This window comes from Malus sylvestris, chromosome 3, assembly GCF_916048215.2.
Source record: "Malus sylvestris chromosome 3, drMalSylv7.2, whole genome shotgun sequence".
Classification (NCBI taxonomy): Eukaryota; Viridiplantae; Streptophyta; class Magnoliopsida; order Rosales; family Rosaceae; genus Malus; species Malus sylvestris.
Genome location: NC_062262.1, coordinates 12,086,110 through 12,157,687, shown reverse-complemented (window position 1 = coordinate 12,157,687; position 71,578 = coordinate 12,086,110). Strand labels below are relative to the sequence as shown.

Here is a 71,578-nt window from a genome sequence, read left to right as displayed (position 1 = left end):
TGAATGGTCGGTCCTGTCCCTCATGACCTAATGAAGCATGGCCCTAACATGATTGAATTCAAACCCAAAATCATAGAAGAGCTTCCTTCCATCACTTTCTAATTTGGGCATAAGGTCCAGTCGCCACAAGTACAGCACCATGTGCCTTTGTCTTGGCGGTCCATGTTCCTTAATTAGCCTATGTTTTTTTTTTCTTCGACCAAGTAAAAGAATTGGAATTCACCTCAAATACACATCAATTTTTTCAGGCAACAATGGTGTTTTATGTATAATCAACATTAAGAGCATACCGGATTAAGTTTGGAGATTCCTCGAAAAGAAACCATGCTCAAAATGAAATTTAGATAATCTATATGCCACAACATTAGCATCACATGAAGATGACAAGAACTAGAAAATGAGCTCAACGCATCATCTCTTAACCGGGTTGATTTTTTCGGCATGCATTGCAACATGGTAGGAAATGCCCCATAAGTTTCTCTTCAATCATATAATTGGACAAACTATATATCTAAGATCCACACCAATTATGAATGAACTACTGACAATGATGAGAGTAAAATTTCTCTGTGTTGTCTTGTCCAATACTAGCTTAAGTAAATGGAGAATTTCAAGTAGATTTTTCGCCGTAAAATTCTGGTCAGCAATCTAATAATCAAGAATTAACGGTAACAAACTCAAGCATATAGAATACATCGGATCATCATAGAATCGAAATAAATGTTTAAATTCGTAAACAGATACTTAGCGTCAAGCTAAACTACATTATCCCATTGCTTCTTTTACTCATGAGATATATTTAACTTGGCTGCAAGGGCAGGGAGATCTTTGACGCAGTCCAACATCTCATAAATTGGGATAACCTAATAAAAACCAGTCTCTCTGTCTTTATTCTGACTTTGATTCACAATATATAATGGCATTTTCTGATCATTTCTCATGAAATCTTTGTATATTTGCACTCTCACTCCAATAATGCATGCAGTGCGGCCATTTATATAAAGCTAGACAACGATCGATGGTGACAATTTTTGAGATGCTTGGGAGGGGCAATGAATAGAATTTTTGTTTATTTGTCATAACCTAATCCGGTAGTTAGTATGTTTAAGCCGTTGGGCAGTTGATAATGCAGATTGTTTGTTAAGTGATTAGGAATCAGTCAATTCTCATGTCAAGGACTGAAAGAGTTTTTATATACACAAAGACATTTACAGTAAGGGGCGAGAGAATAAATTGGTATCGAACTCGTTTTACGAGATTCGAATCCAATACCTCGTACTTACAAGTCCGACTCTCTCACAAGCACATACAAACCTATCTGTTTGTTTGGTAAATTTGGCTAAAATGACAACTCATTGGAAGGTCATACAAGCCCGACCACGTGATGTTTGTAAAGAAGAGTCATGTTTAATCAAAGATTGAGCTAAAATTATAACACAAACATCAATCAAGGATGTTTAATCCATTGGGCGGTCGGAAGGAAGAATTTGAACTCAAAAAAATTTCCAATATTAGAAAAAATAATTTATGATATATCACGTGTTATGTTTTCTAATACAAGAGATTAAAGATGTTTGTACCATACTTGACCAATCCCGAAACTATTGAGCACCGGTCAACGTTATACCGTCAAGGACTCGGAAGAGTCTCCCTCCAACCAGGAGGCCAATCACAGCGCGACATGTGTCGACATCAGAAGTCAATCATAGTGTGACACGTGTCAACATCAGAAGCCAATCACAACACGACACGTGTCAATGTCAGAATGAAACTATAAACTCTCTTCTATAAATAGAGATCATTCTCTCACAATATTTCCTAATGTCATTTGTACTAAATCATTCACTAGTACTCACTAAAGGAGAGCTTGAACCTATGTACTTGTGTAAACCCTTCACAATTAATGAGAACTCCTCTACTCCGTGGACGTAGCCAATCTGGGTGAACCACGTACATCTTGTGTTTGCTTCCATGTCTCTATCCATTTACATACTTATCCACACTAGTGACTGAAGCAATCTAGCGAAGGTCACAAACTTGACACTTTCTGTTGTACCAAAGTCCTCACCGATTTTGTGCATCAACAAAAGATATTGAAGTTTTCTTGTTGTCGTAGCTAGTATGATACCTAACATAACAAGATGCAATCTGACCCATAGAAAAACTCAACTTATGGTGGTGAAATGTCATAATCCGTATTGAAAGATTGGGACTTATGATCTGCCGTATATAGATAAATTTAAATTGACTTAATCAGATGTCTAAACTTAGGTGCCCCTGCAAAAATTGTCATCCTTTTATATCACTGCCATTTTTTTCAGGAAGAAGGGAAAAAAAAAAACATTTTGCACAGTTGCACTTAAATGGTCATGAGTACATAATTACACCACCACATTAACAATACTCATATCTAAACTCCAAAACAAAACTTAATCATTTATCTCATTATTTTCCAACTAGATTGTCCTGCTATCTAACAGGCCAAGAGCATGCATTAACATTTAGAACTGAGTAATGCTAGGGAGATTAAATTTGTAGATTAAATTTACAAACTAAATGATGTGTCGCCAATAGGAAACGAACATGTTTATCAACGTTTAAGTAATAATCCAATCATCAACTTCCATGTCATTTAGTTTACAAAATTTGGTCTACAAATTTAGTCTCCCTAACATTACTCTTTAAAACTGAAAAGAACTTGTGGGACCAGTAAATGATTCCCTACATATATTTGCAATCTCAAATGTACTCATGTTTGGCCCTAAAATAACAACTTGGGCCGAGATGAGCTGACTCGAGGACTACAGTTCTCACCCCTACTATGCGTCCTTTAGGCTAGAAGGCTTTTGGCCCATAAATAGGATTGACTGAGTTCTTATGAAGAAAGAACTGTGAATAGATCAAGCGTGGGTGGTTCCCTCGAGTCCTATATGAATTGATTGCTAGAGATCATATTGATCCATGGATAAATGTGAATTATCCTAAGGATTAGAATACCTGCATATTCATATAAGATTAATGAATCCCGCAACAGAACTAGGTTCAGATTCCTGATGAGAATCAAAGAAGCCGAGACTGGATGAAGATGAGGTTTCGGCTAAGAGAGGATAAAGGATATTTGAGTGAATGCCGAGCCAACACGGTCCCATTAGGACTAGACCTCGACAGGCTTGTTTATCATAGATGCCTCACTTCTAAAGCGAAGAGACTTTGCAACATTAAAGTCCCCTTCAATAAACAACTCAAACGCTCTATGCGAAAGCCCTCGCTATGTGAAAGCTTTCTCACATTTTCTGAGAAAAATACTAACTATCATAACCCCTTCTTCCAACACATCTTCAGTTTGGACTAACCAGCAATGCCTTCAGTTCGAATAAGTGAACAACACTAGAGTCGTAGAACCAAGCGATTTAGGAGCACCTTCAGTTTGGACAAGTGAACAACACTGCTTCTGGTTGGTTGGTTATCTATCCAAGACTAGGCCAGTGAAGAGTCTCTAACTTTTTCACCAAAGAGGTCACTTCATCAACTTCTTAGCGAAGTGAAGTGTTTTATGATTGGTTCTTGCATTCAGACAACCGAACTACTTTCATCGTCAAAATGTTATCCTTTGAGTACCTATGTCCCTACAGCCTGATACTGATTCGGCGTACCTATATTCTCACGAATATAGTTGAGGCAGCTGAACCTAGTGCAGGAGATCCTAAACTTAGCAGTGATCTAGGCAACCTTGTCTTCACGTTCTAGAACCCAAAGCCGAGACATTTTCCTTTTTCGGATGTAATCACTTGAAGTCAGCAACGCATTTGACACTACCACCACCACATCTACTATACTCGACCGTCCGAGTTCAATTACAAGTTGCCACACTCTCATCCACAAGAAAGACGTACTTAGCTCATAATTACTCGGTATCCACGCCATGTAGGCATTGTAATTTTTAGGATCAACAACAAAAAAAAGATTCCCGCACTTTTTTTCTTCTTTCTACACACTTGTGTTTATTTATAGTAAGAAATCCTACCTCGTAGCTAACAGTAAAATAATGGATTGTAACCAATTTATGGGCATTTATTTGGAAATTGAGAAAATTAAAACATCAGTCTCTGAATTTCAATTCAATTGAATCTTTAGTCCCTGAATTTGTTACAATCTGAAGCAATGATCAGTTTGTCCAAAATAAGGACTTTCACGGGCAAGTAAGAAATATAAATTCTAACGAAGTTATTCAAAAAGATCATCATATATTTGAGCAATATGAACAATAATATTATACTAAGCCTAAAACTCTTAGATACATGATGATCATTTTGTTCATTGCTCACATTAATTATGCTGAATTTAAAAATCAATGCTCACAAATCCTTAATTCAAATATGCCAATTATTAAAGAACAAATACTCCAAACTTCTCTTTAAAAATTATATTAAGCCCAAGGCAAGTATATATGATGAGGAAGCAAGGTAGACGTTTTTCCATCTCATTACTTAACAAAACTAAGTGGACCAGTTGTTTGCTACACGAATGGTTTGTATCTTTTTTTAGCCAAACTTTAGACTAACACAATATCTTTCAATATGCTTTGGAAAGCCTCTATGCTGCCTTCATTTTCGAAGGCCTTTCCTTATTTTAAAAAAACAAAACAAAAGACAGCAAACTTTACACAGTTGCCCAAAAGAACAAAATTATGGGTACAAATGTCATAACTGGAACCGTTCAACCGTTCATTATGATGACATCATGTCACCGTGTAAATAACATAACTGGAATCATCACTATATAAATATCATACCTGAAGCTGTTCATTCTCTTTATAATTCTCCAAAAATCATCTCTAGAAAAATTCATGTGATATAGAGGCCAATTAAACAAACTGTCTGTTCGTCATGAGAATGCTACTTATAACTATAATCGAGAATTTTTTTAACACAAATAGATAGTTAAACAGACTCCAAATCGAATTAATTTCTAAAAATGGTCTCTAGTTGATGATGATAAAGAGTATAATAAATTGTTATGATTACAATGTTTGTACAACGAAGTCACACAACATTAATAAGGAAGGAAGACTTTTGCCCTTGCTGTAAATTTGAGTTATTTTTCCATCGAATGGTAGGTGTCGTGTAAATTCTCCAAAATGTTGTTATGCTGCTTCCTTACGTATGTGGTAAACGCACTAAGCACTTGAATGATAGCAACTTGAAAGCTATTTGAAACCAATTAGGAGTGTGGTTTGGCAACTCACACAAGTAATATGCATAATTAATGAGTATTATGGCACTAAACTATCAACTTTTTTATTAGGACTTGACCTAATCCTCTATTCAAATATACCATAATTTCGTTATTGAGTATTCTTTAGGATATGATTATGTTGCTGCATTTTTAGTTCGTTTTCATCTATTTTTTTGTCTTTTCTAACCAAATTTCGAGCCCACAGCTTGGCAGCTTGTTATGCACGAGTTCTATTAGTTCTTTTTGAGGAAAATTAATGAAAATGGTTTGAAAACTTTGAGTTTTAATGATAAAGACAAAATAAAGGGTAAAGTGAATAATACAAGGATTGATTTTTTTAGTATAAAAATATGGTTTTTCGTTAAAATTTCATTGTTTATATTTGATTTAGTAAATTTGACGGCAAAAAAAAGAAAGTGTGTAAAAATGGTCTCTCCTTTTTAATTTGTGTCACAACCGTTATTGAAAGTAGGGGATGGAGTGATGAAGTATGTGGGCTATATGTTGCGGTGTAACATTTAATTAAAGATGGTGGCGGTGGAGAAATTTTTTTGTGCAACGGAACATAAAGTAGTATACGACCTGTCATTATATTAAGTGGAGGAAGTTTTATTTTTTAAGTGTTTCTTCATTTGTATAATGACATTTAATATACTATCAATGTATGGGGCGTTCTGAAAAATCTCCTGCGGCGATGGCTTTATATGAAATATGTGAAATAATTAGAAGAATATATGCATGAATGACCAGCATGCTGGATAGGAGCTTTAGATTTGATTTATTCTTTTTAGCCACAACAAAACTATCATATAAAATTATGAATAGGGGTGGGCGCCCTTCGGTTTAGACTTCAAGCAATAACAACCTAGTATTATATTACAGTTTGATTTTCATATGAGCCTGTAGAATTTTCCCATTAAAGTAATGCATGGTGTAAACCAGCGTGCTCAAAATTCCAAACAACAAAAAAAAGGGATGTGTCGGGAAGTCTGGGTTCGCAAACCCCCATTTGGTTCTTATCCTTTCCCTCGACGGGCTTCCATGTCCCCACTAACACTTTCTGGGGTTTCAGTACTTTGGATGGTGAGTCGAGCTTCGCTCTTGGTCCTCGTTATCCAACCTTAGAACCTTGTTCTCCTTGTAGGAGAGTCTTAATTTGCTGTTGGGTTTCTCAAGTCTTCTTTGGGGCCCCTGTCCTTGCTGTATCTTCTGTTTGTTTTTAATCAAATGGTCTCTGTTCCAAAAAAAAAAAATCGGTTTTAATTTAATGCTCGGATCTTAATATCTAGTGCACCAACCATTACTTCATTCATAAATCATCTTTGGGATTAAAGTTCATCCGTGGAATTTTTTTTTCTCAATAAATATTTTTCCCACCATGACATGAGCAGACTGAGCAATTGTTAGTGAAAGATTTTTCAACGTGTCTGGAACATTGAGCAAAACATCGCATGTCATAATACAATTAGAGGAGCACTTGTAAGAAAAGAAATTTCCTCCAATTACATAATGACATATGAATATCCCGTCTCGTGTTCGAAGTGCATTGAAAAATCTCCCACCCTTAGCAAATGCTCATAAAACTTGTGGTTATCACCACCACCAACCTCCTTTGGCTTTGGAATGGTTGATTAATTAGGTAAAAATTACATGGTATCCCAATTTTTAATGATTTTTGTGGCACTCTCATATTCCATCCTAGATTTCATATTTAATACCTTTGAGAGCCTCCTCAAGCATTGTGAGCTTTTTCAAGTGCTCCATATTGCCCAAAAATGTCTCTTTTTCAATGCGGCCACGTCATCAAACTTTTCCAACCTCAACTTATTCTCCAAAATTTGACCTTAAAGCATTTCGTTTCCATAATCCTCTTAAAAAGAAAACTTTATAATAATATTGTATCACTGAATTATAAATAAACTCGTTCGATGTAAATTCTTCTTCTTTTTAGCTGAACGTCCCATCCGTTTGTTTCTCGAGACAACGCACCATCGAGGATGAGCCTAAATTGCTTAACCTAAGGAACAGAGTTGTTGATAACGGTAATTTAACAGATGCTTACGGACTGGATTATCGGATGATACTAGAGAAAAACAAAACATCCACCACAGCACAAGTCAAAAACTGTCGTGTCCAAGTTTTGAGGACACAAAACGGAGGGCAATTTCGTCATTTGACCTGGCAACCAAAGACAGAAATGAAGGATTTTATTACACACCGCGACCATCGCAGAGGTCCATTATTCTGCTATGCTTCCACCATGTGAACCCCTGAAACCCAGCTCTTTCTCTCTGATCCCTGTCTCCAACTCCAAACACCCCATAATTTGTTCTTTATTTTTATTTTATTATTTTGAATTTTTATTCCAATTATTCTCAAAGGTTTGAACTTTTCCCTTTATTTTTTTATTTTTCTTCGAGGTCCAATTCCAAAAACGATACGCCAACAAACCCACTATAATCTCCCAATCCCATCACTATTCCTTCATTTCCACTTCATCACCGGACCAAGAACCGAAAGCCCTCTCCCAACCACTAAAACCCTTCCATTTTCTCACCATTTTTTTCACATCAAAGGTTCCATCTTTTCTGGGTGTTTTAATGCGATGGTGGAGCACCAGCACCAGCAGCAGATCAAGAGAGTCCCAAGAGCCAGAGGCTTCTATGTCAGGATGAAGCTTCTGCCCACCACCAAAAATGGCGGAAGATTAGTCCCCCAATTGGAAAAAAAGGGCTTCTTTTACAGATATTGTAAATGGGTCCTGTGGCTCTCTCTCTCCCTCTACTTCTTCAGCTCCTTCCTCATCAGCAATCACAACGAACAACAAAACAAACCCACCACCTCCCTCTCCACAACCCATTTCTCCACCTTCGCCTCCCGCGCTCTCTTCGAATCCGCCGCCATTAACAACACAACACAGCAAGGTCCGACAAACAAAACCCATGTTTTAATTTTTCCAATTTTTTTATAAATTTGACGAATTTGTAGTTTCTGATGTGTTCGTGCTTTTATTTCAGGCGCATTGTTCGACGGATTGAAGATTTTCGTTTACGATTTGCCACCGAAATACAACACGGATTGGCTCAAAAACGAGCGGTGCAGCACCCACCTGTTCGCCTCCGAGGTCGCCATTCACCGGACCCTGCTCACCAGCGACGCGTTGACCGTTGACCCCTACGAAGCCGACTTCTTCTTCGTCCCCGTCTACGTGTCCTGCAACTTCAGCACCATCAATGGCTTCCCGGCGATAGGCCATGCCCGCTCCCTCATTGCCTCCGCCATTGACTACGTCCGGGTGGAATACCCGTTCTGGGATCGGTCCCACGGCGCCGATCACGTCTTCGTCGCCGCCCACGACTTCGGCTCCTGCTTCCACACCATGGTAATTAATTTCGAAGCCTCCCAAAAAATAAAAAGGAGAATTCAAAAAACGTTTTTGTTTTTGTTTTCTTCTGGTTTCTGGATTTTTGACAACGTTGTCTGGCTTCGCGTTTGCTCAGGAGGACGTGGCGATTTCGGATGGGATACCGGGATTTTTGAAGAACTCGATCGTGTTGCAGACGTTTGGCGTGAAGCATCACCACCCGTGTCAAGAGGTGGAGAACGTGGTCATTCCGCCGTACGTGTCGCCTGGAAAAGTACGGGCGACGCTGGAGAAGTCTCCGATCACCGGCCGGAGGGACATCTTCGCCTTTTTCCGGGGGAAGATGGAGGTCCACCCCAAGAACATCAGCGGCCGATTCTACAGCAAGTAATAAATGTTTAATAATTACAAAAGTAAATCGACTAATCAGAGCATTAATCATTAGTTTTTCTCTTAAATTTACTGATTTGCCCTTGATTTTGTTTAAGGCGGGTGAGGACGGAGCTGTGGCGGAAGTATAACGGCGACCGGCGGTTTTACCTGCAGAGGCACCGGTTTGCCGGTTACCAATCGGAGATCGCGCGGTCGAAGTTTTGTCTGTGTCCTCTGGGGTGGGCCCCGTGGAGTCCGAGGCTGGTTGAATCAGTCGCTTTGGGCTGCGTGCCGGTGATCATAGCCGACGGGATTCGGTTGCCGTTCGACGACGTCGTTCCGTGGGCGGAGATATCGGTGAACGTTGCGGAGAAGGACGTGGGGAAGCTGGCCGAGATACTCGAACATGTGGCGGCGACCAACTTGACTACCATTCAAAAAAACCTGCGGGACCCGCGTGTTCGGGGGGCCCTACTGTTCAGTGACCGTGTTCAAGAAGGCGACGCCACGTGGAACGTTCTTTCTGCTTTGACTGCCAAGCTGGCCAGGTCCCACAGGCGGTCGAGGGTTTCGAGCCAATGACACAACGCCTCGTGGACTATTGGAATTTAGAGGAGGAGAAATAGTCTGCCAAAGGATGCGCTCGCCATGTTTTGTAGTGGAAAACAGAGAGAAATATTTTTATAACTGGCGAGGTGGGACCCACGAATCTTACATGCGAGGTGGTGGTGGAGAGGAGTTAGAGGATAGTTAAAATAGTACAAGAAACAGTACTGTATAAAGTCCAATTTTTAAAATAGTGAAATTTATATAAAACACCCATTTTTTAAAATTCTTTTTATTTTTAGTAGTTTAATCTTATGATATTTATGGAAGATTGTAAACATAGAGATGATCCAATCATAATTAAGATAACATATTGTGTGTCATTATTATTTTTTCACTGCGTAGTTAATTATACGAATTAAACTAAGTCTCAATAATAAGCCTCGAAACCCAACATCCCCTTCCATAGAAAAAAAAAAAAAAAAGAACAGTTGGATGCAGATGGGCTTATAAAGTCAAACTAAAGTCAAACAGATCAATTGAACGGTACAAAGTCGAGTTAATAACGAAATCGTACACACAAAATATGAAATTGATTACCAGGAAACATTTGCTTCAGTTGCTAAAAGCAGTACTAACAGAGTTCTTATATCTGTTGCTACAAATTTGGATTGACTGCTCTATTAAATTGATGTGAATAATGCATTCTTGCATGGAGACCTGATAGAAGAAGTTTATATGGATCTCACCAAGATGTAATATGCCTTCTAAGAATCAAATGTGCAAACTAAACCAGCCCTCTTTTAAGGCCTGAAATAATCTCCTCGAGCATCATTTGGCAGATTCACCAAGTCAATGAAGGCGTTTGGTAAGGACAAAGCAATTTTAACTATACATTATTCTTGAATTGTAAGAAAGGTAAAATCACTGCATTGGTTCTTTATGTAAATGACATGATGGTGACAATGGATGATCCTCAAGAAAGAGCTTTACTACAAACATACTTGTCCCAAGTGTTTGAGATGAAAGCCCCTAGTCCCCTAAAGTATTTATTGGGGATCAAAGTGTTCAGATCGCCAAAAGTATTTTCCTATCTCAATGAAAATACGTGTTGAGACAAAAATAAAGTATGTCTCATAACATTTGTGAGATGTGGATTCGGAATTTACTTTCAGGTTTAGGCTTTAAATAACGAAAACCAATGAAGTTGCATTGTGATAACAAGGCTTCAATCGACACTATTCACAATCCAGTTCAACATGATCGAACTACACATGTTGAAGTGCTTCGAGATTTCATCAAAGAGAAATTGAAAGTTGGACTAAATTTTGTTCTATTTGTTAAGTCTAAAAATTAACAGACAAATCTTCTTAAATAAATGGTGTCCAACAAAGTGTATCATGGCTCACTCGACAAGTTGAGTATTAATAACATCTATACACCGACTTGAAAGTCTACAATCATATAGTTTTCTATTCTCTTGTAATTAGCATATATATTGACTTCATACGAAGCAAAATTTTCATACATTTTAGCATTGAGTTCGAAAGTCAAGGAATACTATACAGTATTTTACATGTGTGGAAGAAATATGTCTGTTTTTTGAAATTTTTATAATATTTTAAAATTTAAAAGAATATTGGTTTTCTAAACTAAAACACATGAAGTGGAAAAAAAGCTGAAAATACGAAAAGGTGGGAAAGGCTAAATTATTTTAGGAATAGAATTATTGAAGGGTGAGAAAAGGCGGAATATGAAATGTCAGAGGGGAAGGGACAGACAGGTTTAATCGTGACAGCTGGGTGCCAGCCTGCCAGCTGAGGTGTGTCAGAAAGGCTTTAAAGTTTTATTTTTAAATGACATGGTGTGTGGGTGTTGTCAGTGTTCAGGATACAGCATCCAAAACCAATACTTGGGTGCTCACTGGGAAGTACCCAAATTACTGACCATCTTACGTAAACCACTAAATTTAAAACACTTTGTCAAATGAAACTCCTCACAAGCTCCTACTATCCTTCTAACCAAACACACTATTTCTTCTCTTTTACTTGTATCCAAACAACCATCTTCTCTCCCAAAAACACAGCTGGCAGGCTAGAAGGGGGAAGCGTTGAGGAAGAAAGGAGGTGTTTGGATGTGGGGTTAATATGGTGTTTGGTTACTTGTTTATAAATCTAAAATTGTAACAGGTGTTTTGATCTTATCGGGCCATTTCATACTCTCAGTTTCTTGGGTAGTGATTAGTCAGTACCCAAGTTTTAGAACGGGTTTATTGTATGGAAAGATGGGAAGAAGCTACACATGGTAAATATATTATTTTTACGAAAATGTTAATTACGCACCTATTTTTATTTTTTTAAATATTTTTATTAATTTTTTTAAAGGAAAACTAATGAAAAGGTCTTGAAAATTTTGAGTTTTAATGATAAGGACAAAATAAAGGGTAAAGTGAATAGTATCAGGATTGACTTTTTAGTGTAAAAATATGGTTTTTTGTTAAAGTGAACAGTACCAGGTGCTTTTCGTTAAAGTTCCATTTTTTTTAATTTAATCAATTTGATGGTTAAAAATTAAGAGGGGCATGTAGATAGCATTGCTCTATCTTTAATGGCTCGATTACTAATTTGTAATGGTTTGACGGAGAAGTGAATTGAGAAAAAATTGTATTGGAGTGGAGTCCGAATCAAATTTTTGCTAAAGTTGTTTACTAAACTTTCTATAGTTAAAGTAAAAATAATGCATATTACATATAAACTATTTACTATTTCACTTGAATTAAAATACAATTATGTTATTTCATCCAAATTATGTCAACTTTATCCAGTTAATTTGATGACATGGTGCATGTGAGGTTCATAATATTAAAAAAAAAAAACCAAATTTTGAAAAACCAACACAAAGTAAACGAAAAAAAATTTACTTCCTTCTCTCTCTCTCTCTCTCGCCCTCTCTCCCTTGTTGCAATTCTATCTGTCTACCACCTTTCCTGGTTGTGAGACTACCATCTTCCCTGTTGTTGGGTCTTCATCACAATTGTGAGCTGGGTCGAGTTTGTTGTAGTTGAACTTGGATGACGACGATTCAGTACTCTTAAAATAATCTTTACATAATAATTTTTAATATAAGCAATTTTGGTTATAAGAAAAAATTCTGTAATTTAAACACGGAGAATTTGAATGAACATTTCCACTTATCTCTCAAGCCAAATATTTTTTGTGTTGAATTGGAAGGAAAGGGATCATCCGGATCTATTCCACCTAATTATTCTTATTAAACAATTCAGACCCTTGAAATTTGATTCAACAATTAAAATTATTATAACTTTTAGATTGAATCTGTATTTTTAGCTTAAATTTTAAGAATTCAGAATATTTAATGAAAAGAATTAAGTGAAAGGGATCTCGACATGATCCCTTTTCGAATTGGAAAAGCTGAAAAGCTGAATCTAGTAATAGATATTATAAATTTGGCAGCAGGATTTTAAGCGTGAAATTATTTGACGAAAGGTGAAGGAAATTGTCAGACAAAGTTGATTGACAAGTTATACGAAACGAGTAAATGTACCAGTGGAGGTGTGTCAGATCTTGAATACTGCACTCAGTGGTGGGATAAAGGATGATAATATTTATTTTATTTCTTGGTGTTTTGGGTGTAAAAAGTAAATAAACGTTTTTCATTAGAAATATTGCATCCCAAACGGACCGAAAGGCCCAAAAGAAAACAAAACAAAATCCCCAAAACGTAATAGAGAAATAGTAACACCTCATAATAATTCAAGGCCCAAGGTAGGACATCATGTGAGTGACCCTGCAAATCCCGTTCCAACAACTCCCTAATTATATGCCTATTGTTAGTTCTCCCCTCCCTCCCGTATTTGAGATGGATCATTCTGATAGATATATATATATATATATATATATATATATATATATATATTTTTTTTTTTTTTTTTAAAGGGAAATAACTGATAGCAAGTCATGGTTATCCACCAATTCTGGAGGTCGAGAAGATTCACAGAAACATTTCAACCTCCTCCTGACCACAAATCTGGCTTCCACACCAGCAACGATTATCCACCCCTGACTTCCATATTTGAGAAGGATCATTATGATAGATGGAGGTAAACTAATAAGCTCCGATATTAATGAACTCTGTAGAAGAATTACACACTGAAAAATTAGTCTTTTCGTTTTCTTTTTAACAAGTAATCTACGCCCATAATGTGTTGTAAGAAATTGGTACGCGAAGATGTGAATACACCTAATAATGGAATCGGCCGACACTCAATGAGGGTTGGTCGTAATATTAAAAGCAAGCCAAGCAGTACGAAGTTGAAGAATGCGACTTTGGTTTTTAGAGGCAAAACGCTGTTGGAGAGCAAGCCAAACTTCATGACAGCTGAATGACAAGCAGTCACGGAAATCAATTGTTCCAGGAAAGCACAAGCTAGTTCTTCTAAACCCATTCAGCAAATGCGGGGTGTGTTTGGTAGAAACCTTGCTGCTTTCATCAGACAGGAACTGCGAGGGGCATTCCGAAGTACCATCAGCTGACAACTTTTAAGAACAGGAGGCAATTGAGCCAACCAGAGAGAATAGCTGGATGAATTGAGCTTGATGTTGTTCGCGTGAGAAATGAAGGGGACGACATCATAGAAGGGGTGGTTGGGGCGGCCATAGAAAATGTGTAGGAAGGGTCAGAAAAAAGAACCGACGCTAGTCACTAGCTCTATGATACCATAAAAGGTTATGCACTACAGCAATCGTAGGAAGCACAACAAAGGAGGTAAGTGGCCCTCGATAATCTGGAGGGTGAATTATCATTGAATTATACGTAGTACAATTGCCTGATTGTGTAATTACTATACAATGAATACATAAGGGAACTTTTAATGATATAGGAAAATAAGAGATTATAGAGAATCTCGGTGAATAAGAAACCAATCATAAGAAATCAGGAGAATACCTGTCAAATATGAGGTTTACAACTCACTTTTATCATTTTTATTCTTTTTTTTTCCTTTGTGGAAGTAATGCCTAATAGTCGAGCCTTGTAGTGCAGACTTGTAACTAAGGAGGACATTACTAGTACAAAAAACAGTTTGCGCGACGCATGTACCTTTGTTGCGCAAAGTAAAAAAACGTTGCTTGAAAATTAGCCCAGCGAAACCTTTGTCGGGCGCCAATCATCGCACCGAGACAGTGAAAGTAGGATTTGCGTGATGAAGAAGTAACCTGCGTCGAGCAAACCCTTTTTTTTTTTTTTGGCAAAAATATTTTTTATTTAATTTTTAATAAATATTGTAATTAAATTCTAAACAATAATTAATAAACCAAGAACAAGTATTTAATTATAAAATATATGAAAATGTACATACAAGATGTTCAAATATAAAAGAAAAAACGACAACAAGTAGTCTTCTAGGCTTGATGCATCAGGCTACTGGGTATTGGCTGGGGGGAGTGGCTGGGAGGTTGAAGGTGGATCAAGATCATGTGCTGGCATCGGGATTTGGAGGCCGAACATCTGTAAGGCCCGTAAGATCATACTCATCTTCTCGTCTTGGGCAGAAAACTGGGCTACAATCTCGGCTTCCCATGCTTCCTGAGCTGCTGCTTTGGCTTCCCGTGCTGCTTGTTGGGCCGTAGGCTGACCTTTTAGGGTTGCCACTTCCTCCGTCAAGGTGATGACCTGTCCTGTGGTCGATTTGGAAGATGAGGCATCCATCTCACAAACCTGCGCCTTCCCTATACACCGAACAACCTTGCCATGACAACGACTGAGCTTCTGAGCAACAACAACAAGTCACCAAACTAGGAATGCTAAATAGTCATCAAACTAGGAATGTTATATACCACCAGAAATCCACTTGCAAATATGATTCACTAGTCACAACAAAAATATCCAATTTCTGAAAACTGCATTGAACCCAAGTCCTAATATTTCACCAAACACAAAAATTAAAATCCAAGAAATGCCCTCATAAGCAACAACCCATATATATCCAAACCAATTACCAATGCATATATTTAAAGACAACCGATTAAAACAATTTAACCAAAAAAACAACCCGTGTAAAAAGATAATGCAAAAACACAGAAGCAACAATAGATGAATATTTGTACCAGTAATTCTCTGAGCAAGCCAACACTGAGCAAAATCCTATATTTGATAAATAGTCGTTAATTATATACTAACAATTAAATTGATCATTTTCAATGAAATTCACTCTTTTTTAAACAATAATAATAATAATGAACTGTTATTAGCATTTCAAAATTTTCATTTTGCATTCCTCATAAGTGTATTATTTTTTCTAACTATAGAAATGTGGAGTGTAAATTGTGAGGATGTGAAGGTATAAGAGTCCCACATTGGTAAAAGGAGAAATCTTGAAAGGCCATATAAAAGCTTGGACCACTCCACATATTACCAATTGGTTTTATGGTGGAACCTTAACTTTAGCAGGTTGGCCTACGTGTGAAACTCAACGGCCACACGTACTCGACGTCACCCAATTCGTGTTATCTACATGTTTGGTGTGGATGCAAATTTCCGTCTTCTTCTTCTTGGACAAAATTGCACCTACAAAACAATCAACACCTTTGGTCAAGACCAAGAACCTCACGCGCCCACGATAAATGGTGGGGCTTTGGCCGAAGAACCTCCGATGCCAAAGTTAGAATTTAGAGAGAAAAAGTGTTTGAAGAGTTTTTGGAAGTTTTGCAAGAGTATCAACTTAGCTTTTTAGAAGAAATAGGGTCATATATATAGGGAATTGGGTGTGGCCGGCCTTTAAGTGTGTTTTGGGGTGTTATTTGGTGATTCAATTAGCAAGTAATATATTAATTAGGTATAAATATATTAATTGGCTAATTATCATAATAAAAGAAATGTTTTGGGAGGTTATGGAATGAGGATGGATGAGACAAATTTGAACTTGTTACCTATTTTGGGTACTCCTGATTTGGTTGATGGATGATTCTCCATTGCTCGCGTGTAAGAGACCCGGTATGCCTCGAGGGTAAATTTGTCATCTTCACCCAAAAATCCACGTATCGCCTTGTGATTATTTTTGGCTCCACAAATGCCCCCACACCTGCTGGGCTGCTCGTAGGAAATGGCAGCAGGTATAGAGAGCTTCTTGCTTTAGGAAACGCATGACTGCTTCCTATTTTGATGTAGATTCCTTTTTTAATAGGAAATTAGGTCCTTTTAGGAAAGGGAAATAAATTTCTCTCAAAACCTATTTAAGTCCACCTTAAGTGGGTTATTAAATCAACTTTGGAGAGCGATTTATTCTACCCTACAAGAGAGAGAGAGAGAGAGCTTAGAGGATATTTGTTCCCCCTCATCTAGCAATCTTCTACATCTTGTTCGTGCAAAGGACCGTCTTTCGTTGATTTCCTCGTCTTCTCTGTGCCGCACCGATGTAAGAAAAATTTAATTTTTTCTTGTCTTTTTCTTGGGAGGTGCTGCCACGGGGCAGCCATCAGAGTGGTGCGGCGCGTCGGTTGGTAGGGGCCAGGAATCGGCTTGTCATGGGCCAAGGAGGTGGCGTGGCATGGGCAACGATTTAGGCTGCCATGTCTGGCCTACTTGCCAAAAATGAGGAAACTGCTTGAGTTTGATTTCTCAGTTGCCGTAGATGGAGCAGTCAAGGATAAAGCTGCCAAGATTGGAGCTGGAGTGAACTGTTAAATGCAAAAGTTGCTGACGCCCTTGACCATTTGCTGCCTAGTTGATCTTCAAGCATTCGATCTTTTAAGCTATGTGGCATTCTCGCACTGGAGAGCTTACCCAGATGGGTGTCGGGGAATTAGTTTACCCTATCGCATTACCCTCTCGTGCTGGAGAACAATTAGTTTACCCTATCGCGTTGGAGAGCAATTAGTTTATCCTCTCGCATTGGAGAGTAATTAGTTTATCCTCTCGCACTCGAGAGCAAACCCATATAGGTGTCGGGGAATTAGTTTACCTTCTCTCACTGGAGAGCAATTAGTTTATCTTCTCACACTGGAGAGCAAACCCTTTTGGGGTGTTGGGGAAATGGTTTACCCTCTCGCGCTGGAGAGCAATTAGTTAATCCTCTCGTACTGGAGAGCTAACCCATACAAGTGTCGGGGAATTGGTTTACCCTCTCGCACTGGAGAGCAATTAGTTTATCCTCTCGCACTAGAGAGCAAACCCATATGGGTGTCGGGGAATTGGTTTACCCTCTCGCACTGAAGAGCAATTAGTTTATCCTCTCACATTGGAGAGCGAATCCGTATGGGTTTTTAGATGTCGTTATGGACAACAGTTGAGCCATGCCTAGGAATAACTTCTTAAATCTTCATTAAGAATAAATAAATAAATCAACTGTGCTGGAAGACAGAAACTGCATAACAAACTAGATAATCTTCGGCTTGTGAAGCCTTGTTCGTCGAGCTGCTTGAGACTTCAAACTTATTTGGAAAAAGCCCAAACGAGGTTTAGGGGGTGATGGAGACTTCCCCTGTTTGTGTAGGCTGCTTCGTTGACTTGTCAAGATACTCGTCGCATCGGCCCTCATTTGTCAACTTCTTAAGATACTGCTTCCACTTCAAGAAGCCGTTGGTAGCGTGGCTTGGTCCTTGATGGAATGCGCAATACTTTGTATGATCCAGCCTGGTAAGATTGCCTTTCATGGGTGTCGGCAGTTCGAACCAAGGTTCGTTCTTGAGCTTGCAAAGAATTTGGCCGATTGGAACTGTGAATTTGGTGAATGTTTTAGGCGCTGAGTCTTCTCTAGTTAGGGAACGTTCCATGTGCTTCTTTTCCGACTCGTTTTTATTAGACTGCTTGGCCTCGTCCCATAGTGCATGTTTTTTTGCTAAAGCATACGAAGCTGCTAGGGTCAGTTCTTCTCCCATGATCAGTTTTCTTAATAAAGGATGTTTGGTGGGAAGTCCATTTCTGAATGCTTTCGTTGCTATGTCTTCGTTGCAACCAACAATCTTGGCCTTCTCCGTTTTGAATCTCTTGACATAGTCGCGAATTGTCTCCCAATGGTCTTTTACGATGCTGAAGAGATGGTCGGATGTCCTTTTGATTAAGCGGTTAGACGAATACTCCTTAGTGAAAACAAAGGAAAGTTCGTTAAAACTCCGGATTGACTGCGGGGACAGAGTGTGAAACCAGTCTAGCACCTCGCCTTGTAGAGTTGTGGCAAAAATTTTGCACATAAGCGCATCGTTGTTCCTGTAAAGGATCATGGTACTGTGGTAGTGTTTGAGATGTGGATCTGGATCTTCATCTCCCTTGTATGGAATGAAGTGAGGCATAGTGAACCTGCGAGGTGGATCTGTTCGCTCGATCTCATTCGTGAATGGTGACATGCTTATGTTGGTCATGTCTCGTCGAAGCGCATCGTCAGCAGCCTCGTTATGTTGGAAATTGTGCAATAGTTCAGTTATGAGTCTCTCAACTTCTTCTTGAATTTACCTTTGTTGGGGTAGTGGAACTTTCGACTGCCTCTAATCATGACCTATGGGTCTAGGCCGCTCTTCCCTATGCTCGACTTGTCCATGTCGCGGCTGCGGCGCATGTGGCATGTACCTGGCAGGCAATGGCCGTTTGCAGGCTACCGGTTGAACTTGAGTCGGATTGAGTAACTGCTTCTTCTCTCCGTCTGCCGTGCTGCCTACTCCGATGTGAGGTGGAGAATGTTCCTTGCGAGCCTAGTTGTGAATGAACATTTCGCCTGGAAGGTTGTCTAAGTTGATAATCGGAGTGTGACCTCAACTGTGAACGTATGCTCATCCGTGGGCTTGATTGGGAATACATGCTCCTCCGCGCGCTAAGACGAAAGTATACGTTATCCCAAGGACCCAGGCGGGAGTGTAAATTGCCAGAATGCTTAGAACATGGTTGGTTAAGGGGCTGTTTACCGAGACGCTGATGGAGAGGTTTATCTGCCCTTGTTCTACTTCAGGATACCTCGTCCAGGGCATGTTGGATCTCGATGCGTTGCAAGAGTTGATTCACCAAGGTTGTTTGTTGTGCAAGGGCACTCGTCAACTCTATGACTTGTTGAGACAATTGTTGTTCGCCATTTGGATTGGAAGAGCTTGGAAGGAATGTGCCTCATTGAGCAGTGGAAGTGTGGTAGACTCCAAGTGTAAGATTTGAATTGGGAAATGTCAAATATGGTGAAAATGTCCCCAGCTCGATGGTTGTTCTGGATGGTTGAGATATTCTCGGGCCAACTTGAGCTACTTGGGAAACCATAAGAGGCAAGGCTGCGGGAGCAGGCTGCTCAATGCATGGTGTATGCGAATGCGAGGCTTAGGCTCAGGCCCGTGCAAGCTTGGATGGCATGGCTTGGGCCATGGTGGAACCTTGTAGTGGTGGTGCCACTCTGCTTACGACAGCATTTTGCCTCATGGATCTTCGCAATCCCATTTCTTGAGTATTGGAATTTTCTAAATTTCTAGCCATTATATTTTTCTTATTCGTTTTATCAAAGAACCTTTGCAAATAAAAAAACTTCTAATAATAAGAACGTATGAAAAATATTCAAATGGACTGAAAATAGAAAAAAAACCTTTTTATGCGAGAGTCTTATACGAGTATGGATTTCAACTCTCAATGAAAGCACCAATTTGTGGATGCAAATTTCCGCCTTCTTCTTCTTGAACAAAATTGCACTTACAAAATAATCAACACCTTTGGTCAAGTCCAAAAACCTCACACACCCACGATGAATGGGGGGGGGCTTTGGCCGAAGAACCTCCGATGCCAAAGTTAGAATTTAGAGAGAAAAAGTGTTTGGAGATTTTTTTGGAGTTTTGCAAGAGTATCAACTTAACTTTTTAGAAGAAATAGGGTCATATATATAGGGAATGGGGTGTGGCCGGCCTTTAAGTGTGTTTTGGGGTGTTATTTGGTGATTCAATTAGCAATTAATATATTAATTAGGTATAAATATATTAATTGGCTAATTATCATAATAAAATAAATGTTATGGGAGGTTTTTTGAGGTCATGGAATGAGGATGGATGATACAAATTTGAACTTATTACCTATTTTTGGTACTCTTGATTTGGTTGATGGATGATTCTCCACTGCTCGCGTATAGGAGATCCGGTATGCCTGGAGGGTAAATTTGTTATCTTCATCCAAAAATCCACGTGTTACCTTGTGATTATTTTTTGCTCCACATTTGGCATGAAAAGAGTCTCATATCAAGTTACTTCCCATATTACTAATTGATTTTATAATCCTCAACTTTCTTGATAAATGAGAATTTTTTAGTGCCATAATAATAAAGCAGCAGGAGGTATAATAAGTGAACATGGACTCTTCAAAAGGGATTTAATCCATGAGGCAGCAACTTTCGTGGCTCAAAGCCATACCTATATTTTGAGGATGATATTGATATGTATTGGTGGCCCAATATTTGGTTTATCCTATTTAATTTGGTGAAATGGGTAGCTTAATTAAATAAAGTCATACATTTTCATCCGGTTAATGTTAGGTGGATAAATTTTTAAGGGACACTTTGGATGAAGTTCTTAACTACCAATGTTCTTTGACTGAAACCTTAGTTGTTTTTAATTTTTTATCGGAGTTCCTAATATTAATGTAATAATATATTTTTAAATTAAAAATGAAATTTGTAGTTATTTATATATAATGAGATTTTAAATAAAATCCATTATTTAGGCGATTTAAAATATTAAAGATGAATTATACTCTCCAATGTATTTTGTGTGTGTGTGTGTGTGTGGGTATGTTCATCAAAACTAACCAAAAAATTATTGTACTAAAACATGAGTACATTCTTCAAAAACACCCCCAAAAAAATGATATTAGGCTTAATAACATTATTAAATTTCTTCTATTAAACTTAACATGGATACATTCTCAAATCAACGAAATAGAATGTACTCATATAAGTTTAAAAAATGGATTAGAGAAAAGATTGAATGAATTTTATATATAAAAAAAATGGGTACATAGATACAAACAGGTTTTCATGAATCTAATCAGAGGACCAGGTATGCTCAGATTGAGGAACCTAAGGTTAATGCACAAGAAAAATGAAGAGAAATATACTTGGAAGGGAATATTTACCACAATCTAATCATCGAAAATAATGCAGCCTATTTAGAATTTCAACACATGCTTAGAACAAATTGCTGTCATGAACACTAACAAGACTATCTGGTAAGAGAAACATCAAAATAAGAAATCAACAAAAGATCAACTACTTAAATATCAACCGGAATTACAACCCAATTCAAAAGAATTGGGGTTTAACTCCATGACCATGTCCATTTTCACTTTTGGGAAACGACCCACTAACTGAGCAATCTAATTGAAATCTGAATTCCGATATCAAAAGTCAAACTACAAATGCACAACATGACCATAGAATCCAAGGGAGAAACTACAGAGAAAGAAATAAAAAAAACTTACGTTTATCTCCGGTATTGTAACCCCTAGCTTAGCAGACAAATTTTTCTTGAACACATTAAACTTGGGAGCCAAGTCCTTTGCAGCAGGGCCACCATGAACACCAAATTCATTAAACCTACATACAAAGATGTGCCATCAACACAAAGGAACATGATATTGTTTTAATTTTTAAACACATCAAAGTGTAACGAAATTTTTAACAATTTCAACAATAGGCCTAGCAAAGTCGTGCATAATTCTTGCAATATAGCATACAAACGGATACACAGCAAGGCTGTAAATAATATGTAAAACTTAAAACAATAGCAACACCAACGGGTAAAGCGCCCAAAGATACTAAAACTTAACAATATCAGGGCAGAAAACTCATGCGAGGAGTTACAAAATATAAACTGGAACTGTAACAACTTTTATCTTGCATTCTTTTCTGTGTGAGTTAAACGTTGGCACGTGTTAAAAACCTCTTCACTCTACATTGGTCAGAGCACCTCAATGGCCAATTCCTTGACTTCAAATCTGTTGATTGGGACCCTATCAAGTATTTCCAAGAGAATAAAAAGAATCATCACTATGCAAGAAATTTGGTATGTGAAAAATAAGGCACAGACATATGCTTGAAATGATGATCTTGCCAACAGCATCTGGTATAGTTACCACACTATCCATGACTCGAAGCACTGACAAATCATTATCAAGATCAAGTACAATTTTACTTGTGAAGTATGCTTTGTACAAATAAATACATAGTCCTTGGAAGAGTCAACTTTGCTGGCATGCACTGTGACAAAATTTTGTTATGCATGAAAGAGGAATATACAATGATAGAATGGTGTATGCGTGTTTCGAAATGGTAGTGATCAGCTAACTGTGGCGACAATTGTGATTGCTCAGACGTTTGCAAAATGGTAATAGTTGCATCAGAAAGAGACAATCTAGTGAAGAACAATGCGAGAGAAATGATAGACGAAAAATCACGATTTAATGGTTATTTTAACTCTGATTTTGATTATTTTTTATAGCTGCACTCCTTGATCCTATATGAATACAATGAATCAATTCGATCTTTAATTTAAAATATTTACATTAGTGGATACCACAAAATCTTATGTTATACTTAATGAAAGTATAAATAAACTCTAAGTGTTAGTGAATCTATCGTTTTGATGGAATACGCATCCTACGAAACTAATTTCAACGATTCAACCGTCAAACTTGTTTGTCTATGATTCGAGATCGCATATGCCAAAAAATTGCAAAAAAAACAAACATTCAGGGATCAAGTAACGGGACAAAACTTTTTTACTGTTATTATAAACGAAAAATTACGATTTAACGGTTATTTTAACTCTGATTTTGATGATTTTTAACGGTTATTTTAACTCTGATTTCGATCTTTATAAAATATTTACACTAATCCACAAAATCTTATGTTATACTTAATGAAAGTATAAATAAACTCTTAAGTGTTAATGAATCTATCGTTTTGATGGGATACACATCTTATGAAACTAATTTCAACAATTCAATTGTCAAACATGTTTGTATATGTTTCGAGATCGCATACATCAAAAATCGCAAAAAACAAACATTCAGGGATCAAGTAATGGGACAAAACTTTTCAATGGTTATAAACGAAAAATCACAATTTAACGGTTATTTTAACTCCGATTTTGATGATTTTTTATAGCTACACTTCTTGATCCTATATGAATACAATGAACTAATTTGATTGTCAATTTAAAATATTTACACAAGTGGATACCACAAAATCTTATGTTATATCACAAAGTTGTTGACTTTGCGCGACGAAGGTGTGCATTTGTCTCGCAAAATAGCTTTGCATGACATAGGTGCACCTTCGTTGCGCAAACGACGTTTGCACGACTCGGCTTGTGCGTTGCGCAAGATTTTGGAGCCAAACCAAGACTTTTACTGCTTTTTTCCCAACATTGCACCACGAAGGTGTTCCTTCGTCACATGAAACTATTTTGCACGATGGCGGTCTTCATCGCGTAAAATTCCGTTGCACAAAATACCTTTTCGTGACGTTTTGTTGTCAACGTTGCACAAACATACTCTACGCAACGCAATTTGCTCCATCGCGCAAGTTGTCGTTGCACACATATGTTTTTGTACTAGTGAATTAAAACGGTTGATGGGTGATGAAGCCTTGGTCAAGTAAGGCATGGTTGGTTGAAATCTGTTCACCACTCTTGTTAAGTCACTTTAAGCACGTCTTAAACTCCTCGGGTTAGTAGGCCCCACCCTTGCAAGTGGGGTAGCAAACAAATAATAAGGTCCAATCCAGTTCGTTTTCACTTGGTCATTTGCATTTAGCTTTTTTGTGTCTATCGTGCTAATACTACAAAGAAAAATCAAATTTGCAGCGAAAGTGTTTAGTCACAAAAAGAAAAAGAATTGTCGCTGAAGATCACCATCTTAACGGTTTCATACTTGCTGAAAGTGCGAATCAATTATATAGTCGTTGATTTTTGGTGGTTCAACTTCAATCACAGTAAATATGCTATGAAAGTGATTTTAAATTGTTAAAATCTTACTGGAACAATTCAAACCAAACAAATTAATGTCTTTTTCTGGCAAGATCACAATCTGTCTATTTATCCCATTCACTGATGATTTTTTTTGTTTGTTTTTGTTTTTGTTCTAGTCCCATTCGATAATTAGCTATACTCTCACACTGTTTAATCACAAGTTAGGCTCGCTACGATGAATGAAAAAATATTAGACTTTTGATCTTACAAAATATCTTCATCCTTACTTTGTCTACTTTGTCTTAATTATTTGAATCATTCATTTTTATTACTGTGAACTCTAAATTATTGGGGTTTGATATTGATAGACACTAACATGTTTACTTACATACAGTAGGAATTAAAATCATTTTGAATACTGAGTTCTATATGTAGTATACTAAAATAAGAGTGAATTTTTCACTTTTATAGTATACGAAAAGTATGAGTTTCTTGTTAAAATTCATAATTACCTAAAAATCATGAAGTAGATCAATTAGGGGACTAGTTGATCCGACTCTCTATTTCTTCTATTGTTAAGTTCCCGGATTCATTCTTTATCTCAATATGCCCAAGATTTTAAGGTCTTTTTAAGGAGAAAAGTTTCATGGTGTTTAGTCCAACAATACATATGTTATCTGTAAATCTCTTCTACAGTACAAATATTACACATGTAAATCTCGAATCTGTGTCTACGTGCGATTATATTATTAAACCGAAACACAAGAAATGATTCATGTCTTATAAATTGCTCCTTTTGAGGTTGAATGATAACTCGTTTCTGACAGTGGGCAACTAAAAGACAATTGTCCCAACTCACAAGTGAGCAACTGTGTGATCCTTTTGCATGAATGCAAAGTGGCGTGAATCAGAACCATTCCTTTCTGTAGAACAACAAAACAGAATAATGCTTCCACTAGGTACTTATCGGTACATTGGTACAATTGAAAGCAATAAATAAACGCCAACAACATACAATAAACTAAATCCGGAGGGCCTCACAGCAGCGACTCTTGCACAAGTGGGATCCATCTCAAGGCCCTCCAAAATAGTCCATACAAACTGTTTATAACTGAAAAGGACAACAAATATATTAACTTATATTATTTGCGGAGGAGCCATTCTTCCTGTAACGACACATGTGAACATTAGTTTTTCTTTCTGTGCTCGCGATTTGTAGATACAGTAGAATGATTCCGTACAAACCTTCGTGCAAGTCGAGCTTTAGCACTCGGGTGTTTGAGTATGGTCTCTCTTAGAATCATGGCAATAGTCATAGACCAAGTAGTTCCTCTGCACCCATTCCATGGCCGAGTACTGCTGCTGACTAAGACCCGACACACCAGACGGTGAGGCGGAGGGCGGTTGGCATGAGGTAGGGCTATCGGATTTGCACCCACTAAGTTTGAAATTCTTGTACTTGCCAATAAATGGTTGGTACTTGTAGTCGGCTTTGTATTTTCCACCCTCCGTGGCCCATGATGATGCATCCCATATGGATCCATATGCCCACATCGGCCTCAATGGAAATGTGGCATCACTCTTTCTCTGGTACGTTCTTATGGGCACATCATCCACCAGGAATCTGCAAATTGATTACATTATATCATTGGTGTACTTTATAATATGCAAATCTCACCTCACAGCCCTCTATAGATTAATAAAGATAAATGTAAAGCGATATTGCATGTATTATATACTGATCATCATGTTGTTAAGCACGCTGTATTTGAAGTGTTGGACAATAGGTAGCATGTCGTATAAATCTTACTTCTGTGAAAGATTTAATTAGTAATGTGATAGTTAAAAATGTAGTCTAACTATTGAAATACATCAAAGAAGTAATTATCACGTGTTATTAACTTAATAATTACTTCAGCTTATAGACAAAGTTGAAAGTTTAGGTTTAGCATTTTCAGATAATAATTTAGGTTTGATATAGCAACTCAATTAATATGAAAGATCATAAGCCAAATGAAAACAAAAACAAGAATAAAAAGCAAGTCGTGTTTGATTATCATTTATTTTAATTTTACTTTTTGTGCATGAAATTTAAAAAAAAAAAATGATTAAGGGAGATATGTACAAGAAGTGCATGATACACAAAAAGAAAACTAAAAACAAAAAAAATCAAATAGTTATCAAAAGAATCCAAGAACTTTTTCTTGATAAGATCAGAAATAATAATTGTGTTTCACGGTTCCCCTACTAAACGGTAGAGGACAAGAAACTAGACAGTTTGGCTTGATGTTTACCATACCTAAAAACACTTGTGACATGCATGTACAAAGGTACAAGATTTTAGAATTGTGTGGTACTACTATATACTCACATGATCTCAGTAGGGTTCCATACTATAGCGTAGTTATGAAAGTCTTGTGCTGGATCAAACCAGAGATGGAATTGCTTCTCTCTTCCAATTATTGTTCCATCTCCACTGCCTCTAATGTACACATTGGTTTGCAGAGTATAGGGCTTATCAGGAGTTGTACCAAGGAACTCAATATCAATTTCATCATGGTTCCCCGGAAGTTCTTCATTGTTAGAGAGCTATAAAAACCAATAAAAAAAAAGTTAGACATAACCCAATTTTCACCTTTTTATTGAATTCTGGAATTTAACAATAAAATTTCAAAGTTTGCAAGAGAAGTGATATCGGCACACGCCTTTTCTCCTCTATATACATGTTTATTCTACCTTTGAATAGTATAAACGAGAGAAAAATTAATAGACAAATATATAAATAAGGTTGCACAGAAGAAAACAAAATGTGTGTAGAAGTCGTTTTGCTAGTGCAATTATCCAAGCAAAGTCTCACATAAAATGAAGTAATCACTCCAGCAGTGTAACCAGGTTGGAGCTTAATGGCTGCACCAAAATATCCAGAACGGTACGGATAAAGTGACTTGAACCCACTTCCTGAAACATGTCAAAAATGCAGCAGATGATAAAACAATCTGAGAAATCCGATCAAAAAAGATAAAACAATCTGAGAAAATAAGCACAAAAAAACACTTAACTGAAGTACAAAAAAAGCAAGAAAATATGCTGAAAAACCAATGAGAAAAGAAGTGAATCTTGCAGGATTGAGTACCTGAGCTAGAGTCAAGCCAGATTGTTAAAGCACCATGGTCTAAATTTTGATGCTGAGGACCCCAGAGGGCTCTGAAAACCTGTTCAAACCCTAGTGTACTAATTTTGGAACTAAGGTTATAGCCCGGTGAGGGGATGCCCTGAGAAATGCTTGAAGAAATCATTAGGAAGAGAAGAATTAAGAAGCTGAGATGAGCCATGAAGACTGAACTGAGAAAAGGAATTCGAGAAGGAAATGCAGCAAAAAACAGAGGGGTGCGGCAAGAGAATTATAAAGGCAGGTATACGGAAAGAGTAAGGTTTTACAGTTTGGTATAAATAGAGTGATCTGTAGGCCCCACATTGCAAAGGTGATAAGTTGGTTGATTGGGAAGTTATGCATGTAGACAAAAAATTTACTATAAAAGAATAAGGGAAATTTCACTTATACCCAATAATCATCTTTTCACACCCAACTTGAAAATTTTGTCCCGTAAACTTAGCTTTTTATCCTCAAATACAAAATTGACAAAGTTCAAAAAAAAAAAAAAAAAAGGACACAAACACATAAACCCACTCAACCACCTACTATGGTAGTAATCGGACTTGATTCCAGTCGTCATTCCAAAATTATCGTAGCCGACCTGCTCTTTATCTCGTCAATGTTCAACTCTTCATGCTCAACACCATGGGGCTAGATTTTGGTCCAATTGTCCTTAAAACTTAATGAACCAATTAAAAAAAAAAAGAACTAGCAAATTGTAGCTCAAAAGACCGGTGTGATCTTGCAAATTGTGGAATAAGGATGTAGTCCCAAATGTGGACAAGTTAAAAAGCTATATATGCTTTCAAGGATGACAAAGCTAGTAGTCATTTGAAATTGGGTGAAGAGGGAATTGATGAGAGACCAAAATTTGAGAGAGAGAGAGAGAGAGAGAGAGAGAGAGAGTAATCGATATCAACATCAGAACCCCTATATTTCTTTGACGAACCCAACCCAGCTCTAGCAACATGTTCTCCCGATGTCGTCGAAGGCAACAACCCTCCTCCACTATAATTTTACCGTTCTTATCCACCCTTTATTAATCCCTCTTTTCGATTTTTGGCAACCCACCAACTTCCAATTGGGGCTCTCAGGGCCACTTCGACCCACCCATTTGCTAGTTGATAATATCTTTCTACACCCATCTTTTCTTTAGGGCATAATTGAAATATAAATTTATAAAAAATTTAATGGGTGTAGAGATAAGTTAACAACAACAACAACAACAAAGTCTTTTCCCATTAAGTGGGGTCGGCTATATGAATCCTAGAACGCCATTGCGCTCGGTTCTGTGTCATGTCCTCCGTTAGATCCAAGTACTCTAAGTCTTTTCTTAAAATTTAATGGGTGTAGAGATAAGTTAACAGAGTCCAAATAAAATTTCCAAAGAATAATAATATGAAGAAAAAATGGTTCAACTTGTGGAATAGGGTTTTTTTGACTTTTTCTCCTTTTCCCTTAGATTTAGTGAAAAAGCTTCCATATGATACCAGAAATATTGTTAGTTGTAACTTGTAAGTTATGGTTGCTCACTGAGAGAAGCAAAGGTTAACTGTTTAATTTGTTTGCTTCGTGACAGGACTGCTTAACTTATAGTTCTGTCAGATTTCAGAGAGAAAATGGCCAAAACAGCTTAAATCTTGGATATGTATATATGTACATTCTTTGTGATCCTGACAAGCATGATGGAGCTTGTGGATACGTATAAAAGGTAAAGAGCGGGAATTTATCTAGCCCCATGCTTTGGAAACTATGTACATTTTCAGGAAAAAAGTATCGCCAAGTTATTGAAATCTTGGTTGATCTCACTTTTGGTTTAAACCCTTTTTCTTTTGAGTTCTTAAAAAATGGATAATACATTCTAAATTCCTTTGGAGTAAGAAATGTTACATTTCTTCTGATTACAGTTTGATGACGTATGCAATTATAGTTTGATGTAGTATTGTGCTCTAAAAATTTGATTGGATTATGCAAACAGAATACAAAGACTTGTAGCTCAATTGATTAACCACATTTACGTCGTGGTAGATACGGGTGGGCATAAAAACCACCAATTGATTAACCACATTTACCTTGTAGTAAAGGTATGTATATCTTTTGTATAAAAAGAAAGAGAAATTGTCTTTAGTAGCCCTCTTGTAAATCAAAACCTTGCTCGCAAACACTAATCGACACTATCCTTCTCCCTATATCATCATATTGCTACACATCTATTTTTACTTTTTATACACCTCTGTTAATTTTTTACTTTTGAGTTCTTCAAAAATGGATAATACATTCTAAATTCCTTTGGAGTAAGAAATGTTACATTTCTTCTGATTACAGTTTGATGACGTATGCAATTACAGTTTGATGTAGTACTGTGCTCTAAAAATTTGATTGGATTATGCAAATAGAATGCAAAGACTTGTAGCTCAATTGATTAACCACATTTACCTCGTAGTAGTCTAATAGAAGTATGTATATCGTTTGTATAAAAAGAAAGAGAAATTGTCTTTAGTAGCTCTCTTGTAAACCAAAACCCTGCTTGCAAACACTAATCAAAACTAGCCCTCTTTGTCCAGAATGTCCCTATATCATCATATTGATATACCATTGACAACATATTGCTACACACCCATTTTTACTTTTTGCATACTTTGTTAATTTTTTATCATTGATTTGTTTTTAATTCATTCATTCCAATAGTCAAAAATTAAAAAAAAATGTGAAAAATAAAAATAAATATATGAATAGCACTATCCAAAAAAAATTACTTGAAATTAAATACTTACGAAATGCATGCTTGTGTATATAGGTCATGTTCTCTATTCAAGTTGTCATGATGTTGATGTGAAACATTGGATACCGTAAAATATACCTACTCCAAATTCTAAAGACTATTATTTTATAATTTTTATTGATAATCATGTTTAAGTTTTCATAAATTCATCCACAACAGAAACGAGTGCAATACACATAGCACTCCACTCATAGTCACGTAGTACCCAGAAAATCCTGCAAACCCTTCACTATTTTGCTCTAAATATAGGGGTATAGAAACTTCATCCCTCGTCATTAAAAATGAATTTTAAATGAGATGAGAAGAACGAAAAAACCTAAAAAAACCATATTTTTTTTTGTATAAGAACATTGAATACATAGATGTTGATACATAAAATCCGGAGGATCTTGTACCAACGTAAATCCGGCCGTGAATCACACAAACGCACAAGAACACAAAGATGTATCGTGGTTCACCCCAATGTTAGGGCTACGTCCACACTGATGTTGATTCCATTTCACTGGATGAATATATGGATTACAATAGATTGGCAAGGGAGCTCTCTGTGGATGTAGCCCTTGCCATTTTGCTCTCTGTTTGGCTGAGAGGGTATTGCCCTCTATTGTTGTGAGGGATGTGAGACTCTGTTTCTTCCCCCTTAGTGAAGGTGAGGAGGATCCCTTTTATAGAGTAAGGGTTTCCTCCTCTTACAAGGGTTATGGGCTCAGTAATGAGGTCCAAAGATGAGGCCCAATATATAGTACCAACAATAGAAATTTTTTTTGCTAGTTGTTTAAGTGCAGCCATAGTTGGATCATTATCCAACTTTGAAATTCCATACTTACAAGTTACTAAGTCCAACCATTTTCACTTTGTAATTTTATAGTTCAAATTTCCTTTTGTTTTAAGTCTTAGATATTAATTTACAAAATTCATTTGTTTTTTTTTTCCGTTTCTTCTATTGATTATTGAATTCGTAAGTTGAAGTTTCTAATATACTTTTATTTAACGGGAAAAAAACGTTAGTGAAAAGAACCAATGGTGCAACACATTGTAAGTTCGAGCATTAAAGAAATTAATATGAGAGTTTTGAGATGAAAAATAACCTAGGAATAAAGTTTAAGGACAAATACTACAATTAAGCCTAAATTTCGTTATACGTAGGCATAAAGCAAGAAAACTGTATTAGAGTAACCCTAATGACTATAGCTTAACAACTAATTACTAGTTAATAATGAACCCAATATGCCTAGAGGAGTTAGTTCTGTGCATGGAATAAGTGCTTATAGAAATTAGTCTAACAATGGATGCTTGGTAGTTTAGCAGTTCAGTAATGCTACATTTACCATTTATTTGTACCATCACTCTAATAGAGGTAGAACCCACCAATACAAGTGAGAGAATTATCCCATCTATATTCGATAGTTAGGTCCCACAGATGTTTTAGGGGGCAAATTATAAGTTTAGAGAGAAGAGAGAGTTCGCAAGTCAAAGTGAATCGAATTTTGAGTTTTAAGAAATAAAGCGGTACCTTTTAAATTACAAGAGGTAAAATGAGATTCAAATGAGATTCAAATGAAATTCTAAGAGTCGTAACTAAAAATGGGCCAAAAAAAAATACAATAAATCTTTCCTTGGGTTTCAAAACTATTTTGGGCTGAGGCATGTGGGCAGACGGACCCTACTAATATCAAAGGCATATGGGCTTTAAACGAAACATGTTCAATCATTGTCTGTAAACTCGTCCTCAAAGGCTAAAACCCCAGACAAGTTTTGCCTTTTTTTCTTTTTCACAAATATAATCTTAATAATATTGGGTTTGATCATCGTCCTCATCGGTACAAAATCAAGCAAAGCAACGCATAATTTAATTTCTTGATCGAAAAAACCCCTACTTCTCAAAAAATACAAACAAAAAAATAAGATGGAGAGGGTGATGAACATAATAAAGCCAAAGCCAAATCCACAGCAGCAATTGAGAGATTGGCAGCGCAAGCTTCGCCAAGAGTGCCGCAACATCGAACGACAAATTCGAGGTAAATTTCACCATATTTTTCATTTTTCTTAAAAAAATTGGATTGTGGGTTAATTTCTATGATAGTTTAGGTTCATGGGTAATTTTAATTTTGGTTGTTTTGCAATGGGTTTTCTTCAGATATCCAAAGAGAAGAGAAAAGCGTGCAGAAAGCAATCAGAGAGGCTTCCAAGAGAAATGACATGGGTTCTGCAAAGGTACCATTTTTTTTTCCATTTTCAATTTGGTTTGGCCAATGTTTTGCACTTCAAATTCTCCAATTTTATGCATTTTGTTTTAGCTCTGTTAATTTTGATGACTTTCTTGTCTCTGAAGTTTCCTTTGATTTACACCAAATCATAGTAGGCTCTGCAGAATACATGGTTCGGTTAATTCGAAAGAAATGGGATAGTAAAATGTCCAGCCATCGTGATATTGCTGTTTTTCTAGGGGAAAGAAGTTAACCCAGATAATTTTTAACATGATGGTAATTTATCTTTTGTACTTGGAGTTGGAACTGATAAATGCTGTATTTTGGGAACCTTAGTTTTTCTATCGATACTTTTATGGCTGTGCCTATTAAATGTTAAAAGTAGGGATTATGATCACTGCGATTGGATTCTGTGTTGTGTTATAGTTTATGAAATTGAGAGAATATATTTCTGATTAGTTTGTTAGTTTAGTTGCCGGCTGTTGTTTGATTTATTCCCTGCGGTCATCCTTCTTCCCTTCTGTATATTCAGTTATCTACTTTGTGTTAATTATTTCAGTCACTTGCTAAAGAAATTGTGAGATCTAGAAGGACAGTGAACTGTCTTCATGAAAATAGGGCACAACTGAATTCAATATCAATGCACCTTGGGGAGAGTGTTGGTAAGTCTGTAATACCTAAAGGTTATGGCTCGATATGCTTGTATAAATTCCGTCACCAGCTTATTTCGTAATAACCTCAGATTCCTGTTATTGCATGTTTACATGTTTAAGTAGACTAGTTTCTTTTAGATTTTGAAACTGGAATATAATGTGTTGTTGAATACTAATGTCATTGCATGTCTTAAACTAGAAATCTCTTTAGGTTGTTTTACATGTAAAGGCAGCTTTATAGTGGATTGAAATGACAACTGATCCCTTCTTAGAGAAGATGATTCTTAGACTAGCACAACCTTGCAAGACAATGGGAAGTTAGACCTCTTTATAGAAGGTGATTCTTACACTAGCAATGGTGAAAAACAACGTGAAGTTAACATATAACAAAATTGAAGATGAACTATCCTTTAAATAGGAAAATTTAAGGGAACTTTAACGAAAAGCTCCTGATACTGTTCACTTTAACGAAAAACCACATTTTTTCACTAAAAAATCAATCCTAGTACTATTCACTTTATCTTTTATTTTGTCCTTATCGTTAGTTTTCAAGCCCTTTTCATTAGTTTTCCTAAAATTTAAATGTTCTACTAGGACGTTGCATTGGTAAAACTAGTGAGTTAGGAAACTTGATTTTTCATTTTTATGGTTATGATTACTAGTCACTTACTCCTGTTTCTTGTTTTTTAAGGACTAACTCAGTTTATGGTTTTTGGTAATATATCCTTGGGGTATTTTCTCTTTTCCTTTTTTTCCACGTTTGCTAATATGCTTAATTAATAATCACCTTTCGGAACTCTAGCCTATTAACGTGAGTATTGGTGGTTGGTTTAATCATTTTCATTTTTCGTCTTTGATTCTGCAGCCATTGCCCGCACGGTGGGGCATTTATCCAAGAGTTCTGAGGTTATGAAGCTTGTCAATAACCTCATGAAGGCTCCAGAAGTGGCTGTTACGATGCAAGAATTTAGCAAGGAGATGACCAAGGTACTCCGTTATTTGTCATTCACTTACACAGAAGCACAAACGTGACAGTCTTTCACTTTGGTAGTCACAGTTTTATCATACTCATAGAATATGCATTTGCAGCAACATTATTCTCTATCAAGTGCAGATAGAATCCGAATACTCTTAGTCCCCCTTTTTGTCCCAGATGAAAGGTTTTTGGAAAAATGTAACCGCAAATAAAATAGGTTTTGGGAGAATAGTTTTCTGACATTATGGCCTATGTTAGATCTATTTGTTTGTGAGCTGTATATAGATGTTTCCTGCTTGAAGATTTAAATGTTATCATCACTTTATGTTTGTGAGCTGTATATAGTTTATTGAACCTCGTAACTTGTAAGGTCTTCTGGTCAATAAACAAATGGTGTTTTTTTGGTCAAGTTATAAGCAAATGGTTATATTTTTTATTTGTAGGCAGGGGTAATTGAAGAGATGGTGAATGATAGTCTTGACACAGCACTAGACTCCGAGGACATCGAAGAAGAGATAGAAGAAGTTGACAAGGTTTTGACTTCTATAGCTGGTGAGACAGCTGCCCAGCTTCCAGAAGCAGTCAGGAAGGAGAGGTTGAAGCAACCTGCTACTGCACAAGCCGGAAAGGAGGTATGTATGACTGCGACATGACTATTATGTAATAAGTCCCATTTCCAGTCGTAACTTTCTACCTTTCAAGGAAGCCGGACAACATGGTACATCATTTTACTTCTGTGCAGGAAGAGGCAATAGCTGAGGGTGTCGATGATGAGGAAGAGTTGGAAGAAATAAGGGCCCGACTTGCAAATGTTAGGTCATAAGTTTACGTTGAAGCCTTTCAGCCACTGTTTTATCCTCTCCCGGAATTATAACATGAGGCAGTGAACGTGTTGGACTTGCATGTAGATCTGACCGGGTTGAGTAAGGCCCGCGTTTACCACTGACCGAGAACACCAGAGATGTACTGTGTATATTATATTAAAGCAGCTTCCGAAAGAGTTCACAAGTAAGCTGTTGTTGTGCAATATTCAAATGCAAATATATTTGTGTGCCAATGTCTAACTTAATCCCTGCATGGAGGTCAGTGTTGTACTAATGGTTTGTTACTGGCATTTGCTCTATAGACCATAACAGTGAAAAAACTCATTTCATGAAACTGCAAGCAAATTAGTATCACTGTGTATCGCGTTGCGTTTGTGTTTCTATTTTTGGTAGTCGAGACTGGAGCTTCGACCTACTTTCTACGTGTATTTACGCTTAATATTTGTACTCAAAACAAACTCCGCCTGTGTAAGTTTATCTTACATTGCCGGTCCCAAGCCTGGGTAAAGGAGGAGGGGGAGGGCGTCAGGTAGTCGACAGCCGGCACTCCTCAATTACGTCGAATCCTTATGAAAATGAATCCAGAACGAAATCGCGTTAAAGTTAGGGCGTCACCCGTAAGTGGCGCGTTGTGTGGCCCGAGCACAATGATAAGTGAGCAAGGGTCGCTATATCTCCATCGGCACCCGGATGCAGTGTTAAATGAGCAAGGGGGCCATAGAAATTTCGACACAAAACCGAGCGCAATGGCGTTCTAGGATTCATATAGCCGACCCCACTTAGTGGGAAAAGGCTTTGTTGTTGTTGTTGTTGTATTTGTACTCAAAACAGATTTCAATTTATGTATGAAAACTATCATACTCGTGCATCATAAGTTATTTTTACATGTCATCTGTTCTTTATTAAAGGGTGGACTGTTGATGTGGTGGCGATAATGTGTTGATAACATTGTTATCGGTTCATTATCGGCAATTTAGTTTTAGGAAATGGGGGTTGCATCAGATTTCACCTATCATTATCAAACTCTCCTTCTCAGATTGCTCTAGGACCATTTTAGGTTGTGGTATAAAAGCACTTGGATAAGAAATTTGGTTGGGCAAGTGCTTTGATAGAACTGCTTATTCTAAAAGTGGTGGGATTCTTGGCTGTCACAAGAAGCTGGATCCACATTCTAGAGTCAAACCTAGTCTATTAAAATAGAAGATCATATTCTCCTTATCACATGTTTGAGTGCCACAGCTGGAAATGAATCTTAATAGTCAATGCCTCATGTTAAGCTATCGTGCGCCAAACTAAACTCAATTGATTTTTGTACTACTCAACTTATAAATAATTAAATTCCATGGATGATGCAATGTTCTAAACTATTCTAATATCCAGGGGGAAAAATTCGAAATCCGTTGAAAGAAGGCAGTCCCATTGTTTCAGCCAACCGGCTTAACCCACATCTGTTTCATTCTATTGGAGGGGGAAGGGAAGAGAATTTGAGCTAAGTTACATAATGAATCAATCATAATGTATTGACTCAACACAAACATTAAACCGTCTTCGTTATTTACGTGAATCGAACCTAACCTCTAACTTATAACGATAATAAATGCTAATATTGATTAGTTATTAATTAGGAAGGAGGATAGCTCCTTTCAAGAACTGAGCCCACCAAACAAAGGTTATAGGTGGCTCCATAGATTACCATTTATCTTTTCTTGGTCTTCAAAGTCACTCCAACATTTGGGATGACTTTCTTCAAAGCATGGTACTTCTATTTCTTAGGCTCTTTTTTTTTTGGAATTTTCTTCTTTATTGTTATGAAAACACATTTTTGGCGTGTTATCCGAAGGCAAACAGTGCCTTACACGCAAATACAACATTTTCAAGATTTCTTTGGATTATTTACCTGAAAAACTGTGGCTTTATAATTTTAATCTTTTTAGAGAACAATACTAGAAAAGGAAAAACTTTGCCAACAAAACCAATAACGTTTGGCCTAGATCCGCACCAGAAAACTATTTGGTAAAAAGCCATTTTTATTTGAAGAGATTTAGTATACGATTTAATTATGTGTTAAGTTTAGCACATATAAGTAGAATTATTTGAAAATATATTTGTGAAAAAATAAAGTATAAAGTGGTTAACTGCCTAAACTTTTATTTATTTATTATTTATTTTTTTCTTAAACGTGTGAGAGATGGGACCTTAGTTCCTCTTTTATTTGTTTTTGTCTCTCTTTTTTTTTTAAGGGAAATGTTATTAGCACTCCAAAAATCTCATTCTACATTCCTCACAAATGTATTTTTCTTTCTAATTATAGAAAATTTGGAGTGCCAAATGAGATTTTGGAGTGCTAATAACAATTTCTTTTCTTGCATCCCCTTCTTTTTCTCTCTTTTTTGGTTGGTGGGGTATGATGATTTCTCAAATCTCATTTATTAAATTCCCAAATATTACAATATCAGGTTCGACTCACACAAATACAAGCATGCTATATATTTCTAAAGAGGTCAATTCTACTTTGTAGCTCATTATGGCTTATTTTGATAAGTTTCAAATGATAAGTATATGTTGTACAACTAATTTTTGTAAAGTTTTTTTTGGTCAAAGTAGTTCATGAGATTGACATAACTCATCATTGATCCATGCCGTTGAAAATGATAGAAGTGATCCCTGAGTTTGTCGTATTAAATCAGTTTCATCATTTCGTGAAAAAATTGTCAATATCATTGTTACATTGTCACGGGAACGACCACGTTACTACCTTTTAAGGGTATTTTTGTCAAACCAACAGCTCCACTTAACAAGGATATTAACAGACGCGTAAGAACCCACATGATTTACGGTGGACAAACTCAGAGACTACTTTATCGATTTTCAATGTCAAAGACCAAGATGAAGAGTTATAACAATCTCATAAACCATTTTGGCTAAAAATTCTTTTTGTAAATATCTCATCATTTGTCAATTAAAAAAATAATATTTCTCAAATATCATTCATTCAATATCAATTAAACATAATGCAATGAAAAACAAAGAAGAGAAGACTAGAGTATTAATTGAGAAGTTTGAAAGTTTCTTCCCTTTCAAGCAATAATCTTTTGATTAAAAACTAACAAATTATGGTTTCATAGCTCAAAGCAAACAAAATAATGATCCTTTTTTTTTCTGGTCAATGAAAATAATGAGCTGTTGATCCTTGTTTAAACGCGATTCAATGCCTATGATTTATATTTTGGAAAAAAGCACGAAGACAATAAGTAAAGAACAAAAAGTTAATAAGAATTAAGAGTTACCAGCCAAATTAATTAATTAATTAATTTTTAAAACCCAAAAATAATTTAAAAATAATAATAAAAACAAAGGCCGTTACCTCAATCTTTCCTCCACCTCCACCACATTGGCTTGGACATCTCATACTCCAATGTCCATTCTTTAGCCTTATCACCCAACTCTGTTTGCATCCAACACTATATATATTCCCTCCAAACCCCACACTTTTCTTCCCATACAAGCAAAAAAACACCAGCAACAATGGCATCTCCTTCTACTTTCTCTCCCATTTCCCTCTCTTCTCTTTTCCTTTTCCTTCTCCTCCTTCCACTTTCATCATCTGCATTGAACCCCGCCAGCGGCCACCTTCCCTTGTCTTCCCCTGCCTTCTCCGCTAAAGGCCAGGCTGAGAAGTTCATCAGAGCCCTCAACCTGTTCCCAAAGGATGATGTTAACATTTTGTCCCGTAAACCTTCGTTGGATGCTGAGGCAGATGCTGGTGTTCAGATTGTGGAGAAGCAGTTCAAAATGCCTTTTCTTGACGCCGCTTCCGGTCCTTCCGCTAAAGATCTTGGTCACCACGCCGGCTACTACCGCCTTCCCCATTCGGAAGGTGCAAGGTAAGAGAAAAAGGGTTGGTCTTGAATTGCACTATGAATCAAATTTGAGTTGGGAAATCGAAAACTCGGAAATTCTTGGACTGGATTTTATTTGAATCCGATTACTTTTTGCAGGTTGTTCTACTTATTTTTCGAATCAAGGATTAACAAGAACGACCCTGTTGTGATATGGTTGACCGGAGGGCCGGGATGTAGCAGTGAACTGGCTCTGTTCTATGAAAATGGTCCTTTTCACATTCAAAACAACTTGTCACTCACTTGGAATAACTATGGCTGGGACAAGGTGCTGTAATGGTTTGGACAAGGTGTTTTTTCTTATCGGTTTTCGCTTCTTTATGTTTCTGAACAAGTTCTTGTTTGGCAGGCATCAAACATTCTTTACGTCGACCAACCTGTTGGAACTGGTTTCAGCTATACTACAAATTCGAGTGACATTCCTCATGATGAAGCAGGCGTCAGCAACGACTTATATGATTTTCTGCAGGTCCTAATGATTATCTCATGTTACATACAATCGTCGTTGATGCATCACGAATGATAACTGTTCACGCACGAGTGAACTATTGTCGCTAAACTGACCTTAAATTTACGAGCTTCTCTTCATGATGACAGGGATTTTTCGCTCTACATCCTGAATTCGCGAAAAATGACTTCTACATCACCGGAGAGTCATATGCTGGGCACTATGTTCCCGCGCTTGCTTCTCGGGTTAACAAAGGAAATAAAGCAAAGGAAGGGAATCACATAAACCTCAAGGTATCCCTAATAGTTACAATGGACTGACTGCATTTGATTGCTTCGTCATGGTCGCTCTGATCTGATCTGTTTTATCTCCTACGGTTGGACAGGGTTTCGCCATAGGTAATGGGTTGACCAATCCGGGAATCCAGTACAAGGCATACACTGATTATGCACTGCAAATGAAGTTGATTACTAAAGCAGACTACGACACTATATCGCAGATAATTCCAGACTGTGAAGAGTCAGTGAAGGCTTGCGGTATTTTCCTCTTCATTTCCTCTGTTCTTCACATACCTGTTGATTACAATCTCGTATGAGATTTAATGGTCGTTGTACAAGATTATCTGACTCGTGAATTTCCTGATATCTGAAACTATCAGACGCCTCTAAGAGTGGAGATGCTTGTGAGGAGTCGTTAAGTATTTGCAACAGCATATTTAGCCAGATAATGCAAAGAAATAGCGGTATAAATGTAAGCGAAGCGGAAAACCCCTCATCATCGTCACAGCTATAAGTTCTAAGAAAGTAAATCCAAGTATGCTAAGAATCTACTTTGTTTCGGGTATGTGCAGTACTATGATATTAGGAAGCAATGTGAGGGGAGCTTGTGCTATGACTTCTCAAACATGGAGACATTCTTGAACAAACAAACGGTTAGGGATGCCCTAGGAGTTGGGGACATCGAGTTTGTGTCATGCAGCTCTGTGGTATATGATGCTATGCTGAATGACTGGATGAGAAATCTGGAAGTGGGAATTCCTGCCCTCCTTGAAGATGGAATAAAGTTGCTTGTGTATGCTGGGGAGTATGATCTCATCTGCAATTGGCTTGGTGAGCTTCTTTGTTTCAGCAAAAAACTCATGTTGCATGTATTAGCGAGGACAATGTACTTTCGGTAATTTTCATATCATGATGTCTCTCTATTTCGTAGGGAATTCAAATTGGGCTCATGCCATGGAATGGTCCGGTCAGAAAGCATTCGTAGCAGCACAAACTGTTCCATTCAAGGTTGCGGGTGCAGAAGCAGGACTGCTAAAAAGCTATGGACCTCTAGCTTTCCTCAAGGTTCATAATGCTGGTCATATGGTTCCAATGGATCAACCGGAAGCTGCACTACAGATGCTTACAAACTGGATGCAAGGAAATCTGGCCGTGGCTGAGTCAGCCAAAAGAGTTGCTCCCAACTGATAGCCTCAGATCCTAGCCTGAAAACACTTGGTTTTCAAGATGGTGTCTGTTGGGCAGGAATACTTATGATATACTTGTCCATAGCTATAGTTACCATGCTTGCTTTGACAGGCAAAAAATATCCCAATATAGAGTCCGGGTTTATACAAAAAACGGTTCACTATACTATTTCATCCTTTTTAACGGTGTTCCTTGTCTTTTGGAAATTCGACTGACCTAGTATTCGCAAAGCCTGCACATTCTTTCAAAAGTTGACAACTACACAGCAAAATTGGGTAGATGATTCTTTGGAGAACCATGCAAAAGGCCATGACTTTCTGCGTCGTTGCCAACTTGCTATACAAACACACCTAAATTGGAACCATTGGCTTAATTTTTCCTAGTACGTAGGCAGGCAACTAAAATACCATCACAGATGTATCATGATTGGGCATTAACGCGTGCTATGTGCTTTGAGAACGCAGTGCAATTCAATATCGATGAAAATAACAAAAGCCAATCAGTAGTATTTGCAAGCACATAGCATACAGTAGATAAAAAAAAAACAGTCAAGAGCTTCTTACACCATACAATTGCCTCAAGCTCACAACTGCTGGCTGAAAACCAGATCTCAATGGAATAACTTGGACCGCTCGCAGATGTTGTGCATTCCCGGTCTTTGGTTTGGATAGTGTCAGTCTAAACTTCTCTCCGTCCAGAATTCTACTAGCATTAGCAGCTGCACGAAACATCCCAAAACAGAAATACAAAGTAGGTAGAAATGGAGCAACCCAACGACGTAAATCATTGCTGGAAAACGATAATTGTAGGTGTCGAAAATCAAGGCAAGTTTCAAAAAGTGATCGATGAAACTTCTTGAAGATGAACATAAAAAGCCAATCATGGCAGAATACGAAAGACCTAAAAAAAGCATATGGCTGCTAATAAAAAGTTGCTTTGACATTATATCTCCAAAGTAATACCACATTGCAGTTGACTACGAAAGCATCAAAAGATAAGTCAAAGTGGGAACATCAAGATTAAATTTTGCGATGGCAAGTGCCTTCGTCCATGAGCGGTAGGTCTTGGGTTCGAGACTTGGGAGCAGCCTCTCCATAAATGGGGGTAAGGCTAGCCGACATTCACCTCTCCTAGACCCTGCGTAAAGCGGGAGCCTTGTGCACTGGGTACGACCGACCATTGGACCCGAGCTCGAAATCCACGTAATTAGAGTAGCTTAAAATAGAATATCGCATTGTCAAAACAAAGGATTAAAATTTGATTAGTGTTTATTCCTGCACAGTGAAAAGATAAAAACACACAAACATTCACAGTTACTAATGTAAATGGATTTGGGGGTGTGGTGAAAATTTAAGGTGTGAAAGGAGGATTTACCAGCAAAAGGGTGAAACTTGGCGAAGTCAAAAGGGTGAAACATTTTTAGGGGTGTGTGGATATCACACCCTTATATATCATATCATTTTTAGTCATTTAACATATTCACAGCAATTCATATAAAAGTTTACCAAACACTCGGATACTATTTTTTTTTTTTTTTGTTAAAATCACTTTTACAAAAAAAAAAAAGTTTATCAAACACTCAACAACTTCATTTTACAACTATTTATTCTTACATCACAGCAGAAGCATTTTTAAAAAAAAAACACAACAGTACCAAACTATCTTTCAATTGCCTACACCACCAAAAATGTTATAAAAAATAAAAAATAAAAAAAACTAATGAAAATGGCTTGAAAACTTTGAGTTTTAACTATAAGAATAAAATAAAGGGTAAAGTGAATAGTATCATAATTGACATTTTAGTATAAAAATGTGGTTTTTCGTTAAAGTTGTTTAAAAACAATAACAAATTTTTAACACAACACGTTACTTAAGTTAACAACCATTTGCAACCTAAGCCCAAACCCAAGAGTTTGACCGAAAAAAGGAATCCAAGCCCATCACGGTCTTTCCGAATGCTTACAAAGCAGGGAGAAGTAACAAATGCAGCGTTTGGTAATCGTAGAGGGACCTAATATACTTTTCTGCGTAGTGACTGCTTTCGTCCGGGTTCAGAGGGCTGGGATTGAGTTGTCGCGAATTTGGAATTTTCATTTATAATTTGCTGAATTAGAGATTGTGCAATCCAAAACAACAAAACGAAAATGAAGAATTCATATCAGAAGTATCTTGACAATGAATTTTATTCCATCAGGAAAAAAGAAGGAGAAAAACTGATGAAGGTGTATTTACATGCAATGCAAAACATACAAACACTATATTGCAGCAACCTGGGAATGGTTGGATTCGATATGGTAATTAAGAATTTGACTGCGATTTCTGCTTGCGTGTGAGGTTGTATGAGATAAGTTGCTCAAAATCGAATATCGATCGATATATAAACCCAGGTACGAGATAAGCGGGTCTGCCCGGGACTTGTCAATAACAAACCTCAAGTACTGAGATTTTACGGTTGGAAACTGCAGAAGCCTCTGATATCCGATTGTGGTTCCGTTGATGACTTTATTCCACTTCCTCTCCTCATTCAGGACCTCAAGATGGAACTCGATAACTCGCTGTCCCATTTGAATTGGCTCTTGAACTTGCAGAATGTTGAATGACACTAATTTTTGAAGGTTCAAGGATAGAACCCATTTCGACTGGTTTCCCTCAGGAGCCCAATATGAATCAATACCTTCTTGAACGACATTACTGGGGGTGAACCAAGAATTGTTACTGCCTCCTCGTGTACTGCTCGCGTTGATAAGGGCCGTTTTGGCCAGATTATATGAGAATATCGACTTCCGGAGGTCATTGAATTCTTGAAGCACTTGAATATCTTCTGCAGATATGAGACCTGAAGTGTTTGGAGGTACATTGAGTAACAAGAGACAGTTTCTTCCAGTCGATTTGTAGTATAGGTCAAGAAGGGTCCTGGCGGATTTTGGAACTTCCAACGAATGCCAAAACCAACCAGGCCTGATTGAAACATCGCACTCAGCTGGTACCCAATCATGCCCAAAGGGATCTCCTCCATTTGAGTATCTGTTATATAGGCCACCGTATTAACTCATTGCTTCGATACTTTGGAGAAGATAATAAAGTGCATAGAGAGAAAGGTGCTGGTTGCAGCCTCACGGGTTCTCTTACTGACCCACGCAGGATCTTTTAAGCATATATAACCAGTGCAGGTAAGTAGATGTGTGTTGTCTGATTGCATTGCAAACATTTAAATGCATATATACATATATTTATCCAACTGCTAGAACAACAAAGAAAAGATAATGGAAGTTAGAAGAGTGAACTCACTGGTAATCAGTGTCGCCAATCTTGGCATCACTCCGATTGAAAAGGGACCAACAAGTAGACCCAGCAACGCCAGCTTCATCCCCAACCCACCTGGTGTCAGGACCGGCATCAGAAAAAATGACAGCCCCGGGCTGGTGTTGGTGAATGAGACTGAACCAAGAATCAAAGAAATATTCCATGTCCTTCTCCCCTTCCCCCTTTGCACCATCCAACCAAACCTCCTTAATCTCTCCATACCTGTTTCGAAATTTATAAAAAGTTCAAAAAACAACGCCAAGTCTTTGAATATTTGTCCAAGTAATTCATCATAAATCAAACAAGAAAAAATTCAAACGACTTCTCGGAATGGCAGCCTCGGCCAAGTTTTTTTTTGGCCAAAGCAGAATCAGCCAAGTTGAACAACCACAGATGAATTAGAACATAAACCTTGATAAGGAAACCAAGCCCCAACAACAACAACCAGTTAAAACAAACATCACAAATATCAAGTTGTAGCCAATAATATTGTGACAAAATACAGATCAATTCCATTTAAGAGAGCACGTACAGGCTGAATTGCACAGAACATGAAATTATAAACCGAAACCCATTATTTTACCAAAAAAAGGGCTCAGGTTGTAAATGGTAAAAACTGAGACTTCTAGTCCTAGTGTGTATAATTCTGACTTGATTCCTGCTCTAACACATGGAGAGGTACCCCTTTTTGCTAAAAGTGGTGTTTTTTCAGGAAATTCTGCTTATTTGTATTTGTTCGAAGAGTTCTTAGAGTGGAAATGCAGTTTCGTTTAGAAGCTTCAGGTTCCTCCTAGAATAAGAACTTTTTTTTTTGTGGCCAGTAGGACATGGAAAGCTTCTCACCTACCATGCAGAGGTTTAAAAGAAGATTAACTACTAGTCCTTGTTGTCCTAGAAGTCCTTCAAGTTCTGAAACTTTGGAACACTTGCTGTGCAGTTATCAATATGCTCTCAAAGTACGGAAATGTCATGCAAAATCCTTAAGAGGTCATGCACTTTTATTCTATGCCTTTGTGATTGGATTTTATTTAATCTGAAAAGCAAGTGTACTTTACATAAGTTGCCTTGGAAGGTGGTGTTTGATAATTTTTTTTTGGCGATGGCAAGTGCCTTCGCCCATGAGCGGTAGGTCTCGGGTTTGAGACTTGGGAGCAGTCTCTCCATAAATGGGGGTAAAGCTAGCCGACATTCACCTCTCCCAGACCCTGCGTAAAGCGGGAGCCTTGTGCACTGGGTACGACCTTTTATTGTCGGAAATGGAGGTGTAATCGTGTGTTTAATCCTAGTTTGAGCCTCCTAATGTCAGTTTCAATATCATTCTGCAATGTTCAAGGGAATGGTACGAGGGAAATCAATCTTTGGGAGGTAAACCTGTTAGGGCTGTGGTCAAAATGCATTGGTTCCTCATACTTCTGGAAGGTGTAAGCTAAACATGGATGGAAGTTTTCCGAAAGAGTCTTTTAAGAGGCTCTTACGGTTGCTGGTTGTTTGGTTTTACTGCTACTATCGGTGTTGGAAGTATAATTGAGGCGGAGCTATGGGGCCTACGCTTTGGTCTACAACTAACTTGGGACAAAGGACTCATACCTATTGATGTTGAAAGTGCTCTCTAGCAACTGTGACTACGGTGACTAAGGAAATTGACGTAAACCATCTCTTACTCAAATCGATCGATAAGTGCAAGAGAACCATGCTACTCATGACCTTGCTTCTATCAGAAGCTCTCTTCCTTAGGGCATTGAAGTTGTTAAAGACGTTCCTCCTTTACTTTGTATTCTAGAAGATGACAGTTTCTTTGCTTTTGTTGGGGCTTAGGCTTGCCACTTCACCATCATGCAGAAAACTGAGAATGCAGTTTACATTACCCGTGATTAACTCATAAAAGCACACAACTTTTAGAACCTGTTTAGTATCCTTCTTGGATCCAATTTTTTTGTTTTCAAAAACGATGAACGTAGCTAAATTACTTTGTACTCATTAGTTTCAGAGACAAACAATAGGATCCCAGAAGGATACCAAACAATCCTTTAGACTTCAAAATTGCAGAACACAATTCCAGAACCACACAGTAAGACAAGAGGTAAGATTGCTTAATAAAAAAATGAAAACAAAATTCAATAAGATAACAAAAATTGCAGACAATTTAAATCACCCAATGCAGGCCATTATTCACAGATTCAAGCTTGATCAAACATACAACAACACCACAAAAGCAAGAGAAAATAATCGATCAATAAAATCAAACAAACCCAATTCACAGAAACTCTAAATATACACCCAAAATTCATGAAAAAATAAAATACAAGTTACCTTGTGAGCAATTCTGTCATTTGACCCATATAGAACTCATTGTACTCCAAAGTCTTCCCATAGCACGGTTCGTGCCGATCCCACGGCGAAAGGTAAAGTCCCAATCCAATACCCGCGTCCCTAGCCGCCGCCGCCAGCTCACCAACGACGTCACCGCCGCCACTCCTCCATGGGCTGGAGCTCACGGAGTAGTTGGTGTACTCAGTTGGCCACAAGCAGAACCCGTCGTGGTGTTTGGCGGTGAGAATTACGCGCGAAAAGCCCGAGTCTTTGGCGACTCGGACCCACTGAGCGGCGTTGAGCTTGGCGGGGTTGAAGACCGAGGGGTCGACGTGGCCGGTGCCCCACTCGGAATCCGTGAAGGTGTTGGGTCCGAAGTGGAGGAACATTGCCATGTGGCCGAGCTGCCATTGGAGCTGCGGGGAAGAGGGGAGGGGCAAAATGGGAAGAGGAGGTGGCTTTCTGGGTGTTGGGGAAGAAGAAAAGCAGAAAGTGAGAGAGAGTGAGAGGAAGACGAAAAGGGTAAGTTGGGAAGTTGACTTCTTCTTGTTCATGGTGGGTGGGAGAAGCTGGGGGAGTTTCTCAGTTGCAGACTAGCCTTTTGTTTTGTTTTTGTTTTTGTGTTTTTAATATTTATTTGGATCTAAAGAGTGGTTAGATGGGTTATGAGATGATGTTGTCGCAAAGCAAAAGCAAAGAGGGGGGTGGTTGTTACTTGTTAGACAATGATTAAAGGAGAAGGCATGGGAATGGGAATCAAGCGGGTTGACTTGAAAAATCTTGCATTGCGTTTGATCGTCGCACTGAAAAAAAATTTCTTCCAGATGGTATGAGCATGATTACAATAAAAAAAATGTAGCTGGAGAGTTGTATGTGCAATAGTAGTGTAACTTGTATCATGTGGTGGGAGGGATGTTCACACAATTGATTTATATAATTATAATAGTTATAGGTCGATTGATAATCAGGTATATTATGAATCGAAATGGAATCGACACTCAAGCCAGAGTTCATGGCCAAAGAGTTTTGTTTTCACTTTTTATGAAAATTGAATGCTCATTGGCAACTAGTCTAGTTGTAGCGGGGAAAAAATGAAAAATGAAAATTACGAGTTTTAAGTTTTTAGTTGTTAAAAAAAAAAATTTGAACTAAAAAAACTCATTATGCATTCTTTGTAACTGTATTTTTCTTTCTATATCTAGAACGTTTGGAGTGCACAACAACGCTCAAACTAAAAACAGGATTTTTTGTTGTTGAATAAACTAAAAACAGAATATTAAAAATGAAGTGATTATCAAACCACCATAAATTCTTCTCGATTAAAATGGGTTGGAGTTAGTGATGACAAATTGACAATGAGACAATGAATGAATTTACAAAATAAGTGAATTGGTTTGGTCCGACATGGCCTGTTTAGTTGGCTGATTGGGATAGGTTGTAACCAATTAAAATGAAATTGAGTCCAGTTCATTGTTTGTTATGTCATAATGTAAAATGGATATGACCGGATATGATGAGTTATGAATTCACAAATCATATCTTACATATCTTTACCAATCTCTATAGTCCAATTTCATCCGGTCCACCAAACCGGCCGGAAGTGTTTCATCCTTCAAATAGAGGTCGTCACGAGTACCGTGAGAAAGATGGGCACGGACTTGGGGGGAACGGATACATGCCAGTCTGATGTGGTATAGCAAACGTGAGGACAAGAACGCACCACTAAATTATTAGTAGTTTTGCTTCCATTTTGGTTTCGAGCTCATGTAGACAAAAGCCATTATTTCACCACAAAGAATTCGGCTGTATGGTTTATACCAAAAAAAAAAAAAAAGAATTGGCTGTATGGTTTAATCAACTGTAATTGCTGAAAGTTGTGGATTGTTCAAGTGGTTAGGATATTCTTTTTCAACCCGATTCAAACTGTCCATCTCTCCCTGATTGCTCGCATCAACTTCTTTTTCTACTTTTTGTGTCGGGTCATATGCTATAGATTGTACGAACTAAAATGGCCCAAGCTTTCGACCCAAAAGAATAACAAGGCCAATATTTTGACCCACAATAAATAATAATGAGGCCCAAGCTTTAGAACCACAACTTTAATGAATGCAAGCACCCTTTTTTTTATTTATTTATTTTTTGTTTTGAAAGGTTTTTTTTTTTTAGTATAAGTAATTTTCTACACTAATCTCTAATTAGAAGAAGAGAGGAGGGTTTGAACTTGGAACTAAGTAGGTTGAAAAAGAATGCCCTAATTCCAGAGAAATTCACCAATTACTTTGTATTAAAAGTTTTAGCTTGAAAAACTTCTCTAGGCTTTAGAGACTAGAGAGAATGAAAATTCTCGAATACACATTAAATTTGCACATCTAAGTTACACAATAGAACAAGAGTCGTTGGAGCACTGTTTGGTCAATTAATCTCATGGTTTTTATTCCATTGTGTAAGTTAAATGTGCACTAGAGAAAACCCCATGGCCTAGAGGGAATATAAGAATCATGTGTTAAAAGGAAGGTTGAAGGTGAAGGATCGATGGTGCCATGAAACATATTCTTTGGAGGTGGGCCTAAACCTAGAGGAAACACGTTTACCCACAAATCGAGTCGGAGACGAGTGAAAGGAGACACTACTTTTGCTCAAAGATCTTGGATACTGCCATGCATGACCTAGTGTATCTAGCCTACCCACGACTCTTGTCCGACGGTACAAATACAAATCGTCAAATCCTTCTCATAAAGTGTTGCTGTTAGCATTGCTTGCAATAGGGTACCTGCTGGTATAGATTTGGAGGCATAAATCGATTTTGTTGAGCAAGGATACCTTAAGATCGTAGTCAAGAGTATTTAAACATTCACACAAGGTTTTTATTGTTACTTTTCTCATTCTCTAAAGTTTCTTGTATATAAAAAAAGGGGCATTTTGATCCAAATCCAAAAAAATCACCTACTTTCAGATCAAGTCCAGTTTCATTTGATTTGTTGGTATGTTCATTTTGCCCCTTAAAGTAAAAATAAAAATATATTTTAATTTGTTAAATTTGAATTTCAAATGCCTTTATCTACTTTCTCATAAAAAAAAAATTTAAAATCCATATACAACAAATATGATAAGTTTATAAAAAATAAAAGTAAAACAATTGTGAGAGGTAGATAAAAAAAATTAAAACCTGTGATAGAGGTATGCAAGTTATGTGTTTTTGTCCACCTCTATGGGTGGAAAAGGGTTTTCATTCTACCTTTGTGGGTGGAATTAATTAATTTATTTTTATCTACCTGTTTTGGTGGAATGATTTATGCATCTTCAATCCTCCTTGTGTATAATTCATGGCGCACCCAATCCATCCTCCTCGTATGGTCAGAGTTTGTATTTATCCATTTGATTCAAAGCTTGTTTTAGTTTCTGTGCTTGTACCTTGGTGTTTGGAGATCTTTAATTATGATGTCATCTTAATTTGTTTTATATTCTCCATTCTGTCCCAAAAAAAGGAAACAAAATTTTGTTTACCTGAATTGGTGGAAGGCGGAGATCAAAGTGGAGCAATAGTTTGGTGACTATGATAAAGTCTTACGCACCTTATTATGTACAACTAATATAGTGGCATGTCAACTTTTCTTGTAGTGATTAAATGGAGTGATTTCAAATTTAGGAATTGACATGAAATTATAATAAAGCTACTATTGTTTGTTTAGACTATCACACTCCAAGGATGTATACCAATACTTGAGTTGAATAAGAATTGGGAAATGTTAGAGAGGCCATCTATTTAAATCATATGTTGTAATCCATATGACGTGATTGTTGATAATTAGATTATTATTAAAGTGTTGATTAACCTACTTATTTCTTATTGATAACAAATCACATGGTTAATAATTTTGGTCTAAGCAATTAATCTGCTTAGCATTACTTATAAGAATCAATGGAAACAAATAAAATAAATGGATTTCAAACCATATTCATTGCAATTTGCACAGAGTTTCTAATCCTTTGTAGTAAATTTATCCTTCTCGGCAAATTTAAAAAAAAATCTTTGAAGTTCATCCCAACCAAATGAAATCTAAAAGTTTACTGAAAATACATTGATCCAAAAACATGGTATAGTTGGTCAAATTAATAAGTTAATGATTCAGTACATATTCATACTTAACTAATGAACACAATCAAATGAGTTGCTTCTTTAACAGCTTCAAGCTTACAACAACGCATATTCGGTCACTACTAAAATTTGAGGAATTCATAGTTATAGTTTTTCAAGTACGAATTCCTTCTATAGAAAAATTTCAAATTAACCTTCTTTCCTACCACAATGTCAAACTCCCTAACTAAATATACACCAACCTCAACAACCCCACAAAAGGGCGTAAAAGATGTATAAACTTGTTTAATAAATTGAACAACATGTTGACCAATTGAAAATGATGTAGCACAACTAGGTAGTTCATTTGTTTCGGGTATTTCTTGATTAAAAAAAATGTTATGTTCTCAAAGTTATAATAGAATACTTCCAAGTTTTTAACCGTTCAATTTAATAAAAAAATTAATGGTTAAAAAACTCAAAATATTCGAGACTCCTCATGAAAATCCCTTCATTGACATACAAATTCTAGCTCCCTAAATGCTTCGGAGAGATTGACTGATTGATTGCTTTTTGTTCCTCTTCCCAAACTCTGTAATCCTTGAAGGTGAGAACCAAATCTCAATTCTCAGCAAACCAACCAACCCCAAATACTGCCATGAAATTCAACAGCTAAATCCCACTGCCTCCTTCCCTCCTTCCCTCGCTCTCCCAGCCTGGCTCACTCATACCGTCATACGACCATGACATTCAAACAAAATGAGAGATTGAATATCACGTACAAATAAGGACCACAGTAACAAGAAATCCTAGAAAACTCCAGCCACGGGGGACACGAAGACCGATGCACCGAATAAAGACACGTTTCGTGCGGTGAGGCCGCAGCGCGAATCTTGAAAAGGATACTTCCCGCCATGGCTGTCGCAACTTGTGACGTCACTAACTAGACAGCGAGGTTGCTGATAGGATCCCTGGAGCGGAAGATCCCAGTCAAATACAATATAGGATTAGGAGAAGAACTCCTTTGACTTTTGTTCTCTACGTTTCTTCTGTGTTCTATAAGCTGAATAAGTTGCTTGAATTATTTTAGAATAAAGTAACATATCCTATATCTTGCCTCAACGGGAATATTACCAACTATCAATTCGTTTTTTATACAAATTTATGTCTAAATTTAAGGAGTTGTTAAAGAATGCAATCTAGTTCACGTTCGGTTCTGCAATATTACCCTGCAATCTTTGCTTTACAGTTTTATGGAAATGTTTTTGTGATAGAATACATATTTTCAATAAAAGCATGAGTTTTTGTATATGATCATAGGCAATAGTACTATTTATCTATTATACTAAATGACATGCTAAAACGGTATTACGATTCCATATCAATAATAATTAAAGTTATGAAACCAACTCGAACTTATTAGTCACTGCATGAAAAATTGTTACATGTTATAATAGAAGTAAATTTGATATACTACGTGAGTCATGGTGTTCATATAAAAAACCAGCGGTTTTAGTTTGGATTGATTTTAAATTATGTGGGTTATATCTTAAGGAACTTGAACTGTTAACTGTTAACTTAGTGCGTAAAAGCAAACCCTAGTTAGAACAAACTAACACTAGTGTCATCTCCTATACATACATCTTTTTTCTCCCCAGCCACACAAGGACGATACCCATCAATCTTTGCTCCATTCTATTCTTCAATGGACGCATAAAAAAGACGTATCTTTCATTTGAGATCTCCGATATATGCTTTCTCAGGTACTATATATCTTGATTATGCATTGGTAAATTTAAGGAAATGATAAATACACATTTTTTTCTTCTCCTACACACTTCCATTGAATTATATATGTCCATTATTTTGGTTTAATTTATTCAAATTGATGGGCAAAAATGAAGAAATGTGTGAGCATATATTCCAACACTTAAGCTTAGAGTTTAAAATCCCTATTCGATAGTCACTCAATACCACGGTCTAGTTGTATTCTTTTTTACTTGTAAGTGAGAGGTTTTAGGTTCGAATCTTGTAGATATTGAATTTGATACCAAATTAGGTTGCCAATTGGTGTAGCTTAGCCGAACTCTCATTCCCTTTAGTATAAAATATATCATTGTACTAAAAAAAAAAAAATCCTATTCGATACTTTGCCCCCTTATTTTGTATTGAATTTTTTTGCAAAAAAAATTGTATTGAAATTATATAAAGAAAAGTCATAGAATTATTATTAACACTTCAAAATATTCATCATACGCTTCTTTCTTATTTATTTTTCTTACTAAAATTGAGTGCATAATGACTTTTTAGAATGAAAATAGCAGCCCTAAAAAATAAAACTCATTTCAATTTCTAGTGATGCAATGATGATTGCAATACCTCCCACAGTTACGACGGGTAGGGATAACTTCCTAAATTAGTGTTGTAGGACTAATTTATGACCGGTAAAAGCTTCAAGTACTATCAAATGGCAGCCCCTTTAAAGGAAAAAATCTTTAAAAAAAATTAAATGTGGATTTGTTGTAGGACTCATTTCACATTGAACTTCAACGATTTGAGCCGGTTATTTTGTAAGTCTCGATTTATAGATCATTTATGCAAAAATTCAATTCAATCCAAAACTATTTATTCATTTAATTGTTACGATTAAATTTCAATGTTTATTCAAATATAATATTCGTCAATTTCTTTGAATTCAATTAGATTCCTCAAATATTTCTGATTTTGCTAATATTTTGCAAGAACGATCTATGAGGTACAACTTAAAAAATAAATGATTTCAGATCATTGAAATTCGATGTGATGTGGATTTTGGTGAAGATCCCTTCCTTAAAGAATCTGTCTAAATGAACCTAACATTTTAGAAGGACTCTTCACTTGTTATTAAATTTGTAATTGTCAAGCATGCAACATTTGTCTAACTTAGTTTGCCAGCCGTTGAGAAAGTGATGAAGAGAGAAAGCATGCACGTCCAAGACTAAGAGTCAGTCAATGTAGATAATGACACTTGTCTCACTAATTTTTTAATTTTGGTGGGCGAATCGTTAAGAGTCTGTTGATTTAGACTCAGTCAACACTCAACACCCCATATTATAGAGAAAACATAAATTAAATGTTTTGGTAATGTCTATTGAATTTATTATGTTAGAGTTGAATGGTTTTTAAGTAACGTAATTGGCCATTAAATAAATAACGAAAACAATTTTAAAAATTTTGATTAAGTGCATTATTTGATTAAATTATACATTTTGAATTTGAAATATTCTTGCTCACTACCCTCAAGTGATGGTGATGCTCAGTGTATCATATTTATGATCATTAAATGAGTTTAAATTTTGATATCCGTCTAGTTGATAGACACAAATTTCAAAATTTAAACTCATCTTACCATAATAAGTAGGGTGATGAGTAAAAATGAAATTTTGAATTTTGAAAGCATGCAATTGCCGCCATAAAAATTTGAATCCATAAGAAACAATGTGTTAGACATAAACCTTTTTATTATTATTTTTTTTTTGAACAAACGATGTCATCACTAAGGGGGAATGGGTGGATTTAGCCTTACAATGGGCACTTAGACTATCTCCAACCTAAGGGTGGAAAATTCCAAAAATTTTGTCCCTTATTTTTAACTATTCATCTATATATATGAGGTTAGTGATAACTCTCAATGATATGTCGGTGACGAACAATGAAGAAGAAAGGAAGAGCGGGAAAAATTTAGAGACAAAGAAATGTGAAAGATTTGTTATATTGCAAGATAAAATTATACGAGTTGTAAAAAGGGTTTATATAGGAACCATACAATGACTTATTACAAAACTACCCTTAACCACCTTTAACCAACTAGACCAATACAAACATGACAAGTGTATGTATATAGCTCTAAAATGAAGTTGGGAATGTCACTGCTGAGTTTGCAATCATGCATAGAGAAACCATGGAAAAAGGGCACTTTGAAAACTTCATACTGAAGTAATAGGTGATGAAGGAATGGCAACAGAGGATGATGAAGACTAAGCAACAAACCCCAAACCAAGAGCATGACAGTGTTTGACAAACACAGGACCATGCAATCCTTTAGTAAACATATAAGCAACCTGTTCATCGGTTGGGATTACTGAACTTTGATATCACCTTTTTGAACTTTCTCCCTAACAAAGTGGTAGCCAATATCTAAATGTTTAATCTTGGAATGAAACATTGGATTTGAATAGATTGTAAGAGTAGAAATATTGTCAGACTGCAAGCAAGGAGGAGAAGACAAAAATTGATGAATGTCTTTAAGGAGTGATATAATCCAGAACATATCAGTTGCACAATGAGCTAGGGCTTTATATTCTGCTTCAGTGGAGCTTCTGGACACAGTAGATTGTTTTTTAGATTGCCATGATATTGGATTTGTCCCTAAGAACACCACATAGCCTGTAATAGACCTCTTTGTGTTAATATCAACAGCCTGATCAGAATCTGAGAAACCATTAATAGAGATATCTTCACTCTTTGTCTACCTCAAACCACAATCCAGAGTCCCTTTCAAATATCTCAGTATGGGCTTTACCAAGTGAAAATGTAAATCAATGGGATTTGTCATAAATTGGCATATATTATTGACTGAATAAGCAATATCTAGGCGAGTAAATGTTAAATATTGCAGAGCACCTACTAGCCATCTGTAATGACTTTGATCAGATAATGGTGTACCTTTTGCAATAAGAAGTTGGGTGTGTGGTTTACATGGTGTTGAAGTAGGCTTACAATGCTTTATTCCTGCTTTAACCAACAACTTTTTAGCATATTTAGATTGACTAATGAACAGAGAACCAGATGCAGTGCCAAAAATCTTCATTGTTTTCAATTCTGGATGTTTCTTATACAACACACTATATGGAGATGACATCATCAGAGACTTACAAGGCATTTGATTAATGAGAAACATAGAATGAGCACATGCAAAGTACCAAAACTCCAAAGATAAACTAGCTTCAGTTAGCAAGGTGATAGCAGTTTCAACAATATGTTTATGCTTCTTCTCAGCAATTCTATTTTGCTGAGTGTAAGGACATGACAACATTTGAACAATTCCTTTAGCAGTAAGAAATTCTTTAAACATTATACTGACATATTCTCCTCCACCATCAGTTTGTAAGCACTTTATGGGTATCCCAAATTGAGTTAGCACATATTGATAAAATTTGACAAAAATTACAGACAAATCATATTTATTACACATTGGAAATACCCAAGTGTATCTTGTATATTCATCCACAAAGAGTACATAATACCTAAATCCATCAAAAGACTTGACAGGAGAATGTCTCCAAACATCTTAGTGAACCTTTTTACATGGAAACAAACACTTCTCAGTTTTAGTTGGAAATGGTATTCTTGACATTTTTCCTTGGATACAAGAACTACACATATTATGCAAATCATCTATACTATTGGAAATACTAGATTGGTGAAGCATTGAAGACAGAATCTCATTGGAAGGGTGCCCTAACCTTTGTTGCCACATATTAGACTTCGTCATTTTTCCCAACAAAGCAACAGAACTGGATGTAGTTCAGCTTAGTGAAACACAGGAATTTGAAATAACTCTATTGGCCTACTCTTTCCTTCATACATTATCTCATTTGTCTTCTTATCCTACACAAAGAAATTACATTCATCACATATAAACCAACTCTTGTTATCTACACAGAGTTGTTTAACAGACATTAAGCTTCTAGCAATATGAGGCATATGAAGAACATTATTAAGAATTAGAGAATGATCCTTTGTCTAGAGTGTAGTACACCCAACAGTCTTGATTGGTAAATGTGTACCATTGCTAATAGTGATGTTGTCGTTGCCTTTAAATGGTGTCACTTGTGTAAGACCACTAACATCAGCAGTTATATGGTGTAAAGCTCCATAATCTACAATCCAAGCATCATTTGGAAAGAACCGAGAACTCTATTGAGCAATCATGGCATTCATAGATGGTGGTGGTGGTTGACCCTGATACACATAGTTCCCTCAATGATAGCAATCATGAGCCGAGTGACATCTCTTTCCACAAATTTAGCATTCCAACATAAATCTAGAACTAGAGTTAGAACTATTTCTATGGAAACAATTGGTAGCAGTATGTCCCATTTTGTTACAAATCTGACACTCAATAACAATATTCACCCTTGTATCAATGTTACCAAACCAGCCTGCATTATTTCAAGTTTGTCTAAATCCTCTAGAATTGAAGTTTGTCTAAATCCACTAGAATTGAAATTTCTCCCTTTGAAACCACTATTGTTTTTTTAAACTATTTGAGCCTTTGAAAATGTTACCATTTGAAGGCCTAGAACCATTATTGAACCCAAAATTAGAAGACTGATTTCAAAGACCAAAGTTAGGACCAGCATTGCCAACAAAACCATATTCCTATGGAGGCAAAGGAAAATATGGAGATGGTGTAGATGGCATGGGGAAAAATGGTGGTGAAACAATAAGATAATCTACCTGAAAAGTAAAGGCTCCAAGATTTTGTGGTGTTAGTGGAAACTGTTAAGGTGTACCAAATGGAATTTGAGTTAAGACTCCCCCAGTTGTTGCAGAAATATGACTATAATTATGTGGATTTGAAGAGGAGCCAAATACCATAGATCTAGACCCCTAAACATGCATTGCAGACATGTTGTGTGACAGTGTATTAATCTCTCATTCTATTTCTTTCTCAGCCCCCAGTAGTTGTGCACAAAATTCTTTCAAAGTAATTGAAGATTCCCTAGTTAGAATCAAAGTTCTTATAATAGCATACTCTTTTGGAAAACTAGCTAAACCAACAATCATCATATCATTATTAGAAATCATTTCCCCTGTAGCATTCAACTAATCCTTTATATTATTTAGTCGAAGCAAATACTTATCAATTGAATCAACACCCTTTTGTATTGTATGTAACTTAGTCTTAAGATGATTGACCTTAGATTTATAAACAGAAGCAAATCTATCTACCAAATTAGCCTAGGCCTCACTAGTAGTTTTATAGCCAAGAACATATTCCATTACTTCATTAGACAATGTAGCAAGTAGCAAACTGAGCACAGCCATATCTGTTGACTCCCACTCAATATAGGCAGTAGTTAGTTCTTTGATGATACCTAAATCTGTTGTGATGAAAAATTTAGGTGGACAAATAGTAGTCCCATTAAAATGGCTAAAGAGTTTGTAACCTTTTAACACAAATTGAAGCTGAAAAGCCCATTTGGCAAAATTATCCTCTTTCAACTTTATAGCAATCATCCCTAACAAACCATCCACTTTCACAGTTGAAGAATTCATGATGTATTTGACAAATCAATACTTCAATACAAGAAACAGCAATTGATGTGCTGAACAAACTGTGGCACATAACCAAACAATTCAAAAGTACAGAAAGATTGACATTTTCGTATCTGGCAAGAAAGAATGACACTTTCTTAAATATGATTTCACTTATCTATAAGAATGACACTCACAACAACATAATTCACATTTAGAAATTAGAAAACTCCTAAATCATATATTGAAATTAAGTGTGAAAATAACTCCCAGCAAAGTAATAGAAGACTGAATAGAAACAAAGAAACAATAGCACCTACACCGATTCCACGATTGAAGACTGGAAATCCAAGAAATCAAGATCGAACCCAAATCAAGAAATCGTAGGAAAAACCACTTTCTCCAAGAACCCAACTTGCAACAATCACCATAGGTTTGCAGAGCAACATTAGAGTAACAAAAGCACCTTAAAATCAGAAATGGTGATGAACTTTTTCAGCGACAATACCATGATAACTCTCAATGATATGTCAGTGACGAACAATGAAGAAGAAAGGAAGAGCGGGAAAAACTTAGAGAGAAAGAAATGTGAAAGATTTGTTATATTGCAAGATAAGATTCTATGAGTTGTACAAAAGGGTTTATATAGAAACCATACAATGATTTATTACAAAACTACCATTAACCACCTTTAACCAACTAGACCAATACAAATATGACAAGTGTATTGTCGATGCAAATTTCCTCCATCTTCAGTCTTGACGAAAATACACTTGCAAAACAATCAACACCTTTGATCAGAGACCTAAGCCTCACGCGCCCACGAGGTGGCGGGGGGTTAGGTCAACTCTGATGCCTAAGTTAGTTTCTCTGAGAAAGTAAAGTGTTTAGGGCTTTTTAAGGGTTGCAAAAGCTCTCAAAATTTGGTAGAATATGGGGTATTTATAGGGTTAGGGCTGGCCATAGTGTTTAATGGAGAGATTTTCTCTAAATATTCCCAAGATATTATCTTGAGATAATGGTGTAATTATACCTAATTGATTTAAATTAGGATTGCTTACTTGATTGGAGTGAATCTTCAATTGGGAATGTATTAAAGATAAGATTTGGGTAATTAATCCTTATCTTTAATTCCTTGCCAAGGGCAGATGAGTTGTGGGCAGTTGTACTCAGCTACTGAGTCCTCCAAGGGTGTGAGCTGCACGTGGGAGCATCTAAGAAGCCTGCCCATTTATTGAGGACAATCTTGTCTTTCTTGAATAAAATTCCACGTGTCGCCTTAAGAATTTTTGGGATTATTTTAGGCTCTACAAATGCCCCCATACCTACTGTGTTGCACGCAGGAAAATGATGGTAGGTGTAAGAATCCCAAGCTGCTTAGGCTTGTAGAATTGCTTCCCAATTTGAACTTGATCTTCTTTCTTGATTTGGAGATAGACTTCTTCTAGGAAAAGGAAAATAATTGCCCCCAATACCTATTTAATTCTGCCTTAAGCAGGGGATTAAATAAATTTGGAGAACAATCATTATTCCAACAAGGAAGAGAAGCCAGAGGAAATTTTATTCCCCCTCCCCTAGCGTTCTTCTTTTCTTGCCCTTACAAAAAGTCATCTCTAGTTGTAGTTCTTATTCTTCATGCCGCGCCAAGGTAAGAAAATTTTGAACTTTCTCCCTCTTGAATTTTTTGGGAGTCTTGGGACTCGAAAAATTGTCTTGGCAGGGGCCGTGGGTGTGGGTGACACCCATGCTGCATCTTTTCCAGGAGGTGATCTGTTCTATGAAATGAGCGTCTGCTCAATGTCCCCCAAATGCAGTTCGTGCGATGGTGGGGTTCTCAAACTTGAGCAGGTTCTTTGATCTTGGCTTGACCATAAATGAGTTTTGGTACTTCTTTAAGATTGGCCATAAGAAAGGTGTAGAGCAGCTGAGGTCTCGCCATAAGCTGCTCGATGCTTCTAGCATAGATGACCATAAGTAGGCGAGAGATACCTTGGAGGTGAGCGGAGAGTGGGAGTCTGACTATTCTTTAGAGCTGCGTGTCCTGACTACCTTTATCAGTGGTAAGTGAACTGCTTCATTCTTGTCCTGCTTGAATTTTTGTTGAGCTGCTCTATGACTTCAATTTATTGATCGTCTTCCTTGCTTTGCGTAGGTTCAGAGTTTGGCTCAACCTTCAAGATTTCGACATATATGAAGAAAGTGCGTGTTACCTTGGGCAATCCTGCTGAGTACCATGAGTGACGCTGGCTACTGAGCCCTCTTCGTCAGGAGAAAGGTGGCATGCCTCCGAAGGAAAAGATAAAGCGAATAAAGGATGAGGCGTTGGCTCGCCTGATCGCTGTTGTAGAGCCTGCTGCCAATGCTAGTGGAAAGAAGAGGTCTTCCTCACCTGCTTGTGAGTCTTTAGTTGAGAAGAAGCCAAAGACTTATTCTGCTACTCGTGGGAGCTCGTCCGTTGCCAAAAAACTTGTCATTGATCTAACTTCCCCCGAGGGAGCGAAAAAGACCGTTAAGCCTAAGCCTGTGAAACCTGCTGCTCCGAAGGTGACTGCATCCATTATTGTTAAACTTGCCTAGCGGAAGGGTTTAGTGACTTCTCTGGTGTCCGGGTTTGTATCAAAGTGTATGTTGGGAACTAAGTCAGGATTGACTTCTAAGAGGGTCGCCGCTATGAAGAGCAGGAAGATGAATTCTGCTGATAAGGTGGCTCCTAGGCATGTTCCTTATTCTGTCGTGACTGACTCGTCTGCTGAAAATGGGAAATCTGCTCACATTGGCAGTTGTGAGAGATCCACCGAGTCTGAGGTTCGAGAATTTCCCGAAGTTTGTGCACTGCTGAAGGCTGACCTGCTTGAGGACGTTGATGCATGCGCCAAGTTTGTTGATAGTTTTGGGAAAGTTATCATCCGCTCAGACTCATTTGCGAAGCGTCCTGCCTACTCGAGGAGGTCATCCCTGATTGCTACAATGCATAAGACTTTGATCCTGGAAGCTAAGTCTATGCGCGTTGATCAGGATGCTGTCAAGTATGCTAAGGAGGTTGAAGTGGCGTTGGTGGCTCAACTTCGCTCAGCTGTTGAAAATACCGAGAAGTTCATATATGCACTTGTAGTTTTGAAAATGTTTAATGTTTTTGCCCCCATTTTTTTGCAGCTGGAGATCGCTCATCAGGAGTTGCCAATTTGAATGCTAGGCTTAGTGCGACTCAAGTGATGTTGGAAGCTACAAAGAAGGAAATCAATCGTGTTTCTCCAATGGTCGAGGACCTTGAACGTTTCAACTTGGAGCTACGATTTGCTTACTTTGCCAAGGACGATAAGCTTATCTTCATGCATGTTGAAGTGTCTCATCTCAAAGAGGTTGCCAGTAAGCTTGAGTACAAGAAGATGGATCTGCAAGGTGCGCTGTCTGCTAGCGAGAACTTGAAAAAGGAACTGGATGAGCTGCAAGGTGCTCACACTGAGCTTGTTGATGAGAATGCGCAACTGAAGAATGAGAAAATTGGTCACGAAGTAGCATTTGCTTCTTGTCAGGCTGTTTTCTACAAGCTTGGCTATGTAGACTATGTTCAGGGCAAGTCGTCGGATTATGAGTTTTCCGAGAATGACTTCAAGACTTTTTCCATTTCTCTAGTTGATTTGCTTGATTTTTCATTTGAGGCTGCCTTTAGTGGAGCAACTAAGGGTCAGGCAGTCCAAGCAAGAGCGACTAATGATGAGTTGATGGAAGTTTTGGCTGCTGGGAATGGCATGACTGCTGAAGGTGTGACAATCGAAGAACCAATGGTTACGCAAGTTGCTAAAGAGTAGTCTTTTTGCTTAGACATAAGAGTTTTCTTCTTTTCCTTTTTATTATAATATGCTTGAACTTTGTTGGCATTTGAGCCGGTTTATCAACTTGCTAGAAATTTAGTAAATAGTTTTCCTTATCTTTACTTCATTATTCTATTTCGCCATGTCTTTTACGAAACTTTACCGTAGAAGGAGCAGCTGGGTGAGCTGCTTCAACGAAACAGTTGATCCCATGTCGTCACTTAGGTTTTAGTTTCGGCTTCCGGGCTTCTGGAGCCTTGCCTACTTAAGGCGACTTGCAAAACTTTACATTAAGACGGGCGGTTGAGCTGGCTACTTCGATGGAGTAGGTGACCCGCATTGTCATTTTAGGTTTCAGTTTTGGCTTTGGTGCTCATAAATCTTTACTTGCAAGAGGAAAAAGTACGAGATGTCTAACTATAGGGCCGGCGACCGAACTTGTTACCTTAGTAGGAAGCAGGCGATTTCGCCTAGCTACTATAGTTGTGAATCTCGACTTTGGATGGCTTCATGAGCTTTTAGCCTTCCCGAGGTGTATTTATGAAATGTTTAACCTATAGGAACGACGGTCGGACTCGTGCTTCTTGTGGGAAACAAAGGAGTTCACGTAGCCTTTTTAGTCATATTTTGACTTTTGAGTGGCTTTTGAAGCCTTGCCCCTTCCGAGGCGTATTGTGAAGTGTTTAACTTATAGAGTCGTCGGGCGGACTCGTATTCTTCGTAGGAAACAGAGGAGGTCCGCGTATCCACTACAGTTGTACCTCAGCTTGGTTCTAGCAAAACTTAAACCATAGACCGTCGGCCTGAAGCACTACTTTTAAATAAGTAAGCGAGTCTGCATAGTCATAGCAGGTGTAAGTCTTGGCTTACAGATTGCCTTAGGCTTTTAGCCATTGGGTTGTCGACTGGGTGTCTTACTTACAGAAGCAGACCACCCGCGTAACCACTTCAAGCGTTGTCCTTAGCTTTCGAGGGCATTTTAGGCGTGAAGTGTAGGCGAAATCACGCCTCAAAGGCCACATCTTTCCGAGTTGCAGCTTTAATTCTGCAGGTTGCTTAACTAGTATTACAACACTTTAAAATCAAGCCACTTCATGAAGATTTACACATCGAGGACGAACCATCTTGTCATGCAAATTCTTTCATGGGTAGCGCTTAGCGTCTCTTCCGGTTAGAGACCTGGGATCCCGCGGAATTGAATCATTCAATTGGCTAAGTCTATTCTAGGGGAAGGACTATTGTGGCCAATTATGGGAGTTGTCTAGCACAGGTAGTCGCTACATTCAGGGGAAACTGAGCAATCATACCACCCATTCACGTCTGGATATTTTGGATTAGTTTACCCTCTTACGCTGAAGAGCTTACCCATATGTGTGTCGGGGAATTAGTTTACCCTATTGCACTGGAGAGCTTACCCAGATGGGTGTCAGGGAATTAGTTTACCCTATTGCGCCCTAATAGAGCTTTGAGTAGTTATTGTAGGCAGCAATTGAGCCAAATTTGGGAATAACTTCTTGGATCTTCATTGAGAATAAAGAAACGCATCAACTATGCTGAAAGGTAGAAACTGCATAACAACTAGGATAATCTTCGGCCTACGAGGTCTTGTTCGTCGAACTACTTGAGACTTCGAACTTATGGGGATGAGCCTAAACAGAGTTAATGAGGTGATGGACCGAGAGTGCTTTGACTTGGCAAAAATGCCATTAATCTGCATTATCTTCGATGGGGGTTCAATGTCAACTTCTGTTGCTTACATAGGCCATGCAGTTGGCTTATCGAGGTACTCATCGCACCAACCTTCCTTCGTTAGCTCCTCGAGGTATTGCTTCTATTTCAGGCAGTCGTTGGTAGTGTGACCCAGCCCTTTGTGTAATGCGCAATACTTTGTCTGATCCAGCTTGGTAAGATCACCTTTCATTGGTTGTGGCAATTTAAACCATGGTTCATTCTTGAGCTTACGGAGAATCTGGCTAATCGAAACTGTAAACTTGGTGAACGATTTCTGCGCTTAGTTTTTTTGCTTGTTCCCGCATGCCTGCTTGGCCGCATCCCACAATGCGTGTTTCTTTGCCAAAGTGAAAGAGTTTGCCAGAGTCAAGTTCTTGCCTATGATCAATTTTTTGAAAGGTGGGTGATCTGCTAGGAGCCCTTTTCGGAATGCTGAGCATGCAATGCTGTCATCACATCTGACAATCTTCGCCTTGAATCTCTTGATGTATGTGTGGAGCTACTCCTTCAGGTCATTCTTCATGTTGAAGAGCTGGTCAGACTTCTTTTTGATCGAGCGGTAGAACTAATATTCCTTAGTGAAAACCAAGGAAAGTTCGCTGAAGTTCCGGATTGAACATGGCGGCAAGGTGTGGAACAAGTCTTGAGCCTCGCCTTGGAGTGTCGCAACAAAGATTTTGCACATGAGAGCGTCGTTGTTGGCGTAAAGGGTCATGGCACTTCAGTAGTGCATTAAGTGTCTATCCGGATATTCATCTCATTTGAACAAGGTGAAATGCGACGGGTTAAACTTCTGCGGTGGCTCTGTCTGCTTGATCTCATCTATAAATGGTGACCTGCTTAGGTTGGCCACATCTCTACGGAGGGCATCATCGACAGTGTTAATACGTCGAAATCCAAACAGTTGCTCTACCACGAGCCTTTGTACTTACTCTTGGATTTGTACCTGGTGGGGCAGCGGAGCCTCCAGCTACCCTCGGTGCTGACCTGTTAGTCCTTGTTGCTCTTCGGCATGCCTTGCTCTTCTATGTCGTTGTTGCTGTGCACAGGGTTTATGCTGTGATGCTCGTTATCTCGCTTAGCGAGGGCTGCCAATGGAACTCGAACTGGATTGCTCTCGTGCTCTCCTCTAGGCGTCATGCGGCTGTCTACTCCGTTGCCTTGTAGGAAGATCTACTTATGGGCTTAGCCTCGTATGGATACTTCACTCGAAATGTCCTGAGTACCTGTCGAAGTATGGAACCAACCTCAAATACACACTGACTCGTGAGCCGAGTCAGGAATGAATCATTTTCTGTGTAGTTAGGCAGGATAAAACGTTTCCCTGAGGGCCCAAACGAGAATGCACACTACCCGAAAGCACAGTTCGTGGTGGGCTGAGCGGCTTTTTGTCAGGATGTCGCTGGAATAAGTCATGTTCTTCTGCCCTTATCTTGCTTCGGGACACCTCATCTAGGGTGCGCTGCATCTCGATACACTCAAGGAGTTGGTTCACTAAGGTGGTCTGCTGCGCGAGGGCGTTTATCAAATTGGCGACCTGCTGGAGCAGGTGGTGCTTGCCATTTAGATTGGAAGAGATTGGAAAATGGGTGTCTTCATGTGTGGTAGAAGTATAGTGGACTACAGGTACAAGGCTTGGGCCTAATGAAGGCATTCCTGCAGAAAAGTGAGGTGTAAGTTACCCTGAATTGACTGCGGGACCTGAGGTCGGAATCTGGATCACTGGAGGTGGCCTCATAATGGATAGGGCAGCGGGCCGGGTCGTTGGAGTGGGTCGTGGGGCGCGTTGGACCGTCGTTTGCTCACTTTGAGCCTACATAGTTGTTGGCCCTCTCGACCTTTGGGCTGCCACATCTTGGCCTGCTGTCTGGGTAGCTTGGGCTTAGGCATGCTGAGCTACTTGGCTGGCAGCAACTGCTGCATTTTGGGTTCGGGTGTGGGCCTGCTGTGTATCAAGGCATGCTGTGGCAACTGCCAAGTTTTGGGCCTCTTGCCTGTAGGCTTAGAAATGGACATGGGCCTCCTACCTAGGGTTTAGAGGGACGCGGCACTGCAAGGGTAGCGGTGGTGGAATTTGTGTCGTGGCTTAATGGCCTTGCCATGGCTGCTGGGCCACAGTGGTGGTGATAGTGGCACTGCTTTGCGGCGGTATGGCTCCTTCTGCCATCGCGTTAAGCCTTGAGGATCTCCATCGTAGGGCTATGTCCTAGTCTTCACTCTCCGATCCAAATCCTTGCATGTAGGAGGTTTCGTTCGTCGTGGTTTCTGAATTTCCTACCATTGTATCTTTTCTCCAGGGATTGATCAATAAACTTTTCTAGGAAAAATTAATTGATACGACATGTGAGAAATTCAACGTAACAGAAAATTCAAGAAACCAAATAATATAAGCTTTTTTGAGTATTTTGAATCAGCTCTCAATGAAAGCACCAATTTGTCGATGCAAATTTTCGTTGTCTTCAATCTTAATGAAAATGCACCTACAAAACAACCAACACCTTTGATCAGAGACCTAAGCCTTACCCGCCCACTACGTTGTCAACGGATCTCTAATGCCTAAGTTTCTCTGAGAGAGTAAAGTGTTTAGGGCTTTTTTAGGGTTGCAAAAGCTCTTAAAATTTCATAGAATATGGGGTATTTATAGGGCTAGGGCCGGCTATAGTGTTTATTGTAGAGATATTCTCTAAATATTCTCAAGATATTAAATAGGAAATAATAACTTGAGATAATTGTGTAATTATCCCTAATTGATTTAAATTGGGATTACTTACTTGATTAGAGTCAATCTTCAATTGGGAATGTATTAAAGATAGGATTTGGGTAATTAATCATTATCTTTAATTCATTGCCAAGGGCAGGTGAGCTGTGGGTAGTCGTACTCAGCTGCTGAGTCCTCCAGGGGTGTGAGTTGCTTGTGGGAGCGTCTGAGAAGTTTGCCCATTTATTGAGGGTAATCTTGTATTTCTTGAATAAAAGTTCATGTGTCACCTCTAGAATTTTTGGGATTATTTTAGGCTCCACATGTATGTTAGTTTTTTTCCTCCAAGGGTAAATGACCTATCTTATCCCCAACTTTCTAATTTGTTAATTTTTTATATTTCGACATTTTCTTTTCTCACAGTTTTGAAATTAATTTTTGTATAATCTACATTTTTATGAATGTTCTGATGTAAAATTTTGAAATCCCAAAAAGCAGTTGTCTAAAAAAAAATTCAAAACTGACTGTTGAATGATAATGGTACATAAAATATGGGCGCAACAAAGTTACTGTTGGGCTTAGGGAAGTCAACAATGGTACAGAAAATATGTCCTATGGATGACATAACCTTGGCCAATGGGAAGTCGCCACGTGTAGGAAAAAACTTTACACTTAGGCCGGCCACCCCCTATAAATAGGTTATCTTCACCGTACTTTGGTAAGCTTTTGCTACGCATAAACACTCAATTTTTTTAGAGACATTGACTTAGGAATCGAAGATCCATTGACCAACCCCTACCTCGTGGGCACGTGTGGCTTTGGTTCTTGACCAAATGTGTTGTTTGTTTTGTAAGTACAAATTCGTAGAGATTAAAGACGACAAATTTTTGCAACCACAAAGTCTAACACTTACACTTATAGTTGGCTGCACATCTTTCAATTTTTAAATATTTTTTCAATAGGTTATAGTTTCAGACTCCGCATTGTAGTTTTCGTTATACAGTTGTGCAGATTCAGACTTTACATTGCATTTTATGTTTATTGTAGTCAAGTTATTCACATCTTAATTATAATGGACAAAAAGATGTGTGAGTCTGCGTGTGTGTAAATGTATATGTGCTCAAACATCAGACTCACACATTTATAAATCTAATGAGTGCTCAAATGTCAATCATTAGTGACTTAATGTACATGTCACATTTATACACAAACTAGTCCCATAGCATTTTTAATGGCCTCCTTAAATGAGCTCCTAACTAAAATTTAGCGAGAATATGGAAAAATTCATCTCCAAACACACATTCATCTTCTAAGATAGGGATTCTCCTGAAACCTCCTAACATTAATTACTGATATTCTAATAATAATTTAAATAAAAACTCTATTCCTACTAGTTATAACTACCTAAACTAGAGTGTCTGATTGGAGTATGTTTTTTAAGGGAGCTCCTAAACTAACTTTATGGTATTTTTAGCTAAAATTTAATTAAAAAATAGAGAGCACGATTGAAGATGCTCTCATGTATGAACCGTTCATTTTTTAGGTCCTCATTCATAAATCAACTAGTAAAAATTCGCTCAAATTGAAAATTCATTTAACCCTTAATTATTATTATGATTGTTTCATTATTTATTGTCAACATTGTGTTCGTATGTATATTACGTCATAATTAGATGACTGAATTATTTTTTATTTCAATAAATGTTTACAGGAATAATCTTTCAACAGTAATCTATAAAATGATATCGGTTTAGATTATGAGAAATTTCGGAGAGTGGGCCCATTGTAGTGGTTAGTGTCGTATTAAATTATTAATTGATTAGTGCTTGAGCATTATTACTAATCAACTATAAACCATAATGATATTTATTTGAAGTAATCGCACTAAAAAATGCAATTTTTTTTGTCAATGGTCAGAAAAATTGTCAATAATTAAAATTGAACATAAAAGATCTAACAATTGTGAAAATTAAATCTAAATTCTAAACAAGCTGTAGCACTTAGTACTGGTTTGGTACTGAGGTGCTTTTACAAAAGTGGGTATAAAAAAAAGCTGAGCTCAAAAAGGTGTTTGGTAAACACTAAAAAAAAGCTTATTTTCACAATTTTGAGTGAAAAAAAGCTGAAAACGTGAAGTAGCAAAAATGAATTTATTCTCACATCATATCAAAATCAATTTTTTTTTCAATGCACAACAATACCAAACCAGCCTTTAGTGCTACCTAGCAATGAAGATGTTATACATATAAAATCACAATTTTTTCTTCTTTTTATAACCATGTAGAGTGGTCATCATTCCTGTGCCAAACAATTTTTATTTTTTTGGCTTGCAAAATCATGTATCTAGCTGGCCAGGTAGGGTCCCTCGTACAAGTGATGCATTATTAGGCCTCTATTCCTATGGGTCACTCAGAAACCCAAATAGTAAACCTACGTATACTCGATGTATCCCAGTGAGGAAATGCTACAATGTACGAGAACTATCTCTGAAGATTGTTTGCCTTTTTAAAACTAGTTGTGTCAATAGCTATGATGCATCGTCAATCCAAGGAGGTGGTGTCTACGGTCCGGGCACCTGATCAGATGAATTTAAGGGTAAAAAATCTGATTGATGGGTCCAAACTATATCATCACTCTCATTAGTTACTCTGTGCATTTCAGGCACTGTACTCTAGCTACTAGATAACAATGATAATGATTATTGTGTAATGATTCTTTGATATGGATACATTTAATAAGAATTGCCAAAAAAACGTAAAAAGGCATAATCTCATCTTTTCATTACTTAAACTTCCTAAGTTTTCCTAATTATTGACCCTTTTTAGAACAAATCCACCCCTTCTAATTGCCAGGGTGATTGGGTGATTCAATTCATCAAAATTAACAAAATGAGCTCCAGCCCAAGCCCCAACCGGTCGGGCTAATCAGGCCAATCGCCCAACCCATCGCCTAAGGTCGTATGTGTAGGGGCGACGTCAGTTGTGTTCTCTCTTCCTCAATCCCCCAAAAATGGAATTGGAGGCGATGAGCAAGCTCCATAATCTGCAGTGCGATGTGGTGTTTCTAATGGCAGTGGCAATGTCAAATACGTATTGACACCCACCTTTTAATTATCGGTCATTAAATCGAATGAATTATAGAAAATGAAAGAACAAAAATTAAAAAGGGATGTGTGAAAAGTAAAAAGAGATGTGGATGGCACCACCCTATTGTATAAGGATAAATGCATCATGACCTATGGATAAAACAATATCTTGACACGAAAATTGTGATATTGTGATGTGTGAAGATAATATGTACTGCTCTTAACATAATTTGGTTCGAGGAACCCCCGATGTAATCTCTGATTTTCTCGTTGAGGGTAGTACTTCTTTGTAATCTTTATTGGTGTGGGATGCTCTTTTTCTCTTCGTCCGGGTTGAAATTCTGGAAAGATTTTTATCGAGGCCCATTATATACACCCTATCTTCAATGTTATACGCATTCAATTTCTTCATCGTTGAATATTGTACTTTCATTAAAAAAAATGCAGTGAAGGATTATGAAGAACATCTTTCATTATTTTGAATGGGAATTGTTATTTGCACTCCAAAAATCTCATTTTGCACTCCAAACTTTCTATAATTAGAAAGAAAAATACACTTGTGAGGAGTGTAGAATGAGATTTTTAGAGTGCTAATAACAGTTCCCTTTTGCATAAGAAAATAAAACCTATATGTGTATCATAAACTGTGTTAAACTTAACTGCACTTTTCTAGTCAAGTTTGTATAAGCTAGAGCCACATATTGTCAACCATGCAAATCAGTGGCGGATTTAGGATTCTAATATTGAGTGGTCCTGGTATAAAAGTTAAAAAATAAAGAAAGAAAGTAACATTGGACAATTAAACGATAAACTACAAACTTTTCATTCATAATATTTGTACAAACTACAAAAACTTAAATTTGTCCACGACAAGGTTTCATACTCTAAAAACGTGTCATAATAGTTTCATTGTCAATACAAGAAAAAACAGATCGATGATGATTTTGAACTAGCTAAAATTGGAGTTGAGCTATCCGGACTAGGATTGGAACTATCCAAAATTAGAGTTGAACTAATTGAAATAGGATTGTCCAAGCTAATCGTTGATGATTTTTGCTTATAATCTCGTTCCATACTTCTAATTTCTACACATATCAATTAACCAAAACAAAAAACTATATCAATTGATGAAGCCAAAAAAAAAAAAAATGAACTAACCACCACATGATCCAAACAATATAAAAAAATCATAACAAATTAACAATAACTATAATCTATTATGAATTTAATTTTCCATCCAATACACATCAATTTTAACATCTTATATGATTAATTTAGAATAAAATAGAAAGCTTACTTAAATTCATAAATTAGGGGATTAAGTGGTGGTGGAGACTAGAGGGAAGTGAACCATATGGCGGTCATGGAGAGGAAACAGAGGGAGATGTAAAGCAGCCGGTGGCCTGGGATCGGTTAGGTGGGGTTAGAGGAAAAAAGAAATTGGAAATGAGAATTACCCAATTAGAGAAAATGAATGCAAAATGGGATTGGGTGGAGATCTCTGGTAGGAAGAAACAGAAAAGATTCTCTTTATTTGTTTTTAATTAAAAAGGGTCTCATTCACATGGCTTAATAAGAAGACTTGCTTTTGATTATTTGTTTTAAATAGCTTGGCTCAAAAAGACGTCATTTCATTAGTCATTTGCTGAACCTACAGTAACCGGTCCGCTGCTACACTCTTCTCCTCCACTACATGCCCAACATGGGTGATCCCTGGAGGTCCTCACAACCACATTCCAGTTTCTGAGTGGTCTGGGATCACTTGGGTTCCTTAATGCATCCGCCATTGATTCCAACAACCCTTAAGTCGAGTTATCGACAATATCAATATATCGATCACATGTTCGCATATTTAAAATACAATTAAGCAGAGAAAAATTAGAGCTAAACATATTTTACATTATCCACTCGCCTTAAGTGATTTTCAAAATAGGCCAAATTAAAGGTTCCAATTTTATCATCTTACCAATTTATGTTTGTTGTTTATTCCACCGTACGATCCTCTTTTTAATGGATGAACTAGAAGATGTGGGATCCTTTTCTATGCATGGAAGTCACACTTACACAAATCTAATGAGAAAACTGTGTAATTAGTTATGTATAATGAAGCATTGACTTTAAGAGAAGCCGAAGCTCCCCGATGCCAGTTTTGGCCCATATGCCGCAAGTATATGGTTTTCACACCAACTCAGATATGAGTCATATTTCATATAGTGATGTGCGGAAATTAAAACTTGAATTGTCTTTTACATTATTCCAAACTTGAATTAGGTGTTAAATTAGACAATCTCCAAAGGAAATGTTAAATTATAAAAGTCAAAATACAATTGATGACTAATGTTGCAATCTGAAGTTTTATGTTAAATTTAATCATTTTCCAACGGAATTGTTAAATGTTAT

The 71,578-nt window shown here is 37.4% G+C and overlaps 5 protein-coding genes across 5 annotated transcripts; 3 read left to right on the top strand and 2 right to left on the bottom strand.

Annotated features, from left to right (window-relative positions):
• Positions 1-7,180: 7,180 nt before the first annotated feature.
• Positions 7,181-9,900, top strand: LOC126615298 (probable glucuronoxylan glucuronosyltransferase IRX7). Its single transcript, XM_050283111.1, has 4 exons — positions 7,181-8,159; positions 8,253-8,617; positions 8,736-8,986; positions 9,088-9,900. Exons 1-4 carry the CDS (start codon positions 7,841-7,843, stop codon positions 9,551-9,553), a joined length of 1,401 nt encoding a protein of 466 aa, XP_050139068.1. The 5' UTR covers positions 7,181-7,840; the 3' UTR covers positions 9,554-9,900.
• Positions 9,901-25,194: 15,294 nt separating this feature from the next.
• LOC126615300 (xyloglucan endotransglucosylase/hydrolase protein 31-like) lies at positions 25,195-27,861 on the bottom strand. Its single transcript, XM_050283115.1, has 4 exons — positions 27,587-27,861; positions 27,311-27,411; positions 26,825-27,042; positions 25,195-26,077 (listed from the first exon to the last, which is right to left on the bottom strand). The coding sequence occupies exons 1-4, from the start codon at positions 27,783-27,785 to the stop codon at positions 25,717-25,719; spliced, it is 879 nt and encodes a 292-aa protein (XP_050139072.1). The 5' UTR covers positions 27,786-27,861; the 3' UTR covers positions 25,195-25,716.
• Positions 27,862-32,143: 4,282 nt separating this feature from the next.
• Positions 32,144-35,403, top strand: LOC126614957 (vacuolar protein sorting-associated protein 24 homolog 1-like). The gene is made up of 6 exons (XM_050282664.1): positions 32,144-32,407; positions 32,527-32,603; positions 33,156-33,258; positions 34,115-34,236; positions 34,669-34,857; positions 34,968-35,403. Exons 1-6 carry the CDS (start codon positions 32,296-32,298, stop codon positions 35,046-35,048), a joined length of 684 nt encoding a protein of 227 aa, XP_050138621.1. The 5' UTR covers positions 32,144-32,295; the 3' UTR covers positions 35,049-35,403.
• A 3,065-nt stretch (positions 35,404-38,468) lies between these two features.
• LOC126614953 (serine carboxypeptidase-like) lies at positions 38,469-41,045 on the top strand. Its single transcript, XM_050282660.1, has 8 exons — positions 38,469-38,933; positions 39,048-39,216; positions 39,298-39,417; positions 39,546-39,689; positions 39,782-39,932; positions 40,055-40,146; positions 40,247-40,505; positions 40,606-41,045. The coding sequence occupies exons 1-8, from the start codon at positions 38,575-38,577 to the stop codon at positions 40,860-40,862; spliced, it is 1,551 nt and encodes a 516-aa protein (XP_050138617.1). The 5' UTR covers positions 38,469-38,574; the 3' UTR covers positions 40,863-41,045.
• Positions 41,046-42,998: 1,953 nt separating this feature from the next.
• LOC126614952 (alpha-L-fucosidase 1) lies at positions 42,999-47,199 on the bottom strand. The gene is made up of 3 exons (XM_050282659.1): positions 46,476-47,199; positions 44,151-44,387; positions 42,999-43,886 (listed from the first exon to the last, which is right to left on the bottom strand). The coding sequence occupies exons 1-3, from the start codon at positions 47,027-47,029 to the stop codon at positions 43,118-43,120; spliced, it is 1,560 nt and encodes a 519-aa protein (XP_050138616.1). The 5' UTR covers positions 47,030-47,199; the 3' UTR covers positions 42,999-43,117.
• Between the last annotated feature and the right edge of the window lie 24,379 nt (positions 47,200-71,578).

Excerpts from the sequence above, each read along its gene's own strand:
- LOC126615298 (XM_050283111.1), top strand. The coding sequence starts at position 7,841 with ATGGTGGAGCACCAGCACCAGCAGCAGATCAAGAGAGTCCCAAGAGCC. Across the intron at positions 8,160-8,252 it reads TAACAACACAACACAGCAAG|GCGCATTGTTCGACGGATTG; the intron begins GTCCGACAAACA and ends CTTTTATTTCAG. Across the intron at positions 8,987-9,087 it reads AGCGGCCGATTCTACAGCAA|GCGGGTGAGGACGGAGCTGT; the intron begins GTAATAAATGTT and ends ATTTTGTTTAAG.
- LOC126615300 (XM_050283115.1), bottom strand. The coding sequence starts at position 27,785 with ATGGCTCATCTCAGCTTCTTAATTCTTCTCTTCCTAATGATTTCTTCA. Across the intron at positions 27,043-27,310 it reads GAGTGATTACTTCATTTTAT|CTCTCTAACAATGAAGAACT; the intron begins GTGAGACTTTGC and ends TGGTTTTTATAG. Across the intron at positions 26,078-26,824 it reads TGGAACCCTACTGAGATCAT|ATTCCTGGTGGATGATGTGC; the intron begins GTGAGTATATAG and ends ATCAATTTGCAG.
- LOC126614953 (XM_050282660.1), top strand. The coding sequence starts at position 38,575 with ATGGCATCTCCTTCTACTTTCTCTCCCATTTCCCTCTCTTCTCTTTTC. Across the intron at positions 39,217-39,297 it reads ATAACTATGGCTGGGACAAG|GCATCAAACATTCTTTACGT; the intron begins GTGCTGTAATGG and ends CTTGTTTGGCAG. Across the intron at positions 40,147-40,246 it reads AAAGAAATAGCGGTATAAAT|TACTATGATATTAGGAAGCA; the intron begins GTAAGCGAAGCG and ends GGGTATGTGCAG.
- LOC126614952 (XM_050282659.1), bottom strand. The coding sequence starts at position 47,029 with ATGAACAAGAAGAAGTCAACTTCCCAACTTACCCTTTTCGTCTTCCTC. Across the intron at positions 44,388-46,475 it reads ATGACAGAATTGCTCACAAG|GTATGGAGAGATTAAGGAGG; the intron begins GTAACTTGTATT and ends ATTTCGAAACAG. Across the intron at positions 43,887-44,150 it reads ATTGGCGACACTGATTACCA|ATACTCAAATGGAGGAGATC; the intron begins GTGAGTTCACTC and ends CCTATATAACAG.
- LOC126614957 (XM_050282664.1), top strand. The coding sequence starts at position 32,296 with ATGGAGAGGGTGATGAACATAATAAAGCCAAAGCCAAATCCACAGCAG. Across the intron at positions 32,408-32,526 it reads CATCGAACGACAAATTCGAG|ATATCCAAAGAGAAGAGAAA; the intron begins GTAAATTTCACC and ends GGTTTTCTTCAG. Across the intron at positions 33,259-34,114 it reads GCACCTTGGGGAGAGTGTTG|CCATTGCCCGCACGGTGGGG; the intron begins GTAAGTCTGTAA and ends TTGATTCTGCAG.